Below are 72,089 nucleotides of genomic sequence, written 5' to 3' on the forward strand. Positions count from 1 at the left end.
ATCATCATCATCATGTTTACAAATGATCAAGTGGGTATCTCTAAAATTACCACCATAATCTCACACGTCTTCTCATCTTTCTGACCATATAAATTTTTCTATTTTTAGACAACATTAGCATAGTAAACTTTAATTTTCTTTACCAGTGCCTTGATAGTCCTCACAGACATACATCTACCATTTTTTTAATAACTTTTGATATACTTGACCAAATTCAAAATAAATTACATATTATTGTTCTACACTAGATTCTATACAAAATTTTTTAAAAAGTTTTCATTTTCGATTATTTTGATGCAAGTTATGCCCAGCGCACGAACAGGTACCAAATTTTCAAGATGCGGTCACTTCAAAAAATCATTAAAAAAAAAATACTCATTGAAAAATTACAAAAAAATACACAACTTCTAGATCTCAATCTTACCTATCATCCTACCAAAGGGTTTTTCAAAATACTAAATCTAATTATATATTTTGTGCAGCGCACGAAAACAACTATGTTATGTTTTTCAGAAAAAATCAGGAACAGTTTTTCGTGCGAGAAAGGTTTGACCCTCTTAATATTATCCAATTTTTAAAAAAATTAGTAGTTTAGAAACTAGATTCAGAGTACTACAATTCTTATTCTTTTCTCAACTCCTAGTTTTGAGTGCGTGACCTTTGAATATCTCTTTGAAGTTCAAGTTTACCTGTTTTCAGAAGAAGAAAAAAGTGGCCACTTATACCCCTTTTTGTTCACCATCTTGATGCACTTACCCAAATATTATATGTAACATTGTTTCATTAATATTGTTTCATTAATAAACTATATTTAAAATATCTAAAATTTTACTTCCTGTTTTATGTAACACCTATAAACCTAAGTGAATAATATATGCTTTAAAATTCCAATGGTATGGTGTGGGAATGGAAAAGTATGGATGGCCTACCAATAAAGGTCTATCAAAGCAAAATTAAAAAGGAATGACGACATTTTCTATCATGGGCTCATGGATAGAATTGATATAGCATTAAGTAAATTTTAATGAGGAGATTATCCAAGGCTCAGTGATAGTATTGGAAATTTAACTTTTGCAATCCTGGGAATCGGGATACTTCTTGTGTTCGTGAAATTAATAGTAAGCTGGATCTTCGTCTCTTTACATACATGTATATTGTAATAACATGGTTACAATGGCCATTTGATGGTATTCTGGTATCACGACAATGCTTCCAATAGAAATCTAGAAAACTAATAGATCATATTTCAAAACCCAGTCTGTTGCTGTGATAAATTTTCCTGCTGATATAGTATAATGTTTTTTTGTCTTTTACTGAAAAGCCTCTACCTCTTATACTGTTTTTCCACTTAAGGGCAAGGCCCTCCTGACAGGTTTCTTGACCTCCACTTAAGGGCAAGGCCTTCTTATATTTTCTTTGATTTTATCATTCAACATGCATTACTACAATCACAGAATCTCAAGTTACCTCCTTTGCAGCATCCGAATTGCTACAAACAAATGTACCACCAAATACAAATGCCATAGCTGCCTGCAAAAGCATGCATAATCCATAAGAAAGCTAATAAACCATCACATAAAAAATTAAATGACAATAATCTGAATATCAGGCTATCCAAAATATCATACAACAGAAAAGAATAGTGTAATGTGAATGAAACACATAACGAAGGCCCTCAATTTAGCAATGAACATAACAGATGTCATTAATGACAACAAAATAAAAGTCATACAAAATCATCATAAACAACATACATCATTATGCAATCATCCTTCCAAGAATATGCTCTGCAAAAAGTTAAAATGTTCAGAATACGCTACCAAGCTTCTTCATTTTAAGGTTCATCCAATCAACATGATAATTTATGTGTAAATATATCAATGGAATAGAATGAATAAGACAATGTATTCACGTTTTTAATTGAAAAGTATGAATATTAATGTCAAAAATATTATAATGCAAAATCGGGACAACTGGTCCAGACTATGAAAGGATTTAAAAATTTGCAACAAATGTCTTGGACCAACACCAAATTGAGATTACCCAATGTTATTTTCAGATCCAAACTTTTATGTTCTTGTAAGACTAGCATCAAGAGGTAATGGCCCTTTCACACCCAATTGATCCCACCAATCATGGGCCCATGGGTGATAAAACCACTAAACTTGACAGAGCACAAATCAAATGATCACCTCCATGACAAAGGCTTCCACAAACTCAACTTCACTAGAGTGTCAAAAGGGAATCCAAGTTTGTCTAGAGCCAAGTGCAAGATCAATAATTCACGAGGTTCCTTCATTATTGCTTCCTATGTGATGTTGGAACAAAGCACAAACAAGCTGAGAACAACCTCTAGCCCATAGAATTTCCCTAGCCAAGGATTATGGTATTATGCATGTCACAATTGAAAGTGAATCAATTATGAACAATGGAGACAAAAAGTGCTAACTCAAATTTCAAAAGTGAACAACATCTCAAAAGGAATTTGAGACATCTTTGATTCATTCACAATGTATGAGAATAGCCATTGCTACAAGGAAGCCTATGGAGCTCACCTATCTATACAGAGATTTAGAGGTCACGAATGTAATGTAACATAAGCAGTATAACTAATTTGTTCAGCCCTGATATCAAACACATAAATAAGTGCAAAAGAGAATTTGATTGAATGAACATGGAAAAATTGCTATTTATGGTGAAACTCGAGCATACAAAGATGATATAAAGGAAGATGAAAATTGAAACAGCATTTAATACAGTTGTCTACAACCAAGATGACAACGTAAAGGAAAAAAATCACAATGTCCAAGTTTTTTTTATCAGATAAAGCTAATGTTGGAAAAGCAAACACTCCAATCAAAAAATTCCCTCTGAAATTAAATAAAGCATATCAGGAATCAATGCCAAATTCGAGCTTAGATCCAATTTGTAAATTGACATGACCTAACTCTAATTTGATCCAAGAATTGCATTCATTTTGATAATTCACACAGCAATAAATGTGTGTCCAAAGGTAGGAAGTAGAGATGCATGATAACTAATGATACATATACCTTGGCATTTATTCTTTTGATTTATTACACCAAAGCTTGTGAATTTGCATGCTAAATGTAGAAATTAGTTAGATGACACACATTCTGCATGCAACATAAAAATAAAATACATCTCTTCACAAGCACATTTCTATGTATAAAGTATATGTATGTGTCTGCATTTATTCAAAAAGGATTCACATAAATGGTTTGGAATGTCAAGTTCAAGTTTCTGGTAAAACATCTCTAGTTGTAGGAACATTGCCATTTCGCTGGTGTCAAATTTAGACTCCTGTTTTATTTTTTTAGCAATTCCACACAGATCAACTTCTTGGAAGCTCCGCCTAAGATTAAAAGGTGTAGTACACAGAACAGTAAAGATGATAATAAGTTGCATGTCAGAGAGAGAAGGGAAGGGTAATTTATACTTCAATTTCATCTTCATATCCAACAAGAGATAGTGCCAGCCTTGCATTTCCATTGCCCACCTGCAGAAGGAATGACCAAAATCACATGATGAAGAGGTAATTGGCAAAGATAACAACTTACTACAGAAGCAGAAATAATGTCAAAGCTTAGAAATAGTCACCAACCAGTTTAGCTGCTGCTTCTTGAGTTCTCGATGAAATGGTATGGGCTTGGATTTTGTTTAAAGGGATAATCGTTACTCTTCTTCGTAGACCTCCTTTTTCAAGTAATAGCTTCCCTGTTTGTTCTGTATCCACTACCACATTAAACAACTTCCCTCCTGCAGCAACCTGAAAAATCAAATGCAATTTTTCCATTCATCATCAAATGAAATAATATTCGAAGGCTATTCAAGTTAATAACCAAGATAATACTTATACTTTCAAATTAATTTGCATATATATCAAACAGTAGCTTCATAAGGCAAAATTTCACAAAAACTTGTAATTATCAGTAACCTCCAATGCAGTCATTGTCGAGGCATCTTTAACTTTTAAAAGTTGTGCGACAACACCTTCAACTTTTGACCGATCAAAATGCTTTACAGGATCACTATAGGTAAACTGAACATTTCCTAATTGAGCCTCGAGGTGCCTGATATCGGCCTTCAACTTCTGAACTGCCTCAGATTCTTGCAAACGCTCCTGATTTTTACTTAACGTATTAGTTAGTTGTCCAACAAATTAAACGGATTTATTCTAATTATAGTATTTTAAAAATTGGTTGCAGCCCTTCTACTTGTCCAAATAACCTTTTCTAATGCCCCCATGCATCCTTCTTCATAAGCAACACCTTCCATTGCTGTCTTTATTTTCTCAACTTCATGTCTTTTAGATTGCAGCTCTCTCTCAACAGCATTAGCCTCCTTTTCTTTTGATGATAAAATCTTCTTCTTATCTTTCAATTCCTTTTCTAAGTGGTTAATTTTAGTCTTAAGTTGTTTTGCTTCAGTTTCAGCACTTCCAACTGCTGCTTTTGCATCTACAAGTTGATCATCAAGACATTTTTCCTCATCCCCACTGCTCTTACCTGCTAATACCCGCTATAAAAAAACAAGTATAAAGAATTAATCTCTTCACAAAGTTTAAGAGAAAATATTCCCAAACTAACCAAGTGAACAGAAAATGATTTGAGACCTTTACTACACCATGCAAGTGCACACTTGTGTGCAGACACATTTCTTTCAAGACTTCAAAACAATTAAAGCTGTGTACCTGGTATTCCTTTTCATGATCTTCTAAGTTCTTTTTCATATCTTCTATTTTAAGCTTTAGATCAGCTGCTCCCTCATCGGCCCTTAGAACAGCAGCATCTCTTTCTTGGATAGAGTTTTCAATGTCTTGAATACTTTTATGCAGCTATACGGAAAAGAAAATATAAGTGTCACATCAGTACTTTAAAAACAATCTCCCGCGAATTTCAGAAAGGCAAATAAACATAAACAAGATGAGAGGGAAAAAAAAGAAGATTACAGGGTCACATCATTCCTAGAAAAAAACACATTGATATTGCATGATTGAATTTTGAAGGATTCCCATCATGCATTGAATTTTTATCACAGATCAGATAATGTATACTTTTGAATTGCCTCAGGCTACCAAGGGCTAAACTGACAGTAAATTTTGGTAGTAAATATGGGTCGTCTATTTGTTACCTTTGCAGCTGCTTTTTGCTCAGCTTTGAGAGTGTCTTTCTGATTAGAGAATACGGATGTTTCCTTAACAGGCTATTTAGAAAGCGTGTCTACCATCTCAGATAGGGCTTTCATGTATCCACCCAACTGACTCTCCTTTTCTGCACTTAGATCTGATATCGCCTTTTCCTTATCATTTATTTCCAATTGTATTTGTTCCATGGAATTCTTAAGTTTAAGAATCTTAGACTTTATTTGTTCAACTCCACTCACAGCATCATCTCGCACTTTCTCTGCTTGCACAAATTCATATGCAATACAAAACCTCTTGAGTCTATCCAGTTCTGCATTGCCATTTGCCCATTGTACATACTGCACACGCTCCTTCCTCAACTTCTCAAGAGCAGGAAGAATCTCTTCAGTCAATACATTATCTATCTCATTCACTTTGGTCTGCTTCTTTTCAAGTGTTTTTAGAGCAGATTCCTTTTTCATTTCATACATTCTAGTACCTGCTGCCTCTTCAAGCATCGACAAGATCTCGGGAGGCTTCATGTTAAGAACTTTAGTGATGCGCCCTTGCATAATGAGAAAATGTGGGTTGTTGACATTGAGCTGTACAGAATGAAAAAGGTTCTGTACACGTGAGGGTTGCGCAAGGTGGCCATTGATCTGGTACTTATTTCTCCCACCCACAACAATCTGCAAAAACTGTAAGTATCAAGCCATAGATATACCAAGATTAACAATAAAGCTTGCCAAACCTGGCATTAAATTAAGCAGAGACTAATTTCAAAGTTTCCATGGATATACAGAGATTAACAATAAAGCTTGCCAAACCTGGTATTAAATTAAGCAGAGGGTAATTTCAAAGTTTCCATAGGCACATATTACAACTGCAGTAAACGTACATTCTTTTACATTGAACATTATCATATTTGTGGTCAAACTACATCTTGTTATCTGAAAGAATTTTTGACCGGTCTAAATTTCTTTTTTTGTGTTTCAGTTTAACGTCCACTACATTTTAATCATCCAAAATTTTTGGATGCTCTATTTTCATTCAGCTACAATTTTCATAAATACTACATTACCCAAATATCAAAGTTTTTGAAAGGAAATCAATACCACATTCAAGCATCTAAAATTATTGCAATTGTCAACTTTTATATGAACTAAAGCATTTAGTATATTCCAATCATTGAGACAAGTATCATGCCCACCAATAAGTAGCATGTTCTTCATCTATAAATTTTCCAAGTAGCATGTTCTTCATCTATAAATTGGAATATTTGCATTATTATTATGAATATCAGCTTGCTTGCACAACAAAACCCAGATTGCATAACAAGTGGTCACAACAAATTGTTTGCCATTTAAAACTTGAAATTTACAATTGTCACATAATAGTTAATACCAAAGGTCACTTAAATTAAGTAGGTATCATATAGAAAAACTAAAAGAAGGAAAGCTTCCTGGCTTTCTTGCCCCCATGTTTCCTTAGATTTTGAATCAAACATTTGAATAATTATGGAACTCTAAATTCATAAACTCCTTTACCAGAACCCAAGGTTTCATGCTATTGTGTTCAATAATACCAGCTTGCAGAGTATGTTTAACACCACTTAAAAAACATTCATAGGCTAGTATGGTAGCATTAGTATGAGCAAGGATTTCATCACACAGGTTAAAGCATGGCTATGCTTCTCAAAATGTAAATGCACAACCAGCAGAAAAATACAACCTTCTATTGGGAAAACAAAAGTTTCAACTTCTCTCCAAGATCTGATTAGCTAGCCCCATTGAGGTCGACAAGCTGTGATACAATTAACAGGTCTCTGACATATTTTTATGTATAACATGGAAGTGAGCTTAAATTCTTAAAATGGTTACTCTGTATGTTATTGGGGTTTTTGCATGAACCCTAATCTAACCTAAATTGGTCTAGTTTAGTTTTTTATCCTTGTCCAGTTTTGGCTCAGTTTTGCCCCAAGCCTTTGAAATTGGCCTAAGTATGTTTATGTGTACTTGGTGGCCTCTGCAGTTGGCCTTGGTACATTCAAATGTATTTGAGTTGATTCTCAAGGTTTAGGGTTGTGAGCCGAAAAAATTAATGTGAAGGGGAAAAAAAACTAAAGATGAAATATAGCTAAACCTAAGAAGAATCCAATTAGGATTCAAAAGATTAAATACGAAAAAAAAATGTACCAATTTTGATTTTTCATGTGTACATGCAACTCGCACAAGATTCATGTATTCAGTTTGGGTGATTGCATGTGGTTTTTAGTGAGTTTTTTCTACCAAAAATTGATGAATGTCAAGTTCAAACTCACAAGTCTCCAACATGGACTTGCTTAAAGCCAAAAAAACAAAAATAGCAGCAGTTTGTTATGTTGTGTCCTCCTTGTTCATTGAAGTAGCAAAATGGGTTACATGAGAAGAGAGATTTTAAGCAAGGAATGTAAAAACCAAAACCTAATTTTCATAAAAAAGAGGAACATTTTTATAAATGTATAGTAAGTATTGCATTGTTGCATTTAGGGCCAATCTTTGTAGTTTGTAGATCCTTGGCTTCTAGAACCATTGAAAACCAATGTGAATGTACCCTCAAATAATATTAAGGTGCTCTCTGACATATCTCTATAATTAGGCAATTAGGCAGCCTAAAACCATAATAGTCATGGGATAAAGTAGTGATGTAATAAAAAATGTAGTCATGTAACTCAGATTTAATGGGGTGCATTCAAGCGTTTAAAAATATGTTAATTTTTATGATGAAGTAGCACAATGAATTTAACATGATTTTGGTGCAATTTGATTACTAAGGGACTTCCTTTGCTAGTTTAAAATCCTAAAAGCAAATATAAATGGTGCAGCGCTACACTTTGTCGTACCAAGACTTCACAAATCCAAAAACATATGGCACCACCGTTATATCTGCTCAATTTTTCCATGAATGATCTAGGAAAGACTAAGGAAATTGACAAGGCCACCAAAAGAAAACCAAAATGCAAAACCAAGAGCATTTACTGCAATACTTGAAATAGAACTTTCCAATATTTGAATAGGTAGCAATCTAATGGCAAGTGGGAATACTTGTTAAAGTGTGACCTATCTTTAATTCTTTCCATTGCACTGAGATTGTACATTATTAAAGTGGACATGGCACAAAGCGACTGTCATTGAATATAGAGAAATTTAGAGGAAACAACGTTTAAATCTCAAGAATATAGCAACATAATGATTCTACTCAATATTAACAAATTTTATAGAATATGTCAATTCATTGGGTGAAGCCAATGTTTACAGATCTTTAGAAGATGTCAACACATACCACCATTGTTTATTAAAATTCTATTACAACTTTATCCAATATTTACCAAGCAAATAAGGATAATAATAATAGTAGTAGTAGTAGTAGTAGTAGTATAGTACTGATCGGTTTGGGGCAAGTGGTGGGGAATGATGAGTTTTCCATCACAAATCTAAGTTCAATTACCACATGCAGAGTACCTTGTAGTGGACATCAGAACATCACAAATCTAAGCCTATACTTCGTGTATTGCATTGTGTCATGCCTCCTTTTTGAGTAATCAAAATAATTTAATATTAAGTTGCTTGAAATAAGTTTATTTTATAAATAAAGTGCAACTAATATTTTATTATAAAATCAAATAGCTTCTCGAGGTGATATTTTATTATCAAGTTGAAAAAGGCGACTAAAGTGCAAAAAGAAATAATTAAATAAAGTAAAAGGAAAAAAGAAGACTAAAAGCCATTGAGAAAGTTATGAAAGGAGAAGCTGCTCATTGAGATGGATATGCTTGATGAAATTTTATTTCCCAAAAGAACAAAAATTCTTCCCCTTTCTGCCAAAGGATGAAACCCTCCAACTTTGAATTTGAGGATGAAAACCCCCTTTCCTATGGAGTGATCTCATCCAAAGATCATCAATGCGCTGCGAGAATTCCAAAATGGGGATGAAAACCCTTATTTTAGTGTGAGTGATTCCATTCAAGGATCACCTTGAGTGTTGAATCTAATGAATTTTAACACTTGAAAAGAATTGCGGATTAACAATAGAATATTGTTTGCACAACTTCCATTATTTGCCTGCAATCCTTCAAAGCGGGAAGACAAAATCGGTTGGTTATTAAAAAAATACCTTGATTTAATATTGCAGGTTGAAATTCTTATGTACTAGATGTGCCTACAACAAACCTTATCATAGTCGACAATCCAAAAGTTTGGGATGCTAAGTCGCTGACATGTGTTAATATTATTTTTTCCTATAAATTGGGCACATTTGGATTGGTATTAAGACAAAGGTAAGTTTCAAAATTTGTCACAACATTATTTTAGAGTCAAGTTTGCTACAACGCCTAAAGCACATATATCTATTCAAAGGAAGATAAACACAATTAAAGGAGTCATGGCATCTATGAAGGAAGCTGAATATAAATTATTTGGAACCAATGGGAAGTCACAATGCTGAAGGTAGTGATGTGGGTCTACAAAATTTTGTTGAGTTGGAGTTTTGTTACTACTGTTTAAGTGTTGAGAAGTGGGCGTGTGATGTTGAAGGTTTAACGCTAGCTTTAAGGAATTTGAATCTGAAATTAGGACTCTAAATTATGTCACCCAACCTCTTTGATAGCATTTGAAGATTACTTTAATCTTCCAAAGGGAAGTCAACTTAATATTCAAATCTTAAGTTCCAAACCACTTTCTTTTCGGAATATTGTATCATGTTATGGAGAGTGCGGGATGAAGAAAAACAAGTAGCTGCTAATTTTTTTGGTAGTTGGGATACATAAACGTAAATTGAAGGAGTCCCCTTTTCATTAGGACCATGCAAACTCCACTATGAGATTTTGTTTATTTTTTAGGCACAATAAAATAAAGTGCATAACTTATTGTCTTTAAATTGTGGGCCCTAAAGAGGACATTGAAAACCGTTGAGGGTTGTAACTAACTACTTGGAGGAGTATTCATGCCATTAGGACTCTAGAACACTATCAACCTACCTTCAGGAAGTACTGAAAGGTCTGAAAAAGGTTTTGCTCTACTTTGATAGAATTGTGTGGCATAAGGACTATGAAGGGACTCAACAAAATAATAACTATCAAGCAGCATGGTCAGCAAAAAGGCAACGCAAGTTGGGGAAAAGGTACCACCTTGAAGGCCTATTGCAATTAGGACTCCCTATTACAGCCACTCCACTTACAAGGTCAAGTTTCAAGGCTTGAAGGATGGTGTAAGAGTATTCAAGTTAGCAACCAGCAAGAATAAAATCATCAACAACCTTCTAGTGGAGGCTAGAATATAATTTCTAACTTTGTAAATTAAAATTTGATACAATAGTAATATTTGATAAATAAAAAATAAACATTCATATTGAATCAATATTGTGAAGGCATCCAATTTAACTGAGTAGTAAACTGATATTCTATATCTTTATGTTGTCCATATTATGTGAGCAATTGATGAAGCATTGCACAGAAAAGACAAATAGAATACAATGACATACCAGAAAACCATATCGATGAGATTTTTTCAAATACTCAAAAAAATCAAAGAAAAAATTTGACTACTTTATTACACCATAAGGACACCTAGAGGTTTATATTAGTGTAAATATATAATGATCCAAGCCCACCCCCATGTCCTATGTGCTCAACCAAAAAAATTAAATAATATTTTCCCAACGGTTTTGAGGCAAGCTGCAGAAAATGATGAGTTTCACATAGCAAACTAAAGTTCCATTCCTAGATTTTTAGCATCTTTTAATGGCCATGGAAAAACCTTGAGGTACAAGTCAAACTAATGATAATGCATGGACCTGAAACCCAACCCTATATGTCACCAAGAGGTCACCATGAGGCATGATAAAGAGCAAGCCATGCAGGTTGTTTAGGTTCAAGGTTTGGGTTTGGCAATTTGCTAATTACTTTTACCCCAAGATGAAATACAACTGGATTAATCATAGTAATAGTTAGAAAACTCAAATTCAACATGGAATCTACAACCCAAAATTTTAACTCACGCTTGAGACCCAGCTATGTCCCATTTTTGTAATAATATTGTTATACATCAACAATGCCTTGTTCCCAAGATCCTTCATCCTCTCTCAATTAGGAATTTTGTGTCTACACCCCTCCTCTTCCTCTTTTGGTGTCCTTCTAGGTTGTCCAAGTCCTTATGTATTTGGGTGAGTTAGGTATTCCAAGTGTTCACCATCCTAGTATACCTAATGCCCTTTCTTCACCTCCATCCTCTTCCTTGTTGAGCTATCAAAGTTTCCAATCCCATCACCCTCTTCCTTCCCTTTTGGCCAACTTGTTAGAGATTCCCATCCCCAAGTCCCATTTTCTTGTCAAGCCATTATTAATTACACTTGTCTCATTGGAGTCAAACTTTGGCTCATCCATTCACCATATAGGTGGGAGTACCTCATCATCCATAACCCATGAAAAACTCTCACCTCTTTGCACAATTCATCCCACCTACCACCTAACATGTTAGCATATCACAATGCTTCTTCATGACACATAGCCCCAATTGGGGTTTTGTTTCACCAACAACAATGCATAATTAGAGTATGTGGTCCTACATGTATTTTCTACCAATGGAGCTATGTCTACCGCCCTGTTGACGTGGTGGAAATCGCAGAACTATGACTCCATCCGGCCAACGCAGAATAGAATGTACTCGCTGAGTATCCTATCCTCTCTTGAGATAAGGAAGTCCCTAATGTTGTTTTTTGTTTGATCAAAGGGGACGACCTCAAGGTTTCGCTTGTCAGGTCTTGACTGCGGGATTACTCAATGGTTTGATGTGTTTTTGCTAGAAACACAAGGGGACTTACAGTGATATGAATGATTGTTGGATGAGTTCCCTAGGACTTTAATAGTCTTGCTTATCAAATGGTTTAAGTTGGGTTGATACTGTTTTCAGCAGGACTACGGATTCTCTTGGCAAAAAAAAAAGGAAAAAGGAAGGATAGGGAGAGAGATACAGAAAATATAAATTTTAACTAAGATAGCAAATTCAGTAAACAGACAGACACCTCCAAATAACTAGATTGAGCATTACCAACCATTTATGCACAATACTTGCATTAATCTAGTGCGATCTTCAAGGGAAAATTAAGTTTTCATGTTATCAAATACAACATCATAACTTTTACATTCATTCAGTGAGCATTCAATAACCGAACTAAGCATATAAAAGGTTCAGATTAACCATGCAGAAGGAAAGACAATTAGCCATTCCCTAATGGTATGAACAGTGAAGATCCTATCAGATGTTTACTTAGAAAATGTTATATAAAGGAAAGAAACATAACTGAAAATTCTAAATCAATGAAGAAGGAGACCATGCACTCACAAGGAAACTTGAAACAGTCTTAACTTTGCATTAAATCCTATAAATTTCGCTAGATCTTCTGCAACAATCCATGAACTTCTTACAAAATGAGGGAAAACCAAAATAGGCTTCAAAAATGGATGAATGACCAAGATTTAATCTAAACAAGGGGCCCAGATTCATCCATAAAACATGGCTGCCCATACCCATAAATGGGAGGCAAATATCAGCAACTACCCCAAAAGGAGCAATAACTACCCAAAAAGGTAATTAAAACTCATCCAAAAAATAATCCAAAAAGGGCTTACACATAAAGTTTTACATTTAGTTGACTTGGAAGTCAAACATGACCCTTTGGCCAAAAAGTGCCCTTTTCAAAATTAAAAAAGGAAAAAACACTTTAGGAGAGCACTTTTTCTTTTCCAGCTCTAGATTCTTCAGTGATGAACTCGCCTTTGTCGTGCAAATATTCTCCCCAGATATCCTGATCAGCTGCACGTTCTACCCGAACATAGTCCTGAAATCTCAAGCATAACTTGAATAATTTGGTTATTGGCGGCATAGGTGGATTAAACATTTTGTAACGGATACCTTGTAGGAGGCCATCTAAATTCTCCAGTTCCTCTCTCCAGTATGACTTGTGATTCTTGAAACATGATATGTTTGCTTGAAGCTCAGAAGCAAAATCTAGATCCCCTAGGGAGTATGTGATTTTGGGAATGAGTCGGTCCTCCCGCTGCGGCTGCACCTCACTATCCTCCATACTGTTCTTCCAACCAGGAACCATGGACTTGAGGATCCTCTCACCAAAGTCCTTCACATTTGATAAAGTGTCATCGGGCTTATCATGCATTTTATTGATACTATCCCTCATGTTGTCCTTCATGCTGAGGGTCCAGTACCAGTCTTTGAAGGTACTGATGCTATAAGGATTTAGGATAGCGTCAGCAGCAGGGATCTGAGAACACATCTAGAATAGAGCTCTAACAAGGGCCAAAGGCTTGGCCATCGCCTCATGAATGTTATAGCATTCTTTCTTTACTTACACATTTTGATAACAATAGCTTCCCTATGGAGGGCCATTTCGCGCAGATCCTCAAAGATTCGCTTTCCTCTCTCTTTAATGCCTTGCATTCATTCCTTAACAGCCTTTGCAGTATCTCGTACTCCTTCAAATTCTGTTGTGGTCCTCTGTGCCAATGTCATCGGGGGAATGTGGAATTCGGAAGCATTATGTAATGGTCTCGGGAATTGATCGACGTACCCTTCGGCTTGTTCAGCACGAGCTCGATACATGTTCTTTTCAGCTGTTATTTCTTCAAGTTGCCCGAGTATGTTCTATATTGAATCCTTGAATTTCCTCCTTTTCCTGTTCTTTAGTGGCTCGTCCGATAGGGACGGTTGTAATGCTACAGTCTGCCAGTGTGATCTGATCTGTTGTCTTGTCTACAAGCAGGGTGGCGATGTGAAGAGTACGGTTCCTTTGCTCATCTCTGGTCATCCTGGAATATGCATTGGGCTTTTTCTTCCCCTTGGCTTTATCTTGATCTATACATGAGAAGATGTCTTCCAAGTCAATGGGTGGCTTTGTGGCGACCTTGCGCTGAGCTCGAGCAATTAACCATTCTTGAGGTACAGTCGGGGTTGATGCTATTGTTAAAGTTTGCACTATGTTCTTTGATGTTTTCAGCCGAATCATCACAAATTTGCAGTTGTTCTGTTACCGAAGGAGTGGAGGAGGTGTCAAGCTCTTTGCTCACAGCAGATTTTTCTCCCAATTCACTGAACAATTGTCTAGTGCCTTTGTGTGATGGTAGCTCTTCAGTCTTTTCAAGCTCGCGGATCTCCTCTGTCCTTTGCTCTCCTTCAATGGTAGAGTCATCTTTGTTAGTGTTATGGAGCAGCAATCCATGGCGGCTTTGTTGGGTGGGTTCATGCATTTCAATCCCCTGAATGGATGGAATTTCTCCTTCCTCAATTTGGTTACCCGGCTCAGCTGATTCAATAGCTCTCAGCTCAGCGTCTAGCATGTCGGGTGCGGGAGGATCATCAACTCCAAATGCATCAATGTCACTCTAGGAAGGCGGAGCAGGTATATAGTCTAGTTCTACTACATCGTCGAACGAACTAGGCTCCTTTGACGATGAAGTGACCTCTGGTCTCCTAATGGGAATCTTCTCCCTTCTTGTTCTCTTGGATGTCCAAGTTGCTCTGCTGGCTTTAGCCTTCTTCCTTTTCTCGATCTTTTCAATTTCTTCCCTAGGTGCACTGGAAGTTCCCTGATCTTCGGAGGACTGAGAATCAAGGCTACCCATTAAGTTGTAGGTGAACTAGACTCCTTCATGAATTAGTCGCTCAATCTGCTGATGCAACCATTGGTCTGTATATCTTGTTGGGGCTGCCATAACTGCCTAAAAATCAGTGATTAGGTCTTGCGACCAATCAACGCCTAGTAAAAGATGCCTTACTGCCTCAAATTCCAGGACTTGCAGACAATTCCCTGAATCTATGAGTTGATCTGGGACCCGACGGTATTCAAAGAGTCACATTTGCTACCCACTCAGCCTAGAATATTCACGCCTTCGGACCTCATAGTCATCAGAGCAATTTTTCCAATAATCTTCAACTGATTCCTTTGCTCTGTAGCACCTGTCATAAGCTCTCTTTATCAGATTGTCGTGATCAAAGCATTTCCTCAGAAAATGCTCTTGTAGGCCATATGAGGCTAGCTCTACGAAGGATTCCTCTGCTTGGGTGGGGGTCTTTAGATGGACATCCTGGTTGCCTATAATCATGGGGAATGCAAATCCAATTAGCTTCCTGTCTCTGAGTAAGCTACCGGTCAGACGTGACTACCTAGCGACCTCCATAAGAACTATCTTGTCGGTTGGGTACCATGGAAGCCGGAGAGGGGCACCATCAAAGCCAGCTATCCAAATGTAGGAGAACCTCAGGAACTAGATGAACCAGGCTCTGTATCTTTGTACTAGAATAGTAGCTTGCTCTGAGAGCCTTATGTGTAATCCTCCCTGCATTAGCCTGACCAGGCGCATTGTGAAGGCGTCATTGACGCGCTCATATTGACCAACCGCATAGGCCGAGCTGTTCTTTTTTCTTTGAGCTATATCCTGATAATGCATTTGTGGGTAACAATCATATACCTTCACCTAACCAAGCCCATTCCCAATTTCTCCTTTCATTATTAAACCTGGCAATGGCTGGTTCTTGGTGAACATGTAGACCAAATAGGAGGTCATAGTGAAGTACTTCTTTGTCTCGAGTTCAATTAGCTGAATGTGGATGTTATCACTTATAATCTAGGCCCAATCAAACTTGGACTTCCCAACGAAGACTTTCTCTGTGAAATAAAACATCCACTCTTCAAAGTAGTTGGATTTAGGAAGTCACATAACCCTGCTGAGCAATGTGACCATGTCCCCATGCTCATTGTGAAAGTCACTTCTTGGGGTCTTTTTCCCAATTCTGACGCTTGGAGGTCTTCTCTCCTTGTATCACTCTTCATTGATCAGTGTTCTGCATCTGGAAGGATTCATATCATACGCCCCTGTGCTTCATCTATAGTCGTGGTCGTGCGATTGTTCGAGAAGGGAATGTCGAATGCGTCGCCAATGGCCTCAGGAGTGAAGTTAGCGAGGGTCGTGTTCTCGAGGAGCACCAATCTGGAACCTGGTTGGTAATGTTGGGCAGCCTCTACTACTAACTCATAGTTTTGCACTGCTAGGGGAAATCTTGGTGCTTGGGTGATGCCACTTTCCATCATTTGCCTAGGCCTGCCGTAGGCATTAGGGGAGAAGACTCGATTCCTGAAATCTTGGATATCAATATGGCCCAGGTCAGTATCACCGACACTATCCCCGACACTGTGAACTTTTGACTCCCTCAGTCCCCCTCTTTGATATTGATACTTCATCCTTTCAACCTTGCGAGGGATATCTGATTTGGATGCTTGCGATGTCTCAGCTATAGCAAGCGTCTTTGATGATTCTACCGCTGATTTAGGCATTTATCCTGCACAGTCAGACACAGATTATGAGGCGATAAAAGGGAAACAAAGCGGGTTAGATAAAGAATATGTCAGCATTCAAATGTTATTTCAAAAATTGAATCAAAACCAGCATGATTTGTTAGCTAAAAGCTTGATTGATTTAAACATAAATAGTTATGAAGCTTTCGACTGCAGGTTTATACTTAGGCATTTTCAGAATCAATTTTCAAAAATGGACAAAGCTTGAGAAATTTTCCTAAGTTTGAAAATGCAATTTTTGGGTTAAATCTTAGGAGTAAATTCTGATTTCGACTGCTTTGCGCGACGCCTTATAAACGGAAAGATGTGATTCTCAATATTTAAGCATTTTAATCAGATTTTTCACACCCACATCTATCCAATTTGTAAATATTTCAGACGATTGAAAGAGGTAGAGCACACTTACCTGGTGAAAATGGATGGTGGGAATTTGCACGATTTTCCCTACGAGAATAAATTCCAAATTTGAATGGGAGGGTCTGCAATTTTGAATCTCAACGGTCAACTTTTAATTCAAATTTTCGCGGCTATGGTTTGAAAAGCATTTGCAATCTTTTAATTCGAATTTGGATTTGAGACTTAGCGATTTTAACTACCTTGGCGATATGGGCGATTTGCTTCAGCGATTTTACCCTGGGTGTTTTGCAAGTTCACACAAACCTAAGCCTTCGTCACTTCTCCCACAACGCGACTTCGGCAGAATGGGGAATTTAGCAGACTTTAAACATTTCCCAACTACCCTGGTCACACGAAGTTCGAAACTTAGAAGGGTTTTACAAATTCCATTCTCTGCATTTTCTCTTATGACGCGATTTTCGACGCTTTGAGGAGTTTTGCCATTCTTTTAAAACATTCACGTGGTTTCATATTTGCGATTTTCGCACTTCATCCGAACTTCGGCAGATTGGGGCAATTTTCCATTATTTTTAAAACACCTTGCATTTTACCTCCAAATCGCGAATCTTCAAGCCTTCCAAGGAGTTTGCAAACTAAAAAAAAGAAACTTCCAACTTACCCCAAAGCTCCAAATTTCGGTGATTGGGGATACTTTGTTAATCTTTTCAATATTTTCGGACCTTTTGTCAATTTCGGCCCTTTTGGCCATTTTCTCAACTTTTCTAATTTTTGACATTTCACTTAAGGGGTCCGAAATTCGGCCCTTTGGGCATTTTCGCCAACTTTTCTTATTTTCGAACCTTTTGTCAATTTCTGCCCTTTTGGCCATTTTGTCAACTTTTTAACTTTTGACATTTCACTTAAGGGGTCCGAAATTTGGCCCTTTGGGCATTTTTGCCAACTTTTCTTATTTTCAGACCTTTTGTCAATTTCAGCGCTTTTGGCCATTTTATCAACTTTTCTAATTTTTGACATTTCACTTAAGGGGTCCGAAATTCGGCCCTTTGGGCATTTTTGCCAACTTTTCTTATTTTCGGACCTTTTGTCAATTTCGGCCCTTTTGGCCATTTTTTCAACTTTTTAACTTTTGACATTTCACTTAAGGGGTCCGAAATTCAGCCCTTTGGGCATGTTTGCCAACTTTTTACCAAAAAGTGTGAGTTTTGGCACTTGGGCGAGTTTGTCAACCTTGGCACTTTGCAAAAAAAAAAAATTCTCCTCCTTCTCTTCCAGCTAGCGAAAATCACCATTCATTCAAATCTCGTAAACTCTGTAAAAGCAAACATCATGTAATCTCTCTCATCATTCTTATGCGAAAAATCGGCAACTTTGGGTCCTCATGCGACCTTCGAACGCGTTGTTCTTTTACTTGGCGGACTTCACTAGTCTCCATCATCACACACCCATTCAAGGCGATTTCACAAGCTTGACCAATCTTTTAGAATTCATGCCCGAGGTCTCACAACCCTCCTTTATCACTTTTTGATTTGATACAATTCTATTATATTTTTTGGTTGAGCTATTGAAAATAATTAAATGAATGTTATAAAAGAATAAATAATGGACCCACATACACACTTGGAGAATATAATTTAAATAAGCATTATTTATTTATTCTTTTTCCCATTCCCAATTATGGCACATGTTGTAGGAGAAATTAGAAGCTTCTAGAGGAATCTTCAATACCTTGCATGTAACTCCCCCCACTAGGATATCAATCAATTTTGCATGGGTCCAATATTGGAAAAAGAATCTCATTCTTAATTAATTTCTCTAGATAGTGGAATTAAGGGGTTTTTCCTATATATTGTATGCAAGTATTCAAAAGAGGGAGTCGGTTGTTCTTTGAAGAAAGTTTTCTCAAATAGTTTGTTTTTAGTAGTCATATTTTCATTTGGAAGAATAGTTAAGGTTGTTTGGAAGAATTTTGTTCCAAGCTTGCAAGGAAGGATCAAGGAAGGCTAGGCTTGAAGATTTGGAGAGGATTCAACATCAAAAGGCTTCTCCAGGTTCCCTCTTTGCATTTGTTAATTCCTTATGTAAATTCTTTTTATTTTCAAAGGAAATATCTCCTCCTAGATTCTTTAGTTGAATATATGAAAGAAATCATTTCTTAATTGTTAGATAGAAAGGAAATCTATTTTTCATTAAAGAAATGCAGTGATAAAAATTCCTTTTCTTTTTAAAATACAAATGCAAATTTCTCTTTTATTTGTTAATCTATTTATTTAATCTATTTAAAAGAAAGAAATCAGATTCTACTTTTCTGTTTTTTTTTGTTTGTTTTTTTTTTGTTTGTTTTTTTAAATCTAGAGAAGATCTTGAATCAAAAAAAAGGAAGAAGATAAATCATGTTTTTCAACATCTCTATTTATTTTTTTGAAAAACTCAATTTTTTCCTCTGTAAGTAATTTTTTTTTTCTCTTTATGCATATAATCATTTGTATTTAGGAATCTCACTATGAGAAATAGCATATCAAGTATGAATTCTTCTCATTATTATTTTGTTATTTTTATTCTAGAAATCTCTCTCTGTGAATACTATTTTCCTGAAAATCTTTCAAAGAAAGTTGTTTATCTCAACATAAGAGCAAAATTGTTGGATATGATCTCTGTGAAATCAAAATTTAAACATTTGCCTATCTCTGTGATAATATAGTTATATGTTAGATTGTTGAAACAAATTTCTCTATTTCTTTTCATTCCTTTGATTAAATTCTTATTCTTATTTTTTTTATAATAACATTTGTATATACATACCTCACTTATATTATTATTAAACTAGAACAAAATATATATATATATTATTAAATTTATACCAAATGATACTACAAAGTGGTTTCGAAATTTATTTTGGATAAATTATCGGGCCAACATAGGGGGGAGGGCGGAGTTATGACAACTGTCAGGAGTGGTACCCTCCACTACCCTGCGGTCACTGTTACGGCAGTGGCCGCAGGGGAGTGGAGGGGACCACGGCGGTCCCCTCATCACTGCGGGCCTGCACCCGCAGGTCCACAGTGGTGATGGGACCCGTGGCCCCCACTCCCACTTGACTAATAAAGCCACTACATAAACTTAATTTTCGGCAATTGGATTTGTTAATTTCTTTTTTTTTATTTAAATCTTAGTTTAATAAAATTAAACTTAGGTAAATTCATAATTAAATTATCTTTAGTAAATTTACAATTAATTTATCTTTAGTAAATTTTATAATTGTAAATTAAATTATATCAAATTTTATAATTAGAATTATTCAATCTATTTAAGATCCATTGGGGCACTTAGTTGGCATTTTAGCAATTAATTCATTATTAATATGATTTGAACCAAATGTCAAAACTAATTGCTATTTTTGGGACCAGTGACTCTATAAGTGATTATTCTCATGGTAGAAATCAACACATTGCTTAACCTTGCATGTAACTTACACTATCCTTACTTCATGTGAATTACTTATACATTAATTGCATTTATTAATGGAAAAGTTACATTTTCTCCATCTTCATGCAAGTTACACGTTTAACTATTAATATGAGAGTTTCATAATTGTCATTATTATGCAAGTTATATTTCAAGTTTTGAATATTAAATAATTTAGTTATGGTTTTATTCCCCGTGGTTCATCAAGTAGTTATTTCAATTAAATAAGCTTTGCAATGTCTAATTATGCACGTTCAATTCATAATTGTTTACAAGCATGATGTTTTTCATAGCTTCTTAGTTAAGAAAACTAAATAAAGGAAGTCGAAAAACCAAAACCTAGCAACGTTCGGTATTTACGGTGCCTCTGGGTCACGCTTACGAGTAATGTCATCGTGTTGAACTACTGCACTTAACGCCTAATAAAGCTGCATCAATGACGTTTGTGGCATCGTCCCTATAAATCGTCGGGGAGTAATAAGGGACACTTGGAAGTTAAAATCCAAGGGGCGGGTAATCCCCCTTGGATCGATAATCTAATAAGATAATCCTTAAATGAATTTTCATCCGCTGAGTTAAACCATAGTAAACCCCCTTTAGGGTTGATTGAGTGAAATGCTCTTTTGAAATTAATTTAACCTCAAAGAGTTGTTGGCGATTGACAATTGGGTCAAGGGTGACGCTTATGATAGGTATTGGGATCTAATTGTTTTAGGCCACAAGCAATAGGACATCTTGAGTCTTTGCTTAAGTGCTACCACCGTGGGTAGCAACCGCAGAGAAATTGTCTGGGACATTGACCCTAGAAAGAGTTGTGTAACCACTAATCAGTTTACATCAAACCATAGAGTAGAAAACAGAACTGCATACTTTACGCCTTGATCCCCTACCGAAACGGGTATGTAGGCAGTCTAGGGACGAAGTTGTCCCTAGTACTCAAGCGTTCGTGGATGGGGTCTAGGTTTTGGTAAGAAGAAGGATTGAGAAGAATCCTAAATTGAAAGATAAGTATAATAAAAAGGAAAAAGTAATTCAATGCATACTTGGAAGGAATCCCATATGGATTCGCTTGACTTCTAGAGCCTTTAAGCCAAATTTTGAGGTGGAATTCGATCTTGTATTATGTTATTTTGATTTCTCCTAAGGACGGCGACCTCGGTGCACTCCTATTAGAAGAGTGTAGTACTTAGTGAGTGACTCAGGACTCGAATGGTCCCAATGAGTCTAAGTCTATGGCCAAAGCACCTCCTATCCCAATTGGATAGATGCCTACCCCGTATGGGTAGATGCCTATCCCGCATTGGATAGATGAAACCTTATGTTCCATATGGACATATGCCTAACCTGTATGGTTAGATGCTCATCCCGGATGGATGAATGCCTAATCCAAATCGATGGATGCCCAGAGTATATGATTGAATCAAACACAAATGATTAAAGTAAACAACAAAAAAAGGGTGCTCAAATCTTGTTGGGTTAAGTGGGTTACTACAAGAGGGCTCGACTGACCTAATGGAATCATCGGCTCTTTCACTCAACATCATCATCTTATGGACTGAACGCGGGCTCGCTCAAAAGGACATGAGAGGCTCTGCGCGGAACTCAACAGGGCGAAGATGGAAAGGCCCAAAAAAGGAAGGGGGACCCTGTCGGCGACAGGGAGCGTGTGCAACACACAACATGCTCTAGCTGCAATTAATGTGGTAGTTAGAGTTTGTGGGCACAATTCTTCTTGCCATTACTATGGGTGAGTGTTGCAAATTCAACCATCCTCTTCCATACCTCCCTAGTACCTCCTTGATCACGTTGATGCAAATTTCGGGTAAACTGACATCAGTTGGTATGGGTTATCCCCCTGTTTACTTCTCTGGTACCAAACAATCTCCTTGTTGGTTTCAACCTCAATTGAATGGTATTTTTGATTGGAAACTTGTGAAGAAAAAAACTTTTGAACACCCACACCAAACATTGATCAAATTGTCTCAAGCACTTGTGTTCAAATGAATAGATTTAAGGATGAAACCCAAAAATATATAACAACTAGAGGACAAAAACCCTACTGGTTCATAACGAGCCAAGGATAAAAATCCTATTGCCCAAAGAAGCAATTCTCACTTAGAGGATGCAATTGAGCTTAAACAATGGTTGATACCAACAATATCAAGACAACGTGACACTTGCAATTGTCACAATAGAAGTGGTTACTCGAAAAGTGTCCATGATAGTGGTTACCCATAGGAACAAATCAAACAAAAGTATAAAAGGTTCTAAATGTTGACCAAAGCCTTTGAATCCATGAAAGCTATTGAAACAACATTTGTAATATATTTCTTTCTTTTTGTAAATGTAAGAACAATCTCATAACAACCGCATGAGTTGTAAATCGAGTTTAAATAGGTATCAATGAATGCAAATCTATATTTGCAATTTGGGTTGCTTATATATGTTGATTATATATGTCTATATATAAAGTTATGATTGATCTTGTTGTTATTTAATGGACTAAATATTCTAGGCTAGGGTTATCGTGGGAATGAAAGAGGGAAATCTAGGGTTTTGGGTTTAGCATAAACTTGAGCCCTAAATTTAGTGTCCATTCATCATAAAATTTGATAAGGGCTAATTAATTGATTGAAGTAGATATATTTAACAAGGGGTTATTTCAAATATCTTGCGTAGTTGAAACAAAGGCCCAAATCCAATCCCTAATACCCACATGCCAAAGCAACTACATTGAAATATTTAGGCCTTATAAAGACATATATTTAAAACTGTCCAAAAACCATTTTGTATAATATATAAGCAAAGCAAAGACAATATAGACCCTACAAAAACTTAACAAACCTTGGCCAAAAAAACATAATTAATTAAACAAAAACTAATCTATTTAGATTAGATTTTGTTTATAAATTTGTCATAGTTCAAAATATTATGCGAATCTACACCACTAGCACACCAAATTAGTCCCTTAACTTTCATATGTGTTAACATTATACCATAACCATTATTCTTATGCCACAATTTAAAACCATATCAATAATATGAAGTATGCATTTTGAGATGTTGAAACAAAATTGATGCCATCTAAGCAGTGTTGCTTATGACTAAAAATTTGAATATTGTGTTGTCATTAGAATCATAGAGATATGTCAAAGAGCACCACAATATTAATTGAGGGTACATTCACATTGGTTTTCAATGGTTCTATAAGCCAATGATCCACAAACTATAAATATTGGTCCGATGTGCAACAATTGAATACGTAATACACACCTATAAAAATGTTCCTCTTTATTATGAGAGTTGGGTTGTGGTTTTTACATTCCATGCTTAAATTCTCTCTTCCAATGTAACCCATTTTGCTACTTCAATGATCAAGAACAGCACAACATACTTTAAGCAACTCTATTATTATAAGATATCTCTCGGCATAATTTACCTATATTTTTCAAATATAGATATACTAATTACATATATTTCTCTTTCTTCACATTACACATATATTCTTCGTTGTCAAGCTTGATGTTTATGTAGCCTTCACCTAATGTGTGGATGTGTCCGATGTATCTTTGTGTCTTTCCATCCTTCAAAAAGTTTATCATATTATAGGTTATAATTTAGTGGTCTTTCTAGGTATAAGATTAAATGCAGTTTATCATATTATAAGTTTAATATTTTATAAGCATCACATTTTCTCCTCTCCAACTCACTATCTTGATGATGGATTATAGAATATGATCCAAAAAGTTGATTCAAAAGATAAACACGACCAGAAACCTTCAAGCATGTTGATTCTTTATATTGAAGGTAGACCCGCTTGCTGTTGACTGATGATTTATGCCCAGTGACTACACTTTCTCTTAAAGATGTCTTCCATAATCCTCCCAACTTCTAGTGTGACTATAAACGAATTTCCTTCCTTTGAGCAAATCTGCATTGACATACATACATTTGTGCACATAATCTGATATATGTAATTCAATCCCAAATTGAAGACCAAATCTGCATTGACATACATACATTTGTGCACATAATCTGATATATGTAATTCTATCCCAAATTGAACACCTGAAATTAGCACAAGATATGGATTAAAGAACTATCAAGAGATCTCTTCCTTTCATCTCCGAGCGTCAAAGTCTAGATTTGCTTCACTTGGCACCACCAATAATCCCCACAAGAACATTGTACTTAAGAGGAACCGGTTCACTCTCAACAATCTTGGACATAAACTTGGTTGCAGTGTGGCAGTCGAGGTACTTGATAGCTAAAATGTGTTCCCGGGCTCGTGTTTTCCAATCCAGATGCTATTGCCTGCTTTTCACCATGGTGGCAGAGGAAAAATTCTTTTTCTTCCTCCTTCGCACCATTCATCATGTCTTGGAAAATACCTTGCAACCTTCATCTCCCAGACAAGTTTCCAAGTTTGCATAGATCTCCTCTGTCTGAGGCTGTGATTTGTTTCCAACAAAAAATCCATGTACTACTTTATGGATTTCAATCCAACTACATCCAGGTATCTTTTGAATGCCTCTATCTTTCATTAATTTTCTTACCATTTGAACTTCACTCCAGTAACCAATTTCTGCGTAGATGTTAGATAAAAGAATATAAGTAGCTGTATTTTTAGGATCCAGCTCAAAAAGAAGAGTTGCTGTAAATAATCCCAACCTTATATTCTTATGTGCTCTACAATTACCAAGAAAACACAACCATACTATCACCACAGGTTTAATTGGCATTTTGATGATGAAGTTTAGAGTTTCCTCAGGATAGCCAGCACGGCCAAGAAGGTCAACCATGCACGCATAATGATCAATTGTAGGTGTAATCCGTTAGGAGTCACTAATGAGATTGAAGTATTTACAGCCCTCGTCCACTAAACCTGCATGACTGCATGCCAATAAAATACAACTGAAGCTTACATGGTCAGGGTGTGTTCTAGAGAGCTTCATTGATTCAAAAAGACTAAGAGCATCCTTACAGAAGCCATTTTGTGCATATCCTGCAATCATTGCAGTCCATGAGATCACATTCCTTTGAGGCATTTGATCAAACAGTTCACGTACCTTCTGTATGCTTTCACATTTTGCATACATATCTACTAGGGCATTTGCAACCGCAACACCTAACAATATGTTCATTTCCATTATACTTTGATGGATGTTCGTGCCCTGTTGTAAAGCTCCCATGTTGGCACATGCTGGGAGAATACAGACAAAGGTTGTTGAGTCTGGCTTTACACCTGCTGATTGCATTTGCTTAAATGTTTCCAGAGCCTTTTCAACACACCCATTTTGCGTATATCCTGAAATCACTGCATTCCATGATATTACATTTTTTTGAGGCATTTTGTCAAAAACTTCACGTGCCTTGTGTATGATTCCACGTTTTGCATACATATCAATCAGAGCATTTGCAACTACAAGATCTGACATAAATCCTCTTTCTATTATGCTTTGATGGATGTCCATACCCTGTTCTACAGCTCCCATTTTGGCACAGGCTGGCAGGATGCTTGCAAAGGTCGTGGAGTTTTGCTTGATACCCGCCAATTGCATTTGCTTAAAAGCTTCTAATGCCTTTTCAACAAGCCCATTTTGTGGGTATCCTGCTTAAAAATTAGTGTGAGAAAATGTTTTATTAATTTATATTTTTATTGATGTCATTTTTATATTTGACCAATAGTGATTCACCATTAGACAACAAGATTAAGCATTACATTTTCATGCTAATTATTGAAATGGAAAATACAGGTTCCCTTAGGGTTAATCTAGGCTAGTGCAATCAAATACACACAAATAAGCACAAATCAACCTAGATTGTAGAATGATAGATTTGCTTTATCTTCCATTAAATAATAATGAATTCATTGCAATATGATGACAGCATGAAACATTTGCCATACAAAAATACATCAAGTATAAATTAGTCATGGTAATGTATAATACTATAGTCAATATGATGCATTTTATCCAAAATTATTACAGTGTCTAGAATTCTATTAGGCAAAGGGTCGAACATTGGCCAGTGACAGAATGAATGTATAGCACTTTCAGGAAAAAGAAAAAACTTGAGTCCCACACTAGCAATTTATGTTAATCCCAAAATACAATTCCACGAAGGGTTCTTTCATACAAGCAACCAAACATTATCGCAGAAATCTTATGTTTTATAGTTCTCTTGAAGCTGCATGTATGCTTCCAACCTTGAATCAATATTGAGTACCTATCTTATACAAATGTGATCCACATACAAGTCCCTGCCTACATAAACAATCTAGAAATGCAGAACACATCTTGCATCCTATAGCAGAGCTGCTTACATTGGCTGGGATAGCCAAGATGCAAAGTTTTGTTAAAAGAATCAAGTGCATATCCAACAAGTAGTTGCTCAATCCGCAGTTATTCACAGGATGTTTCATATTTTTATATACTGAACATTTGAATACAGGATTTCCATCCTAAAATGCAAATGCTCATTCCTTTCCTTCCTACTGCTTCATCCTATTCTCCCTGAGGGGACTCCTGATCAAATGACAACAGCCAACACAAAGTTGAGAAAAAAGTTAAACCATGTGAAAGTTGCATAAAATGGCACTTTACGGACCTACCCTCTAGGCATGTAACATACCTCTCAGGACTGATTTCTGAAGCTTTCTTCTTTTGTTTTGCTGGCACTGTTCTTGTTACAGTAGATACTCCATCCACAAATTTTGTACGGAATATAACATTGGCATTGTTAAACATGCCTTCCTTCAGAGAAACAACAATAAACTGTGCATTGCAGTGTCACAAATAAGTATCTCCAGAAAAAGCCAATACAGCAATTCATTATATAATCTTAACTTGCATCAACAAGGAAAGCATATACCTGAGAATGAGGGAAATGAGCCTTTATCATTCTTCCAATGTTTTGTGTGTGACTGAGGTCAAGAGCAGCATCAACCTGCAAAAATTCACACAAAATCATTAAAAACATTGATGTATAATGGGCAACAATCTATTTAAATCACCATTCATCATCTCTATAAAGTACTTTGAAATTTTCTAATTACTAGCCCTAAATTTTCTAATGAAGGTTAAAAAAACGTGCAATGGAGATGAAAAGAACAAAAAAATCAACTGAGACGGGATACAACAGCAAAGACAACATTGCATTTATAGAGAGAAGAGCAAATAGTGAGAATCTAATTTAACAGCAATGTCAATAATTGTCAAAATACAGAACAGTAGCAAGAAGCTATCTATATAACTACCGCATGATAAATAACCTACAAACATAATGGAAGGATTAGTAGACTTAGACAGAAGCGGCATATCTTCAACAATTCATGGTCATGAACCTGTTACAATTTTTTGTCAGAATATCAATGATTTCCCATACTCCTAACATTTTAGTCATCGCACATGCAAGTTCCTCCCATAGCTGTTCCCCCGTGCTGTTTAGTTTGATAGAGCATGTGTGTGCCTGGGATTCCTGGCATATCAGGAAGACCAATGGCATTGCAACAAAGCATTTAGTAATCTATAAGTGTTATGGAGCATAACCTCCACAAGTTGACACCTTTGTCTCATTGTGCCAAATGTTGTCAAATAGAAAAGAATGATAATCAAGGCATAATTGATAGGAAAAGTATCTCCTTCTCAAGTTCTCAATTTTAACTCAAACACAAAAAAAACAGAGATAATAAGGTTTAAATGTGTAATATTTCAAAGCAGGAAAATGGTGAAAGAAAGAACACAAATTATACATCTAATGTAAATTTAATCATGTTTATCACTTCACATTCACCTCATTTATGCCATAAGAACCAAAGCTATTATAAGGACAAAACAATGTTTTAAATTTTTATAGCACCTAGCCTCGATAAAGTAATAATCTCCCCATGATAAGGTTATCAGTAAAGTGCAGAGAGGATTGTCAACTTGGTTAGCAGAATGGCTAGACAGAAGTCAACCATCATCACTTAATTAAATTTGATCCTTGAACAGTCCAACTTGATTATTATGCCCATTAATTACTAGTATTACAAAACAGGATGAAACTCTAACACACAATTAAAGGAACCAAAGCACCTTCCTGTAATGAATATTAAAGAACGTTATCAAATTAAATAATAATATAGGTCATTTTTTGCAGCTTTACATTCATAAAAAAGTTACAATAACTGCTGGTAACCATCTATACAAGTGCAGAAATAGTATGAAGACAGATCACATATAATTTGTGTGCATAAAGTTGATACCTCATCAAGAATGTACAATGGCGCAGGCTTGAAAAGCAACAATGCCAAAATCAAGGAAAGTGCTAAAAGAGAACGTTGGCCTCCACTCAACTCTGACAAGGACTGCTTCCATACACTTCCAAAGGCAACCCTAACCTCAAGCCCATCCAAAAAGTCACCACCCTCAGGAGGTTCCAATTTTGCCATTGTTCCTTGTAATAGGGTTGAAAAAATAGATCCAAAGTCCCTGTAGCCAAAAAAGCATTATAATATAAATAATAAATACATCGTCACACTTAGTTGTTGCACTTGTATATATGAAAACCCAGTGCAAATCTATTTTTCAATCAGAAGGTAATCAAGTCAGACTTACTTGTTTACTTTCAACCATGTAACTTTCAGAGTTTCTTTCTTCTTTTCATCGAGTTCATTAATAACCTTGTGAATCTTTGATTTGTCATTCTGTGTAGAAAACATAAACTTTACTACAGTTTACAATATCATGAGTTCCAAAATGAACATCAAACTGGAGAAGAGATGGCTTGAACCTCAATGATGCTCTTTTTTGATAAAAGATCCTTGTACTCATCCTCTGCTTTTTCAAACATTGTCATCACCTTCTTATTGACCCTCTTCTCTAGACTTCAATCAATAAAATTCAACATCAATACAGTATGAATTATAACGAATAAAGAGGGAATCTTATGTATAGATGTTCACATATAGAGTGTACTTTGTTATAGTCAAAATAGCCACCCAAGTAGTATATTGAATATTCCATTCAGAAAGTAACATATACATAGCACCATAAACAAAACAAAAATTTGCAGATAGAAAGCAAGATTGGTGACCTACAAAATGCCCAATATATGTTAAAACTTGATTTCTTTTGACCTTAATTCAAGCAAAAGGCAACCCATTTGTTTTATACCTTGACTGCTCAGCTTGCAATCTATCATATTCCTCTCTTGCTTTTCTTGGATTGCGAGCTGAGAAGTCATAATCAGTCCCTTCCTTTCCAAATAGTTGTCTCTCTGTCACTATCCACTCATGCTTCTCAAGTAGCTTATCTACTTTTAATGAACAATCCTTCTGTTCCAACTCCAAACGTTTGATCTGCCATCGATTTCAAGAACACCATGTTAGAATTTATACTTTAGCCTTCTCTAGAAACAACATACAGTGATACTGGATTCCTTCTTTTCCTTTTATATAACTTCAAACTACCTCATTATCCAATTTCTTTCCTTCTAAGTTTGCATCACTCATCTTCTCTTCAAGCTTGTGTTGCATCTTAGCCAGAGAATTGATTTGAGCATCACGCTCTTTGATCTTTGCACGGTTCACATTCAGCTCTTCTTGAGCTTGGTCATAATCTTTTTTTATGGCATCAACCTGAACATAGAAAAAACAAATTTGCAGTTGATGATACAAATAACTCAAATTATCATTGCCCGCCACATTCAAATTAAGCAAGACACGACTCAAATTTCTAAAAGAGAACAAAGAAAGCATGTTTTGCGACAAATTTATAATATCTCAAAAACTATCAAAAAAGTAGATATATAATATAGTCAATAGCATACCTTATTACTTAATTTGTCCACCTCATCTGCAAGGATTTTAATTTGAGACTCACTTGAGACTAACTGAGCTTCCAGTGAAGCCTTTTCCTGAATAACAGACTCCTTTTCCATAACTAGCCTCTCCTTTTCAACTTCATGGCCCTACCATGCAAATAAATGGTAAGTTGCTAGCAAGAAACCTCATTATAATGTGAGAAACTGATTCCTATATTACCTTAAGCTCCTTTGAAGCTGACACCATCTGTTGCTTCACTGACTTGATCTTTTTATCTAGACTTTCAAGTCTACTTTCACGGTCTTGACTGTGCTTCTTGATTGCCTTTTCAAGGGTAGTCACTCGAGAAATACAAGTCTTGTGAAGTTCATCTTTTGTTAACGCTTCTATCTTGGACATTTCAAGCTCCTTTTCCATTCCGGCAACCAATTCACTTAACTACATACAAGGGTAGAATGAATTATGGTTACTAGACAATTCAAACAATCAAGGAAAGAATTGTGGACAAACCAAAACATAAAGTCAAAAAATTACTGATATGAAAAATTGACCACAAAATTTATTTCAAAATAGGTACCACTCGGATATGATTTCTATAGAAATGTATTGTAAAAAATAATCTACATAAAATCTTAAAAGACCAGCACCTTCTCTTCAAATTTCAATTTAATAAAAAGATGAAAACAAAAAAATCATGCAACAAGTGTGAGGTCAGAGGATTACCTTATGGTGCTCATTCTGCTGAGCTCTATTTTCAAAAAGAGAAAGATCGTAGGACTTTAGCTCTAGCTGAGATTTCAAATGTGAAAACTTCTTTTGCAATGGCAACAACGTGGCAATCTGGGTAAGGACAACAAAAATAATCCAAGGTCATATTCCTATGTGAACTTTTAGAGAGAAAAACAAAGCAGAAAAAGGGAGTATAAAGAGTCAAAACAAGCATATGTTCAGATTAACATCTTCAAGGTAATTTCCTAAATACATCATGGATGTAGACATGAACCCAATTACTAACTAATGAAGCCACATAATGATCCTAACACAAGCAAAACCGGAGGAATTGAGGAAATGATAAGCTTCCAACATGAGAGTTACAACATCAGAGTAGTATATATAATCTGCAACATTCAACACTTAAACCTAGGATGAATTTAATGATTATGTTTTAGAACCAATTTTTTAAAAAAAATTGCACTCTGTATCAGGACACAGTGACTTGCCAAGTATGACATATTGTAGGCAAAATTTGAGTACATAGGTTATTAACCAAAAATTTGTTACATATTCTAAAAGAAAATAGCCCTAAATTAATGAAAAATATGCACAACGATGACAGAACATATATTCAGAGTAATCAATTCAAAATAAAGTGATGACCATAATCAATGTTTAAAGTTTGACTTGGAAACAACTAAAAACAGGCACCGCTGAGATAGTTTTTGACTGATTAGCAACATTGTCAATAATAGTGAATCTGCCGAGGGGTTCACAGTCAAAAGGGCAAGGTAGAGACACCAATTGCACCAGTTGAAAAGAAGACCTCACAAATGATTCATGAGTAATAACTTCCCACATGGTACAGGATTAATGAATTCAAACATGAAGCCAAGAGTACGGCGTATGCAAGAGTGGTGAACATCTTAACTATGTTACCAGTCTTCCCACTGAAATATTTGACAGTAGGTGTATGACCCTCGGACAGGCTTTGCAACTATTCTTATTAAGATAAAACCATCTGTGGTCTTTTCAGTCTGAGGATTTCCATAGACTATATGAAATAACAATTACGGGAGTGAATGTAGCCAAAAAAAGAGTACAGCAGCATAGAAAAGTGACATTATGTCTATTTTTTGCAGTATCATATAAGAAGAATAGAATTCCATTTATCTCAATTGAATTCATATGAGTACATTATTGGAGCAACATGTTGCTAAAGTGGTGAAATCTATGCTGGCAATGTAATTCTGCAAAGATAGACACAGCGAATTGCAAATATGGTGCCCACTATTCGAATTGAGTCAGAGTGAGAGTGAGCTATCAATGGGCCACTTATGTTTCAAAGGCCAATAGAAAAGCAGCTGAAAAGCTCAGACAAACAACAAGGGAGTTCGAATAAGATTTAATGTGCACCCATTTATCATGGAAGCTGACATGGGAGGAACACATAACAATGGATCAAGTATTCAAGGAGCATAACATTATTGTTGAGTCTGAAAAGGAGATATGCTATAATGATCCTTAAGAAAAAGAAAAGGTTTAGAGATGAATGATAAAAATTAATTGATGTACTATTTAAAAATTTATATTCATTGTTGGTAGAATTCACCCTGCCAACACAACTTTAAAAGCGTAGAATTTATGTGTTTCTTTATAACAGTCTTGTGCAACCAATGACGCTGAAGAAACAAGAAAAGCATAATCTTTTTATTCAGAGGAGCATGCCATAAATCCAACATTGATTTAGCAACTCTAATTCAAGGTTTACAGCAATCAATGCTTATGTTACATAAAAATGTAGTTGAAGCTGCCAACTATCATACCTATATTCCAATTTTGATGAACATGGTTGCATTGGCTGGGGAAGCACAAGGAAATACTCTTTAAGGCCACAGGATCTATCTTATAGCATAATCAATTCATTGAGTGTCATTGCAATTTTTTATGTCACAAGTGTACATAAAAATTAAAATGAAACGGGAGATGACAAGAACTTAAAATCTTGTAGCATTGGAAATCACAACGGAAAAGGCTCAAACAGTCAAGCAGGAGCTTACAGATTTAAAAGCACTTTAATATTGTCAAACTTCTGCAAGTCCTAAATTTGTCAAAATAATACTTAGGAACTACTGTTAAATATTGCAGATATGCAAATCCTTCTGCTATAACAGTCAGAAGACTGTCTTTTTCTTCTAGAAGCACGGACAACAATTGGGAAAGATGCTGTTTTACAAACATGAACTGAATATTTTACATCTTTGCTCAAGTTCTGATGTAATTAAAGTTAATGCGTCATATGTGAAAGAATGCAAGTGAAAGGAAGCGGTACATGATTCTCAAACCATTGTATGTAAAAACTCATGGCAAGATAGCATCAGTTTCACATCAGCAATTTTCCACATTGTTTACTGTTAATATGTTATGTACATAGAGATTTGTGTTTTGTTTATGCTCTATAGTTTCATTCCCTTTTAAAAATCATGTTTAGAACCAAGGCATGTTATTTCACATTTCCTATTTCATGATAAACCATATTCATTCAAATGTATAGTTTTTTTTGTTTTTTTAATTTTTTCTAAAAAGATGTTAAAAATATGGTTGTACTTCTGCTTCAATCCTTGTTAACTTGTTTTGATGAATAGTAAGCTCAGTCTCTGCCTCTGACAATGCATGAAGCCGCCTTAACAACTCACCCCCTCCCCTGCATGACCAAAAAATAGCAACTGAGCTTTTTTAACATGCCAAATAATGCATAAAACACACATGATGGTGAAAAGTATTAGAAATTACTTCTTTTAGAGAAAGCAATTTCTAAAATCACAAAGCAAATAACATAAGCACTAATCTCAATAAAAAAGAACCAAGCAAATTCAAAATTTTAATCAGTCTTATGAAGTAAAATCCTTAAAGAAGACACATAGCCAATTAAATGAGCATGTTACGAAAGAAGCATTAGAAACAAATCGTATAAGAAAAAATACTAAACAATCCCTAAAGACATTCTTACTTGCGACTTCCACCTGTAAGAAGACCACTTGGCTGAAAAATGTCGCCTTCAAGAGTTACACTCGGAGATCGTATATCTCTATGAAAAGCAATCTACAAGGCATAGAAGATCACTAATTAATGTTTGTGTTGCTCCAATGAAGAACTGGTATTTGAAAAAATGAATATCCTGCACATAAACATCAAATTCAGACCAAGAATATAAGAGATCCCTAGCAATGCATATAAAAAATTTCCAAAAGTCTCATTAGACTACAGTTTCACGGCTTCATAGTTAGTACTTGTTTGTGTTCAGTCAATTGGATTCACTACACTTAATGATTCTGGTTATTGGTTGTATGATGCCACGCTGAGATATAAAAGATGATGAGATTTGTTAGAGTAATGTAGCTTTGTCATAGTAATAATATCTACAACGTTTAGATAATGTCAACATTGTAGAGGCATAGATTTTTGGCTTGGTTAGGCTTGTGATATCATTAACATATTGGTGTCTGTTGTAGTTTACTTGTTATGAGTATGTGTAGTTCACTTCTTAAGAATATTTAACAAGCCTCTTTAAAATATAACAGATAACTGCCCAAGAATAAAGCATTGCTCCACAGAGTTTAGAGAACAAGGGATCGTGAAGTGCAGGTTTCGGGGACAAGGGGACCATGCCCCCAAACTTGGGGATAGTAACAGGACAGCAAATGGCAGCCATGAAATCTTGCCCACAAATGGCAGCTCAAATTATATATATGTATCATGGCTGCAAATATATGTATCAAACTGGGACAGTAATTGCCATGAAATCTTGCCCACTAGTTATCACTGCAAGGTCTTAGCTCCATGTTTTTGCAAAAAATCATCGCAATGGTTGTTGAGAAAACCACAAAAAATTTCTCCTGAATTGCCAAAAATCATACCAACATGATAACTCACTGAACATCAGTTAAAATGGAATGGAATTTTTTCACACAGATAACTAAAGGAGCCCTTATTTCACACAGATAACTAAACGATAAAGGTTTTTGCAGGTTGAATTGCTATTCACAAAGGGTGTGTTTTTATTTATTTATTCATTCATTTTAGTTGACTTAATCTTTTTCTTTTTCAATTTTTTTAAAAATAGCAAAACAATGCAGGTATGCTTGCATGCACTTATTAGAAAGCATCATTGTTAATAAAAGTGCAATTATTTATCACGTATATTTTAAATTATGCTCTCTTTTATTCAACTAAAAAAATGGCAAAATAATGTGGGCATGCTTGCATGAACTTATTAAAAATCACCATTGTTAATAACACTGCAATTATTATCACGTATGTTTTAAATAATGCTCTCCATTCTACAAATGTGAAAATGAGTTCTAAGATTAAACCCACATTTCCCATAACCATACATGTGCACCTGCTATGAAAGATGAAGGTAGTTTCATATTGTAATAACATGGTTACAATGGCCATTTGATGGTATTCTGGTATCATGACAATGCTTCCAATAGAAATCTAGAAAACTAATAGATCATATTTCAAAACCCAGTCTGTTGCTGTGATAAATTTTCCTGCTGATATAGTATAATGTTTTTTTGTCTTTTACTGAAAAGCCTCTACCTCTTATACTGTTTTTCCACTTAAGGGCAAGGCCCTCCTGACAGGTTTCTTGACCTCCACTCCAATCAGTTGGTTGCCCCTATAGATAGCAAGGGGTTTTCCGAGTAAACCTAGATGGGCTCTCCTCCATCTCAGTCAAATAGCAATATTAGCAAGAATCAATGATTTCATTGGTAAAGAAATAAGCTTCTCCCATTTGAAAGAAGATAAGATACTGATGTCAGACATAAGAATATGGAAAAAGAATTTCTTTTATCCTATTATCATAATTAGCATATGCTGTGTACTTTAAGATCTCAATAGCCCAGACAAAAACAATCTTTCTGTTCAGAAGTATGTTTCATTGTTACATTTTTTACCAATAACTAAATCCTTCTATCAAAAATGATATATTAAAAAATTGATTAAGGGATAACAGGTTGCAATTAGTGCCTTCAAAGCACATAAAAACAATATCCAACTAAAAGACTACAGAGATTTTCCAGAATAGCTTCAACAAATTAAAGTACTAGTACTAAAGGTCTCCTTATTTTCTCCTTTCTTTACCAGTAAAACTGTCAAGTCAGATCACCTCAAAACCATTATATTTTCTTTGATTTTATCATTCAACATGCATTACTACAATCACAGAATCTCAAGTTACCTCCTTTGCAGAATCCGAATTGCTACAAACAAATGTACCACCAAATACAAATGCCATAGCTGCCTGCAAAAGCATGCATAATCCATAAGAAAGCTAATAAACCATCACATAAAAAATTAAATGACAATAATCTGAATATCAGGCTATCCAAAATATCATACAAAAGAAAAGAATAGTGTAATGTGAATGAAGCACATAACGAAGGCCCTCAATTTAGCGATGAACATGACAGATGTCATTAATGACAACAAAATAAAAGTCATTCAAAATCATCATAAACAACATACATCATTATGCAATCATCCTTCCAAGAATATGCTCTGCAAAATGTTAAAATATTCAGAATACGCTACCAAGCTTCTTCATTTTAAGGTTCATCCAATCAACATGATAATTTATGTGTAAATATATCAATGGAATAGAATGAATAAGACAATGTATTCACGTTTTTAATTGAAAAGTATGAATATTAATGTCAAAAATATTATAATGCAAAATCGGGACAACTGGTCCAGACTATGAAAGGATTTAAAAATTTGCAACAAATGTCTTGGACCAACACCAAATTGAGATTACCCAATGTTATTTTCAGATCCAAACTTTTCTGTTCTTTTAAGACTAGCATCAAGAGGTAATGGCCCTTTCACACCCAATTGATCCCCCCAATCATGGGCCCATGGGTGATAAAACCACTAAACTTGACAGAGCACAAATCAAATGATCACCTCCATGACAAAGGCTTCCACAAACTCAACTTCACTAGAGTGTCAAGAGGGAATCCAAGTTTGTCTAGAGCCAAGTGCATGATCAATAATTCACGAGGTTCCTTGATTAATGCTTCCTATGTGATGTTGGAACAAAGCACAAACAAGCTGAGGAACAACCTCTAGCCCATAGAATTTCCCTAGACAAGGATTGTGGTATTATGCATGTCACAATTGAAAGTGAATCAATTATGAACAATGTAGACAAAAAGTGGGAACTCAAAATTCAAAAGTGAACAACATCTCGAAAGGAATTTGAGACATCTTGGATTCATTCAAAATGTATGAGAATAGCCATTGCTACAAGGAAGCCTATGGAGTGGCAAAATTCCAAGGCAACCACATCATCAAAAGGGAAGATCAAATTGTTATTGCGGATTATACCTCTCAATGGAATGGGATGTGTCATGTCTAGGACTCCAAATAAGGCTCACGAGAGGATTTGAATGCTTGAAATAGTTCCGATGAATAGTATGGAAAGAAGCAACAGTCTCTAGCTGCATTTTGACTCAAAACAGAGATGGATGGCATATTTTTCTGGATTAAGGGAGAGCATCTTTGCAAGACACTTGGGCTTGGGTTTGAATCCAATATACATGCAACCAACTCTAGAATATGTGTGGATCCTCAAGACCCAAATTGAGCTATATTTAGCTTAGACAAGATGAATCGATGACATTACATCTTCTCAATTTTTCACTAGGTACACAACACACTAACTAGGCTTTGCAAAAGAATGTGACCCTATTTGTATATTTGGAGCCCAAGAAATAGCAACGTTAATATCTTGACAATGTTTGTGAGATCTTTGTGATAGGCCAATTGTTGGTAGAAAACACCATTTGAAAGGTGACAAAGCCAGAATTGTCACAAAAAAATCCTCACAAGTATAACAATGTGATGTCCTCCATAGTTCTTTCAAAATTTGATGGGTATTGTCCAAGATCTGAAATTCATTGAAGCAATGGCACACACATACATTCAACAGAAGTATTTGGTCAACATTCACAAATTCATCACAATATATGACTTCCACTCTAACATGGCAAACATTTGCGGCATCTTTATAGTAGATGAGGTTGCAAACTCGAATGCCATTACTAAACTTATAAAATCTATAGGAGAGGGCACCATGGTTGATTTGTTGGAAGAATTCAAGCACAAGTTGAAACAAAGTGGAAGCTTTCTTTTGGAGTCAAGACAAGACAAAAGTCATTGTCAACACCATTTCCTTTTTGGTCCAAAATGTTGTTTTGCATGGAAGAAACCCGAGGGCAAGCAGCTTGAGAGGTATCATGTATTTGGATGGTTTATGTTTTCCTGCTTTGTTGCCTATTTTGTTCTTTGGCAAAAAAGGTTGTTTTTCTATTTGATGATCATATAATTAGAAGGAGAAGACCCCTACACCTACATTTACATACCAAAAAGAAAACAACTGGACTTGCCTCCTCGGAAAATTTCAGTCTTGACTTTTTGGTTTCAAATTCAAGGGGGCCCAATGATATTGATTACCTGATACTTCTTTTCTGCGACTAGTCCAACCTTATTGCTCAGTTACAAAATGCTTTTAATTTTGTAACCAGCTCAATCTTATTCCTCACCTGAAAATAATCTATCATCTCCTCAATTTTGTCACATTTCATGTCTATTTCAGGAACTTCATTTTGTAGTCTTCCTAACCATACGAACCTGTTATTTTTTAGCTAAATAATATAGGACTTTACTTATTTAGATTCTTAAGCCAAAATTTCCCACCAAATTTATCAAATTTTGTACACCTACTACATGTATAAACCAAAGAACCAAAGAAATAGCATTCCCTAGAAGACAAATTGGCATACAAGGCCTTTTTGGAAAGTATATATTCTTTTCAAGATCCTCAATTCTCCTACTTTTAGCGTATCTATGAATCCCATCAAAGTGCTATGCATCCTTGCCCTCCAAAACTCTCAACAAAGACATCACATTTTATATTATCCCTCATGTAAAGGCAAATGGGCTTCAGTGATTTTTAACAAATTTTACTACCTCTATATTTGTATATACTAAAAGAACTATCAAATACAAAGGGTTTACAAAGATTTAAAGCACAAAGTACAAACACTTCTTACAAGTATAAAATAAAATTCAAACCAATGGAGGTAGGTTGGTAGTTATGTTTATCAGAATCTAAAAACAAATAAGGAGCTCACCTATCTATACAGAGATTTAGAGGTCACGAATGTAATGTAACATAAGCAGTATAACTAATTTGTTCCACCCTGATATCAAACACATAAATAAGTGCAAAAGAGAATTTGATTGAATGAACATGGAAAAATTGCTATTTATGGTGAAACTCGAGCATACAAAGATGATATAAAGGAAGATGAAAATTGAAACAGCATTTAATACAGTTGCCTACAACCAAGATGACAACATAAAGGAAAAAAATCACAATGTCCAAGTTTTTTTGATCAGATAAAGCTAATGTTTGAAAAGAAAACACTCCAAGCAAAAAAATTCCCTCTGAAATCGAATAAAGCATATCAGGAATCAATGCCAAATTCGAGCTTAGATCCAATTTGTAAATTGACATGACCTAACTCTAATTTGATCCAAGAATTGCATTCATTTTGATAATTCACACAGAAATAATGTGTGTCCAAAGGTAGGAAGTAGAGATGCATGATAACTAATGATACGTATACCTTGGAATTTATTCTTTTGATTTATTCAACCAAAGCTTGTGAATTTGCATGCTAAATGTAGAAATTAGTTAGATGACACACATTCTGCATGCAACATAAAAATAAAATACATCTCTTCACAAGCACATTTCTATGTATAAAGTATATGTATGTGTCTGTGCATTTATTCAAAAAGGATTCACATAAATGGTTTGGAATGTCAAGTTCAAGTTTCTGTTAAAACATCTATAGTTGTAGGAACATTGACATTTCGCTGGTGTCAAATTTAGACTACTGTTTTATTTTTTTAGCAATGCCACACAGATCAACTTCTTGGAAGCTCCACTTAAGATTAAAAGGTGGAGTAGTACACAGAACACTAAAGATGATAATAAGTTGCATGTCAGAGAGAGAAGGGTAATTTATACTTCAATTTCATCTTCATATCCAACAAGAGATAGTGCCAGCCTTGCATTTCCATTGCCCACCTGCAGAAGGAATGACCAAAACCACATGATGAAGAGGTAATTGGCAAAGATAACAACCTACTACAGAAGCAGAAATAATGTCAAAGCTTAGAAATAGTCACCAACCAGTTTAGCTGCTGCTTCTTGAGTTCTCGATGAAATGGTATGGGCTTGGATTTTGTTTAAAGGGATAATCGTTACTCTTCTTCGTAGACCTCCTTTTTCAAGTAAAAGCTTCCCTGTTTGTTCTGTATCCACTACCACATTAAACAACTTCCCTCCTGCAGCAACCTGAAAAATCAAATGCAATTTTTCCATTCATCATCAAATGAAATAATATTGGAAGGCTATTCAAGTTAATAAACAAGATAATACTTATACTTTCAAATTAATTTGCATATATATCAAACAGTAGCTTCACAAGGCAAAATTTCACAAAAACTTGAAATTATCAGTAACCTCCAATGCAGTCATTGTCGAGGCATCTTTAACTTTTAAAAGTTGTGCGACAACACCTTTAACTTTTGACCGATCAAAATGCTTTACAGGATCATTATAGGTAAACTGAACATTTCCTAATTGAGCCTCAAGGTGCCTGATATCGGCCTTCAACTTCTGAACTGCCTCAGATTCTTGCAAACGCTCCTGATTTTTACTAAACGTATTAGTTAGTTGTCCAACAAATTAAAGGGATTTATTCTAAATATAGTATTTTAAAAAATGGTTGCAGCCCTTCTACTTGTCCAAATAACCTTTTCTAATGCCTCCATGCGTCCTTCTTCATAAGCAACACCTTCCATTGCTGTCTTTATTTTCTCAACTTCCTGTCTTTTAGATTGCAGCTCTCTCTCAACAGCATTAGCCTCCTTTTCTTTTGATGATAAAATCTTCTTCTTATCTTTCAATTCCTTTTCTAAGTGGTTAATTTTAGTCTTAAGTTGTTTTGCTTCAGTTTCAGCACTTCCAACTGCTGCTTTTGCATCTACAAGTTGATCATCAAGACATTTTTCCTCATCCCCACTGCTCTTACCTGCTAATACCCCCTATGAAAAAACAAGTATAAAGAATTAATTTCTTCACAAAGTTTAAGAGAAAATATTCCCAAACTAACCAAGTGAACAGAAAATGATTTGAGACCTTTACTAAACCATGCAAGCGCACACTTGTGTGCAGACACATTTCTTTCAAGACTTCAAAACAATTAAAGCTGTGTACCTGGTATTCCTTTTCATGATCTTCTAAGTTCTTTTTCATATCTTCTACTTTAAGCTTTAGATCAGCTGCTCCCTCATCGGCCCTTAGAACAGCAGCATCTCTTTCTTGGATAGAGTTTTCAATGTCTTGAATACTTTTATGTAGCTATACGGAAAAGAAAATATAAGTGTCACATCAGTACTTTAAAAACAATCTCCCGCGAATTTCAGAAAGGCAAATAAACATAAACAAGATGAGAGGGGAAAAAAAGAAGATTACAGGGTCACATCATTCCTAGAAAAAAACACATTGATATTGCATGCTTGAATTTTGAAGGATTCCCATCATGCATTGAATTTTTATCACAGATCAGATAATGTATACTTTTGAAATTGCCTCAGGCTACCAAGGGCTGAACTGACAGTAAATTTTGGTAGTAAATATCGGTCGTCTATTTGTTACCTTTGCAGCTGCTTTTTGCTCAGCTTTGAGAGTGTCTTTCTGATTAGAGAATACGGATGTTTCCTTAACAAGTTCTTTAGAAAGCGTGTCTACCTTCTCAGATAGGGCTTTCATGTATCCACCCAACTGATTCTCCTTTTCTGCACTTAGATCTGATATCGCCTTTTCCTTATCATTTATTTCCAATTGTATTTGTTCCATGGAATTCTTAAGTTCAAGAATCTTAGACTTCATTTGTTCAACTCCACTCACAGCATCATCTCGCACTTTCTCTGCTTGCACAAATTCATATGCAATACAAAACCTCTTGAGTCTATCCAGTTCTGCATTGCCATTTGCCCATTGCACATACTGCACACGCTCCTTCCTCAACTTCTCAAGAGCAGGAAGAATCTCTTCAGTCAATACATTATCTATCTCATTCACTTTGGTCTGCTTCTTTTCAAGTGTTTTTAGAGCAGATTCCTTTTTCATTTCATACATTCTAGTACCTGCTGCCTCTTCAAGCATCGACAAGATCTCGGGAGGCTTCATGTTAAGAACTTTAGTGATGCGCCCTTGCATAATGAGAAAATGTGGGTTGTTGACATTGAGCTGTACAGAATGAAAAAGGTTCTGTACACGTGAGGGTTGCGCAAGGTGGCCATTGATCTGGTACTTATTTCTCCCACCCACAACAATCTGCAAAAACAGTAAGTATCAAGCCATAGATATACCAAGATTAACAGTAAAGCTTGCCAAACCTGGTATTAAATTAAGCAGAGACTGATTTCAAAGTTTCCATGGATATACAGAGATTAACAATAAAGCTTGCCAAACCTGGTATTAAATTAAGCAGAGGGTAATTTCAAAGTTTCCATAGGCACATATTACAACTGCAGTAAATGTAAATTCTTTTACATTGTACATTATCATAATTGTGGTCAAACTATATCTTGTTATCTGAAAGAATTTTTGACCGGTCTAAATTTCTTTTATTGTGTTTCAGTTTAACGTCCACTACATTTTAATCATCCAAAATTTGTGGATGCTCTATTTTCATTCAGCTACAATTTTCATAAATACTACATTACCCAAATATCAAAGTTTCTGAAAGGAAATCAATACCACATTCAAGCATCTAAAATTACTGCAATAGTCAACTTTTATATGAACTAAAGCATTTAGTATATTCCAATCATTGAGACAAGTATCATGTCCACCAATAAGTAGCATGTTCTTCATCTATAAATTGGAATATTTGCATTATTATTATGAATCAGCTTGCTTGCACAACAAAACCCAGATTGCATAACAAGTGGTCACAACAAATTGTTTGCCATTTAAAACTTGAAATTTACAATTGTCACATAATAGTTAATACCAAAGGTCACTTAAATTAAGTAGGTATCATATAGAAAAACTAAAAGAAGGAAAGCTTCCTGGCTTTCTTGCCCCCATGTTTCCTTAGATTTTGAATCAATCATTTGAATAATTGTGGAACTCTAAATTCATAAACTCCTTTACCAGAACCCAAGGTTTCATGCTATTGTGTTCAATAATACCAGCTTGCAGAGTATGTTTAACACCACTTAAAAAACATTCATAGGCTATAATGGTAGCATTAGTATGAGCAAGGATTTCATCATACAGGTTAAAGCATTCCTGCTCGCACAAGATTCATGGATTCAGTTTGGGTGATTGCATGTGGTTTTTAGTGAGTTTTTTCTACCAAAAATTGATGAATGTCAAGTTCAAACTCACAAGCCAAAAAAACAAAAATAGCAGCAGTTTGTTCTGTTGTGTCCTGCTTGTTCATTGAAGTAGCAAAATGGGTTACATGAGAAGAGAGATTTTAAGCAAGGAATGTAAAAACCAGAACCTAATTTTCATAAAAAAGAGGAACATTTTTATAAGTGTATAGTAAGTATTGCATTGTTGCATTTAGGGCCAATCTTTGTAGTCTGCGGATCCTTGGCTTCTAGAACCATTGAAAACCAATGTGAATGTACCCTCAAATAATATTAAGGTGCTCTCTGACATATCTCTATAATTAGGCAATTAGGCAGCCTAAAACCCAAATAGTCATGGGATAAAGTAGTGATGTAAGAAAAAATGTAGTCATGTAACTCAGATTTAATGGGGTGCATTCAAGCGTTTAAAAATATGTTAATTTTTATGATGAAGTAGCACAATGAATTTAACATGATTTTGGTGCAATTTGATTACTAAGGGACTTCCTTTACTAGTTTAAAATCCTAAAAGCAAATATAAATGGTGCAGCGCTGCATTTTGTCGTACCAAGACTTCACAAATCCAAAAACATATGGCACCACCGTTATATCTGCTCAATTTTTCCATGAATGAACTAGGAAAGACTCAGGAAATTGACAAGGCCACCAAAAGAAAACCAAAATGCAAAACCAAGAGCATTTACTGCAATACTTGAAGCAGAACTTTCCAATATTTGAATAGGTAGCAATCTAATGGCAAGTGGGAATACTTGTTAAAGTGCGACCTATCTTTAATTCTTTCCATTGCACTGAGATTGTGCATTATTAAAGTGGACATGGCACAAAGCGACTGTTGTTGCCGGGAATAATCATTATGTTATGTTGTTATATTATGTTTATGTTGTCATCCGTAATAATGAGTTACGGCGGTCAGGTAGTTAGCCGACGGGTAGGTAGTTGGAGTCGCGACGGTTGTGTCGCGCCCCTTCGGGTATTATATATTGTGTACCTTTTCTTTGAAGTATGATCATGATAGTCATGTCAGATGTAATGTTATAAGCACTTATTGTACATGGACTGTTGAATTAATATAGAGACTGGTTATTTAATGTATTTCCATTATGTTCTGTGCATTTACTTTCTGCATTTAACCGTTTACCCGAGAGGGCAAACATTTGGCGCCTTTGCCTAGACAAACTCGAGAACGGAAGACACGGATGGCGCACAGACACAATGGGCCTACCCGTTGGTGAAGTAAACCCGGAGGCCGACGAGGCACGGACAGAACTTTATACAAGAGAAGACACAGCAACGCGAGAATTTTCAATTTTGCTCCAGGTAGCCATTCAGACATACGTTCGACAAGAAGCGGCGGAGGTAGAAATCCCACCAAGTGTCGTGTGGACAGCACTGGAGGTTAGCCCGGCAGTAAACCGATTGATGAACCACCTCCCCCGGTTGCTTGCACAGGCATCGCTGGCACAACAGGCCCGCCTGGAGGAGATTGCCCAAGAAGAGCGACGACAACAAATCTTGCAACGCTACGAAGAGAACAGCCGACGGGAAACGGAACGAGATGGCGCCAAGCCAGGAGGAAATTGAACCTTTGACTTATGCCCAATAGACTAAATAAGGACAAAAATAAAAAGGTACAGAGTGACGAATGGGAAGTGGCACAAACCGCGTTGAATCTCAGACAACAGATAGAACGAAAGCGTAGGCTAAAGCAGCTTGCCGAGGGACGACCGGCCGAGGGGTTGCCCGAAGGGAACCCAGGAGGTGTCACGGAGGTTGAGGAGGCAGAGATAGACGGAGAGAACTACACTGTCTACACTGTTGTAGGGCTATCAGAAGGAGTCACGGAGGGTGCCGAAGGAGAACTCTACAGTTCGCCAGAATACCACCGTAGGGTAAGAAGCCGCGAAGAGTTGGTGGAACAAACAAGGCGAAGTCTAAACCTAATCGACGCTACCAAAGACTTGCTAAAGAATTTGTCCATTTCAGAGGACAACCGGAGGGAGACAACGGAAGGTGACGGTACGACCGAAGGTGCCGAGGGAGCACAAGGGTACCGTACGAGAGGCAATTTGTTTGGTTCGGTGTCAGCAACTTTTTCCAGAGGACCCACGAGTGGAGCTTCAGTTGCAGGAGGCGGAGGATCGCCAGGTACAAGCACACAAGGAATTAGAGGAGCGAGACCCAACGGTGGGATGGTGAGTAAACAAAAATTGCCAAAGTTCACAAGGGAGGGCAAGGAAGACCCCTTACGGCACTGCCGTACATGTGAAACCATTTGGTCCGCCAACGGAGTAACAGACCAGGATGACTGGGTACAGCAGTTTCCAGCCACGTTACGAGGAGTTGCCATAGATTGGTACTCCAATGTGGACAAGCAAAAAGTGGCCACGTGGGCCAATCTACAGAAGGAATTCACGGGGGAGTTTTGGTTGCTCCGTGATGACAATGAAATTGTAACGGAGATATACAGTACCAAACAAGGTACCAAGGAGACAGTACGGGCATACAGTCGGAGGCTGAAAGAACTCTTGGGTAAAATGGAAAGCCAACCCGCAGATGGATTGAAGAAACAATGGTTCATTGAAGGGTTGAAATCCTCCCTGCGGAGGAAGATGAAAATTGTACCCCCGACGTCATATGACGACGCTTATAATAGGGCGATGGACCTGGAGAGCGAACACAAAACATCAAAGAAGAAGAAAAGTAATAAATCCTCATCCGAGGATGATGACTCTTCACAAGAAAGCAGCAGCGATGACGAGGCTGGCAAACGGGTGCAAGCACTCCAGAAAGACATGGAGCGAATGAGAAAGGAATTCAAAATAATGAGAAGCACTGGTCAGAACGAAGGGGACATATGGTGCACTAAGTGCAAAGAGGAAGGGCACACAAAGGGTACTTGCCAAAAGAAGGCATTCTGCGAGATTTGCCAAGTGATGGGACACTCCACCAAGGAGTGCCCATACAACATGAAAACCCGAAGTACACAAATGAACCAGATGTTGTTCACAGAGCAAGCCACAACATCCGCACCAGCGGGTACCGGCCAACATACTAACACAACGGCATCATCTGGAGGATATCGGAACAACAGACGCGGTGGCGGAAGGAATAGCAACAATAACAAGAACGGAAGCCGTATCCAGTATGACGCCAAGGTCGGCCAATTATCCAATGTAGGGCCTGTAATCAATGGGGGCACTTCGCCCGTGATTGCACGAAGGAAGCCACCCCTCAGCACCTCTACCGTTGGTGTGGGCCAGGCGACCATGAGGACGCAAATTGCCCGCAGGCAGGGGTTAATCTCCTCAACATTGAGAAGGCTGAGAAGACTGGTGAGAAAGAAGTACTGGCGATCACCCGTGCCCAGACGAAAAAAGCCACTTATCCCGACCCCCGTACGGAGAAGGAGAGATTACGGGAGGCAAAGGCCAATATTGAACGTGAGATGACGACCGAACAACGGGACAACGAGGTGGCGAGTACATCATCCTGTACGGAAGCGGAAAATAACATCATTGGGCAAATCTTGCAGATGGAGGTGCCGATAAAGGTAAAAGACCTTCTAGACTCTATGCCACAATTGAGGACTGCCATCCTCACCAATGTGCAAAGCACCGCAGTGTCGAGTGCACCACAGGTAGGGGTTCCCGCCACCGCATCGTCGAGTGCACCACAGGTAGGGGTTCCCGCCACCGCTTCGAAGAGTACACCACAAGTAGAGGTTTCCGTCAGCCCTTCGACTGACCCGATGTTACTAGCCTTGAGCAGTGGTAGACACCCAGTTGTGGTAGAAATGGGTATCCGTGGGACCATTCTGAAGGACACCATTGTGGACAGGGGATCTGGGGTGAATGTACTACCAGAAGAAACATGGAAGCGACTGGGGAAGCCCACCCTATGGCCACCCACATTCAACCTGGTGGGAGCAGACCAACACGGCATTAAGCCACTCGGCCTGTTGATGGCCCAGCAAGTGACAATTGGTATGCAACCATTCTTGTTAGATTTCGTGGTTATTCCCTCGAAGAAGAAAGGCTATGACGCCATCCTGGGGAGAGCGTGGTTGATCAACACGAGGGTCAACCACAACTGGAAGAAAAATACACTTTCCATGGAGAAGGGAGGGCAGAAATATACCATTGACCTACACACCCAAGATGTTGGCGAAGAGCTCGCCTCTTCCGACTTGGACTCAGAGGACTCTAATAAAGGGGACGGGGGTCCCGATGAAAGCAAGGGCAAGAACGCGATGGAGCCGAACAGTGAAGGGGTGCTCGAATTGGAGGGATGTTCTGAAGATGAGGTATGCTCACTTAACGGGTTCTTCCACTGGCAAATAGAAGATTACGAAATGTTCCAAAGCTACAGGCTCGAAGTAGAGGAACCAAAGCAACCAACAGAGGTGTACTTGCCGGAATACAAAGAATATTGGAAGGGAGACGCCCCAAACCCTGGCGACGTAAATAATCCGAAGAGTGTCAGCAACGATTGGAACCCTAAATGGAAGACCGCAGTCTTCAAAATCTTTATTATTCTTCTTCTTCTTATGTACGGGAAGGAGGTCGTGGTCCCTGTAGAATTTGTGGTTCTAGGTGTTCCGATGGCCATTGAAAATAGACTTGCCACCAACGGGCCCAAATTGAAACCCTACCACGCAAAGCGCGCAGGGGACCCGAGAGGCCGAACGGACACCCGAGAGCCCGAAGGGGGACCCGAGAGGATAGAAGGGGACCTAAGAGGCCGGGCAAGCGACTCGAGAGGCACGGGACAAAAGCAAGAGACTTTTGGGCGAGGAAAAACCGAGAAGGATGAAGGGCGATCCCAGAGACAGGGGACCCGAGCCGAAGACTCTCTAGACAACTTTTAAAAAAAAAAAAACGTACGGTCGTACGAGACAGTTAACTGCACGGCAGGAAAAAAAATTGTGAAAAAAAAACCACCATACGGTTGGAAGAAAGAAAGAAAGAAACGTACGGTCGTATGACAGGCGACCGTACGATCAAAAATTTATTTAAAAAAAAAATTTGAAAAAAATCGCACGGTCATACGACAGCGACCGTACAGTCAAAAAAAAAAAAGAAAGAAAGAAAGAAAGAAAAAGGGAAAATGGCCACCGTACGGTGGGACCAAGGTGACACCACCGTGCGGTGAAACCACCAAGGTGACACCACCATGCGGTGGACGGTGACGGTGACACCACCGTGCGGTGGAATCACCGACGGTGACACCACTGTGCGGTGGAACCACCGACGGTGACACCATCGTGCGGCGGTCACACCGTGCGGTGGGAGCCACCGAAGGTTGTTGCCGAGACATGAACGCACCACCGCACACCGCACAGCCCGACCACCGCACAACACCGAACACTGCCGCACAGCAAGGGATAAAAGAGGAGGAAGACGCACCGCACGGCCCGATCAACACGCACAGCAAGGGTTACGCACACCAACACGCAGCAGCCGCAAAAGGAAAAAGAAAAAAAGAGACCAAGCCCGCACAATCCACACAACCACGTAAGGGCAAAACGACCGCCACAGGTAGACCAAGCAGCCGCACAATTGGAGGTGCCAGTGCTGTTGTTGACCGGAGGTGTGTCCGTACGATAAGAAGGGTGTCGACCGCACGGGAAGGTGGCCGTACGATTGGAGGTGCCAGTGATGTTGTTGACCGTATAGGGAGGTTGTATGGCCGAGGTGCCATCGGGGACATTACAGTGCCTAAAACAAACAAACAAAAAAAAACCGACAACGACGGATTGAAAAATGATTCGATGACATCTGGAGCCTGGACACTGAAAATATTGGAGTGTAGAAGAAGGGTTTTGACATCATAAAATATCACAGAAATGATGCGCGCCATGGACTTTCGTATGGTTCTGAGGGTTGTAAATTGGTGTTGGCGACGGGGGCGCTGCCCCTCAACCCCGCCCTGTACTGCGACAGGGAGCGCACCTGGGGCGCTGCCCCAGGACCCCGCGAGGGGTGCTGCACCTCGATCCCACTGGGGGCGCTGCCCCCAAACCCCCAGTTTATTTTTGAGCTACAGAATACCATGGGAAGTGTTGTGGTTGTCCGTACTGTGAGAAAGAAGCCTGCAGCTAAGCATTGGCGGAGAAGCCATAAGCTGTAGAGGGAGACGGATTTGGAGGTTGGGAACAAATAGAGTTTGAGGGAAGGCATTACAGGTACGCGCAGTTGTATGACACTAGGGAGTTATTCAGTTCAATTTTTGGCCTTTGGGGAGTGTGATGGAGGATTTGAGGTGTCTCCTAGCATTTGTGCCAGCGGATTGTGGCCACCTCCAGGCATGACTGGTACGCTTTGAGGAACTCAGAGTATGTCTCGACTGGACGTGAGGTTGCCTTAGTGGATGCACAGAGGGCTCGGGAGGAGCTGACCACCAGGTTGGAGGCAATAGTCGCGTGAGACTTAGTTCAGCGTACCCAGGAGTTGGATGTCGGGAGAGTAGCACAGGTGGCTATCGAGGACAAATTGGCTAGGGAGACAGTATCAATTGAGTAGCAGTTGGTGGAAGCTGAGACTGAAAAACGTGTTTTGCAGACAAGTTTGGGTTAGGCACAGGAGGACTGTGATGGCAAAGGAAGCAATATTGGTGAAATCCGCACTTAAGCATTGGATGGTAGCAAAAAAGGGTTTTCAGGCGAGGACGCAGCAAGTGTATAAGATCCAGGCCCGACTGGCGTCAGTAGTTTCTGTCGTTCATCTCTATTTTGTATTAAGTCGTCGGAGTCGACTTCTTTTCTTGGGGGGGATGATGTTGCCGGGAATAATCATTATGTTATGTTGTTATATTATGTTTATGTTGTCGTCGGTAATAATGAGTTACGGTGGTCAGTTAGTTAGCCGACGGGTAGGTAGTTGGAGTCGCGATGGTTGTGTCGCGCCCCTTCGGGTATTATATATTGTGTACCTTTTCTTCGAAGTATGATCATGATAGTCGTGTCAGATGTAATGTTATAAGCACTTATTGTACATGGACTGTTGAATTAATATAAAGACTGGTTCTTTTCTTGGGGGGGATGATGTTGCCGGGAATAATCATTATGTTATGTTGTTATATTATGTTTACGTTGTCGTCGGTAATAATGAGTTACGGCAGTCAGTTAGTTAGCCGACGGGTAGGTAGTTGGAGTCGCGACGGTTGTGTTGCGCCCCTTCAGGTATTATATATCGTGTACCTTTTCTTCGAAGTATGATCATGATAGTCGTGTCAGATGTAATGTTATAAGCACTTATTGTACATGGACTGTTGAATTAATATAGAGACTGGTTATTTAATGTATTTCCATTATGTTCTGTGCATTTACTTTCTGCATTTAACCGTTTACCCGAGAGGGCAAACAACTGTCATTGAATATAGAGAAATTTGGAGGAAACAACGTTTAAAAATTAAATCTCAAGAATATAGCAACATAATGATTCTACTCAATATTAACAAATTTTATAGAATATGTCAATTCATTGGGTGAAGCCAATGTTTACAGATCTTTAGAAGATGTCAACACATACCACCATTATTTATTGAAATTCTATTACAACTTTATCCAACATTTACCAAGCAAATAAGGATAATAATAATAATAATAATAATAGTATAGTACTGATGGGTTTGGGGCAACTTGTGGGGAATGATGAGCCTCAATTGGGGTTTTGTTTCACCAACAACAATGCATAATTAGAGTATGTGGTCCTACATGTATTTTCTACCAATGGAGCTGTGTCTACCGCCTTAGCTGCAATTAATGTGGTAGTTAGAGTTTGTGGCCACAATTCTTCTTGCCATTACTATGGGTGAGTGTTGCAAATTCAACCATCCTCTTCCATACCTCCCTGATACCTCCTTGATCACGTTGATGCAAATTTCGAGTAAACTGACATCAGTTGGTATGGGTTGTCCCCCTATGTACTTCTCTGGTACCTACAATCTCCATGTTGGTTTCAACCTCAGTTGAATGGTATTTTTGGTTGGAAACTTGTGAAGAAAAAAACTTTTGAACACCCACACCAAACATTGATCAAATTGTCTCAAGCACTTGTGTTCAAATGAATAGATTTAAGGATGAAACCCAAAATATATAACTAGAGGACAAAAACCCTATTGGTTCAGAACGAGCCAAGGATAAAACTCCTATTGCCCAAAGAAGCAATTCTCACTTAGAGGATGCAATTGAGCTTAAACAATGGTTGATACCAACAATATCAAGACAACGTGACACTTGCAATTGTCACAATAGAAGTAGTTACTCGAAAAGTGTCCATGATAGTGGTTACCCATAGGAACAAATCAAACAAAAGTGTAAAAGGTTCTAAATGTTGACCAAAGCCTTTGAAATCCATGAAAGCTATTGAAACAACATTTGTAATATATTTCTTGCTTTTTGTAAATGTAAGAACAATCTCATAACAGCCGCATGAGTTGTAAATCAAGTTTAAATAGGTATCAATGAATGCAAATCTATATTTGCAATTTGGGTTGCTTATATATGTTGATTATATATGTCAATATATAGAGTTATGATTGATCTTCTTGTTATTTTATGGACTAAATATTCTAGGCTAGGGTTATCATGGGAATGAAAGAGGGAAATCTAGGGTTTTTGGTTTAGCATAAACTTGAGCTCTAAATTTAGTGTCCATTCGTCATAAAATTTGATAAGGGCTAATTAATTGATTGAAGTAGATATATTTAACAAGGGATTATTTCAAATATCTTGCGTAGTTGAAACAAAGGCCCAAATCCAGTCCCTAGAAACACCCACATCCAAAGAAACTACATTAAAATATTTAGGCCTTATAAAGACATATATTTAAAACTGTCCAAAAACCATTTTGTATCATATATAAGCAAAGCAAAGACAATATAGACCCTACAAAAACTCAACAAACCTTGGCCAAAAAAACATAATTAATTAAACAAAAACTAATATATTTAGATTATATTTATTTATAAATTTGTCATAGTTCAAAATATTATGCGAATCTACACCACTAGCACACCAAATTAGTCCCTTAACTTTCGTATGTGTTAACATTATACCATAAGCATTATTCGTATGCCACAATTTAAAACCATATCAATAATATAAAGTATGCATTTTGAGATGTTGAAACAAAATTTATGCCATCTAAGCAGTGTTGCTTATGACTGAAAATTTGAATATTGTGTTGTCATTAGAATCATTGAGATATGTCAAAGAGCACCACAATATTAATTGAGGGTACATTCACATTGGTTTTCAATGGTTCTAGAAGCCAATGATCCACAACCTACAAAGATTGGTCCTATGTGCAACAATTGAATACATACTACACACCTATAAAAATGTTCCTCTTTATTATGAGAGTTGGGTTGTGGTTTTTACATTCCATGCTTAAATTCTCTCTTCCAATGTAACCCATTTTGGTACTTCAATGAGCAAGAACAGCACAACAAATCAAGCTATTGCTATTTTTGTTGTATGGCTGTAAGAAAGTCTACGTTGCAGACTTTTGGGATGACACCACAATGCAACAGTTAGCTGCAAGCCTCCTACACGTGAGGTCTTGGGTCTGAGTCTACTCGACTGGTTCTTAGCTCCAGGGAAAAGCTAAAAAATACCGCTTCAGCTGTGACTTATCAAAAAAAAAGTCTATGTTGGAGACTTGTGAGTTTGAACTTGACACTCATCAAGTTTTGGTAGAAAAAACTCACTAAGAAACCATACGCAATCACCCAAACTCAACCCATGAGTCTTGTGCAAGTTGCATCTGCACATTAAAAATCAAAATTGCTAGGTTTTCTTCCTACTTTTTCCATTTAATTTTTTAAATCCCATGAGGATTCTTCCTAGACTTACCTATATTTCACCTTTAGGGTTTTTTTCTTTTTTCATTAATTTTTTTGGCTCATAAGAGGACTCTTCTTGGGATTGCCTCAATTTCACCCTAGTTCATACACAGCCTCTAGAATCAGCTCAAGTACATTTGAATGTACCAAGGCCAACTGTAGAGGCCACCAAGTACATATACTTAGGCCAATTCCAAATGCTTAGGGCAAATCTGGGTCAATATTGGACAAGGATAAATAACTTGACAAGACTAATTTAGGTTGAGTTAGGGTTCATGCAAAAACCCTGATAACATAGAGAATTAATCATTCAAAGAATTCAAGCCCACTTCCATGTTGTACATCAGCTTTGCATTAATGTTTATCCTAACAATTTAAATCCAACAACCATGACTAAGTGGAAAGTATGTGCATTCCCGCAAGAACAATTTGGCAAGCTTTTATTGCAACAATGCAAAAGAAAACACAGCACACTATGCATGAATCTGGACTAGGCCCCATTTGTGGCCCATAGTTTAAAGATCCAATAAACGCCCATCACAGATCAAAATTAAAAAAAAATTAACAATCAAGTAAATTTTTTATTTATATAGATTGACAAAAGTTAAACTACAATACAATACCATTGTGACATGATAAGTCAAAAAAATCACGTTGGCTTCATATTTACTATTTTTTGCTGCAAATGAACATGAAAAGATATACCAAGGAAGTAATGATAATAATAACAACAACAAAAATGTACAATCAGTGCAAAAGGAGAATAAACAAAACTTAAAGTAAACTTCTTAAAGAAACCATGGCCTCAAGCTTTCGAATAAGTTTTGAATAGATTCTAAGAATGCATAATGTGAGAAGGCATCATTATTATATGATGGGATTGGGTGATAAGGAGAAAATTATTAAGGCGCTGAAGACGAACAAAATGCAAAAAAAATTATTAAATGCTGAAAGGTATGGAATGACAAAAAAAAAAAAAGATTGCACGTAAAGCAAATGGCATGTGATCTTTGAGCTTAGACTAACTTAAGAGATTGGGAAAACCTCTTGCTTCACGGCAGAGCATTGTAAGTTTGGTACGTGTCTTTTCATCTAACTGTGAGACTTGTTCACTTTCTTGACAATATATTATTTACCTTGATCAAAAGAAAATTAACAACATTGTCCAATGACATCAACATGTTCCTGATATGATTAGAACATTGGATAACCTTTTGAACGTATTGACTAATATGATTAGATCTGCAGTAAACATTTTAACATGTGAAATTTCCTACTGATGGGAACTGACAAAATTAAAAGAGAAAGCAATGCATCTACGGATCTATCAAAACTAAAGCATTTCAAGGATTTTATTTTTGATAAATTCCACAATATGTGGAACAGGAAAGACATATATTTATGTCAAATGGGATGAGCTTTTGATTGGCAGGTTCTAGTAGCTTTCATTGAGAAGGGTTAGGTACAAACTTTACAACACGCAATAAATGTTGAAATTGGATAAAATGATACATCTAACTCTAATTTGCATGGAAGATCTTGATCAGCCAGTAAGTTGTGCTCAAAGTCCTAGCTATTAATGTTAGGAGAGGAACCCATGCAAATAGCAGGAACATGGCACAACATACCAGCCAATTACTTTAAAACAAATGACACATTCTGGGATCTAAATGAGACATGTTTAAGTATTGAACTGGTTACAATACCACATTCAGCTCAGAGTAATATATATCCAAATCCGCAGTGAGCATATTATGCATTCAAATTGGGTAAATTGATACCTCCAATTCCGAATGTAGCTTAGTGAAAACTACATAAGACATGTCAAGTGTTCATATTGAACAAAATATTGCATCCAACTCTGTGTGTGGACTACTCAAATCCACAGAAGACGTGTTGAGTGTTCAAAATTGGATTAAAATCAGCATCCAGCTATATGTGCGACATATCGAAGAAACACGTACGTGTGCAATTCTAAGATGACTTTAGGGAACAGATACCCCTAGCTAGTGGCAGCTGGGTGGAAGGTTACCTCACCAAAGGAAATTACTACTAAAAGGATACAATTTTTTAACCAAACCCACTATATGAAATATTGACTATTATCTCACAAACTGTTTGAGCATTGTTTTGAACTAAAAGAAGCTGAGAGAAAATGGAATGCCTAAATACCTGTCGAGTTACAGTTATCTCGGTGTTTTCTTCATAACCAATGGGACTGCGACTGCGATCAGAATTATCAAAAACAATAGATACAGTGGCCTTTGTCACTCCGGCTTGCCCTTGCTTGTATACCAACTCCTGCAAATTTGAAGCCCTTACCTGCTGTAAATTGGTAATTCCAAGCACGAAACAGATTGAGTCCAATATATTCGATTTCCCTGAGCCATTCAGACCAGTTATAGCATTAAAAAACGGATCAAAATTAGGCACAACTGTCCTTGTTGCATAGGACTTGAAACCCTCCAGACAAACCTCCTTGATATACATTGCTGTAAACTTATATTAGCTCAAATATCTATAGATGGACCCCAATTTTTCAATATGCAGAGTATCTCTCTCAATAAAGCTTGCAAATGAGATGTTCTTTTTGGATACACAGTGTGTATCTCCCTCTATAGTTCATGAAATTGTGGGATATACACTGTAAATATCCCTGTATATTCCTTTAACTCTAATCCTTTGAAGTTTTATGGGTATTTCCCTATGCAATCGGTGCGAATGTCTACGGATAACTTCTGACTTTTTAATATCTCTCTTTGTGATGCCTACAACTGACCCTGGATAAACGCCATTGTTTCTTATACACACTGAGCATCTCCTTATGGGATATTTCAAATGGCCCCAGATAACCTCATATTTTTGGATATACACTGAGCATGTCCCTCTACGATACACGCAAATGACCCCGTCTGAACTCTGGCTGTAGGATATACGCAGCGTATTTCCTCCTCAAATGATCCCGGATGGCCTCTGGCTTTAAGATATACACTGTGTATCTCCTCCGCAAATGCCCAGATGAACTCTAGGTTTAAGATATCCACTGCGTATCTCCTCCGCAAATAACCTCAGATGATCTCCGGATTCGAGATATACAATGTGTATCTCCCGATGTGATCCTTGCAAAAAGTACTTTGTATAAATTATCAGGAGACAAGAGGGATCTTCGTTCTCTTTTAGATTAGTGCTAACATGTCCCTCTTCCGATTCAAATATACATTGCATATCTCCCACCATTTTCATTTTATGCCTTTTGACTCTTGGTCCTCATGGGCGGGAAAATGGGAAGGGTGAAGATTTTAAAAACAGAGGTGCTTTTTACCTGTCATCTGACGCGTTATCAATTTAGGCCAATGTTTTCCTTCAAATGACGCTAATATTGTTTTTAAAAGAAATTATTCTAATGCTCCTTTTGATTTTAAAAGAATCTCTTAGACATGAACATTTACATGTTTCCTGCTTCTCATAATTAAAAATTCTTATTTTATAACAAATCAGTTCGTAGTTTTCAAATTTTATGTTTATTATTATTATGTAATAATGTCTAGGTTAGAGTTGTTAATTATTCAATATTGAAGTGTTTGTAAAAGAAATACAAATGTAAGACTCATCATTGAAAATCAAATCATAATAAATACTATAAATTCCAAATTGAATCTTGTCAACTCACACCATCCCCTTTCAAACAATGAAATTTCAAGAATTCAAATCTATGAAGATTAGAAAACGTGGAGATACATTGTTGGCCAAAAATGGTAGCGGGAGACAAAATAGACAGAAAGAAGAGCACATGGATGAAACAAAACATTGAATGGATGAATAAGTGGGATATTATGATAAGAGATTGCTCAAATAACAATGGGGAAATAAATTAAGTATGTGCAAAAAAAATTCAAAGAAAACATGTGGACAAGAAAACTTGGGAGGAAAAAGGAATAGTATATCAAACATTTCAATCCCACACATGACCATATGCAAACGAACTACACAGAAATGGAAATAAAATGGAAAGCAAAAATGTTAATTGCTCAGATAAGAACACGCTCACATCAACTATGGCATCAATACATAAAGCGAAGTAGCCAAATAGAAGATGTAGATATTGCACTTGCAGAGTGGTGGAGACAATATGGCATTGCATCGTGGAGTGTCCAACCTACAAGGATATTCAAATCAACTATACTCAGACACTAAATGTAAACACCTTGAGTAATATATTTAAGAAAGAAAAGATAACAAGAGTTGTCGAGTTCCTGATCAAGATACATTGTAGAAGATACAAGATGCAAAAGGAAAATGAGGTTTAGCAAGCACAATGTTTTGGGCTTTGCATGCTTTTCTTTGTTGGCTACCTATGGGTCTCATAGGTTGTTTAGCTTCATGGACATTATTAGAAACATTCATCCATTCAATCCACAAATCACATAAATCAAAAAATAAGGAGGGAAAAAAATTATAAAATCAAACAAGGATGCAATTAACCATTTGCATTATGACTGCAAAACATGTCAAACCTACACATCTTATCAATTGTTATGTATAGCATAGCATATTTTGTCTCATTCGAATATATATATATATATATATATATATATATATATATATATATATATATATATATATATATATATATATATATATATATATATATATATATATTTGTGTGTGTGTGTGTTTTGTCTATATTTTATCCTATGAGTTTTTTTCTAGAAGGCCCAAACAAGATTATTTTGCATTCTTTTAGATGTGCATATATAGAATGATCTATGTGTTTGTTGTTTATTGGGGTCGTCTCCCCAAAATAAAATTCCTTATCATGATACTATACAATTTTGAGAAGTATATGGATACAAATTATGTCATCGTAGATGTTTTAGATGACAAGGAAAGTATTGCTTAAATAGTTATTAGCATACTCTTGAAAAGATGATTAAGATTTGATTTACAGTTTATTAGCTAATATTTGTTACACCCCTAATTCTATAGTGTGCAAGAGGTTATATGAGTAGTCGGTCGGTGACTATTTTAACTCCTAAGTAAGTTGTGGGGTTGATTATTCAGTCTTGTTTGGTTAATTAAGCTACCTTGAATGTTATACTTGGGTATATAAGTCAACTTGGATGGCAACCATGGCATAATTAGGTATATATAAGAGCTAAAGGTTAGTTATTATCATAATAATGTGAATTGTGTTCTTATTAGAAATATTTGGAGGTTTTCCCTTTGAAATGGCTTATTGTTATCAAGTATTTGCAACATAATTCATATTATATTATTCTCAAGTGTAAGCTATTTCATTCCAAGTGGTATTGAGTGTGATCATGACACTTAGAAGGCAAGAACCAATGTAACTTTAAGCTTAGGTGATCCAATTGTGATTTTTTTAGGGTTTTTGAAGTCTATGTTGAACACTACAATCTAGATTTGAGATCTTTTGGAATAGATTTGGAAGCGTTGTTAGAAAATTAGGGGTTCCACTTAATTCACTTTCAAGACTATCAATCAATATTTTTTTCTAGTCTTTAGAGAGCTAGTCGAGAATATATTAAAGCAATTACATTCTAGATTTGAGATCATTTAGAGAAAATTTGAGGAAATTGTTACAAAATTAGGGTTTACACCAAATTCAATCTCAAGGTTGCAAATATGTGAAATTATTAGAGATTTTTATTAAAGGTGAGATATGTTGGTGTTTACCAACATCAACTAGCAAAGAACAAACCAGAAACCATTAGCACACAAAAAGCTAAATGAATATTATCAAAGAGTTAATGAAAACGTATGAAGAACTTTGCATATATAGGCAAGGGTGTGAGGGTGAAAAGGTAGGAGTGAAACTCTATCTACCCCTCCAAAGGTGTGCAAAGTGCAATGTGCTCGTGCAAGTGGCAAGCCAAGATGTAATAGGTGTCTCACTAAGTACACATGCCTCAACTGGATGAAGTGAGACAAAAGACTAAAATGCCCAAGTAAACTTAAGCTAATGTGAATGGGTCAATCTAGAAAGTGTTAACAACCAACTAGTTAAGAAGTGTCACTATTTACACTAACACCCTCCTTAAGTGCAATTTAGAGAGTATTGCATGCATGATGATGAGTCTCAACTACTAAGCCATGTTAGGTATTCGTATACAAATTTCTCAAAAAGTGGAGTAAAGGAGAAAAACTCATCTCCAAAAAGAGAATTGATGTGATAATGAATGTGAAAGTGAAGAAGATAGGTCATAGAAGAAAGGACTTGTGATATCCCCCCGAGAACTGCTTATATGCACCGGTATAATACATGTTCCCCTCCATATAAGAGAAATGAGAAACTAAATGTGATGTGTGTAGATGCTCAACACTAAATGTTGATGATGATCCACATTGACTAAACAACACCATTAATATGTGCAAGATGACTTCCCATTTTGGATATGAAGGAATTGATATCAATATCTCTAAAGTTTGCCTATGATCCAAAGACTAGATGTCATCATATTGGTTTCCATACATGTAGTGTTGAGAACCAGTATGCATATTTTGTTATGTAGCAACAAGTGTTGAGATCACAATGCATGTCAATGGACTATATTGTTCGTCTCAATAATGTATAATTAACCTTTATAATGTTTCCTTTTTGAAATATCTGACTCGAGGTTTTCTAAATTACAATCTTGATGATTTATTTTTTATCTTTTGACTTCTTAGGTGTTCAACCTTTCCATAGAGCTTTACAATTTTTTCAGTAGGTTTTTTCAAGGCTAGACCTTCTCAATGGGTGTTTTCAAGACCTAATTAAAAGTATTGGGAATAAATGTGTATACACTCTTGGAAGATCAAAGGAAATGATGAGCACTAACAACCCCCCTTTGATACAATATTTGGGCACCACACCCCCCCCACCTTAATTTTTGGTAGTTTATAACTCGGTGTTTTTTACAGTGCATCAAGGTCCATTGCAAAAAGAATGTCAACACATTGACTTTTGCAAAAAGAAATGCTCAATTTTGAGCTACTGTTTAAAAGTTATCTGACAATCAATTTTTCTTTAAATGACCTCTTTTTAATTAAATTTACACTAAAACAAAAAAACTTACTCTAATATGGGATCAAATCCATGTGTCCAACCACTTGTTGGAATCATCACCAATAATTCTTTCCAATGACTATGAGTTTGTCAAAATTTGCCTCCATGAGTGAAAATTATGACAAAAAGAAAAATTAAGCCCCCTTTACAACAATTTTAAATTGACGTGATAGCTAGCCTAAATTAATAAGACAATATTAATTGTGGCAATTACAATAAATGTGGTATAAAATATTGTTAAAACACTTACAACTGTAGAGGTGTAATTTGGAACTAGGGTTTCACCAAGTAGGATAAGACCACCAATTAACCAAATTAGCCAATACATTGAAAGAGGGGCGAAACTAATAGATCTAGCCTCAATCCAACTAAGGAAAGGGCTAAGATTTCTAATTAGATTCATTGGTTAGGGTTTGATTCCCTCTTTCTAAGTTGAATTGTGAAAATGTTGAAATTAAGGTAAAACAAGGAATTTTTTATGTAAATTGATAGAAACAGAGAGTTATAGATGTCGTACAAAACCACCAACCTGAATCTAAGCAAAAGAATATGTTTCAAAATTGTCTCCATAAGTTCGATCTAATTAGTTGGGACCAAGGTGCATCAATTTTCCATGGTCCTCTAAATTTTCTACCTCAAAAAGCTAAACATGTTCTTCTCTATAAACTATGTCAATCATCTCGAATGCAACTTTGTACTTGTTTCCTGCACACAAAAAGAAAGGGGAAATTGTTGGGGATAGGGTTTTGCCTAGGTCAAACCCCGATTTAGGAATTAACCTTGAATGAAATAATGCAAATACTGAAATAAATGTTGAATAGATATACCTCAGATCTGCAATTGATGGTGATGATGCTTTTCTCTTTGAATGTAATCACAAACGTTGTATGAAATGACATGGACAAGACAAAACCTTAATCATATACACATGCTTACATGAGCATTGACATGACTTTTCTCTCCAATGGTTGATGATGAATACAAAGCCTTGAAGATCTTTGAAAATGCTCGATGATCAATGCTTCACAAATGCATGAATAACGGGGATATATACATTGATTTCTTAGATGAAAATAGGGGTTTCTAGGTAATTCACCGATTAGGCCAACCTCAAACGGTCATGCAGAGCCATGAGGATCAAATCTTACCAGGGAGATCTATAACACCTACCCATTTTAAGTCGGGGCTAGATTAAGAGGGACCATGGCGTTTTGGGGCACAATGGTCCAGACGAGGGCGCTCAACGCCTTGGTCCCTCCATAATTGGGGCCCAAACAAAGGTAAAATGAGGTGGATATCCCATGATAGGACCCACAAAAGGTTGTTCATGGCCTCGAAGTTGGAAAGTAGGCACAAACGGACCTAAAAGGGGGACGAGGATAGGACACGCTAAAGTAGGGACACAAATATGAGGTGTAAATTGGTTCGGTGACAATTTATGACACTACATTTAGTCCCCACTTTAACGATAGTATGAGCCTATACAAATACTCGCAGAAAGCAGATGAAAGACGAGAGAGATGAGCAATTAGGAGCAAGATCACAAGGAGATAAGACATCATTTATTTTGAGGAACCAAGCCCCCAATCTTAGGATCTTAACTCACACAATCTCATGCAAGGACACGCAACACAAGGGGTTAGCACTAAAAACAAGACCTTAAGTCAACTAGTCATAGAGACCCAAATAATAAAAATGTCTCAACCACTAATATCATTCTTGAAATTCCATCACAAAGACATAAGCGATCACATAAAAAGAGTAAGAGCACACATCATTCATGAACCACAAATAGCAAAGCCACGAGCTCATGAGGAGAAGAAAAGTGAGAAGATGTGTATACACATTCTAGTTGTATTTTTGTAGGTGATCCATGGGAAGAAGAGTGAGAGAAGACATGGATACACATTCTAGTTGTGTTTTTCTAGGTGATCCATGTTGGGGAGGAGAGTAGGAATAGTCTACTTGTGTTTTGCTAGTTCCACTCATCCTTCTTTGTATGCAATCGTTTGGTTTCAAGTATTAAGCATCTCTTGTAAAAGTTTGTTCTCTTCAATTTTGAGCATGCAACAGCCTTTGTAAGACATGAAATGAAAATGAAAATGTGTGTTTGGTATCGGGAACTTCTCGTGTAAGAGTTTGTTTGCTCCAGTTTTGAGAATGTGTAAGCCTGTGTAAGTCACACACACATATATACATACATGTACATACATGTATCTATGTACATGTATATACATATACATATACATAGTTGTTTAAAGAGTTTTTTTAACAACTTGACTATTGCTACCAACAAACTAGAAGGGAAGGACGCATACACAGTTTATCTATTATGACTTATTCTAACACATTGGTCATGTGCTTTAGTGCTTCATAAGAGTGTAGTGTTACATTTGGAGCTTAACATTAATTGATCGATTGCAGTTGCTCATGGATACTTGGAGACTCTAGTAAGGCATTTATTGAGACACTCTTTGGAGGTTATGACATAAAAGACTGAGGATCCTTTACAGGGATACAAACATGAGCTCATGATTGACATATAAAGGAGATTTTTCTTGGAGAGATTTGTTGTAGCTTGACATATTTTGAAGGAGAAATAGGCAATAAAATGTCTAATGTTGACAATTAAATATAGGCTTAAGATTTGGTTTATATACGTCAAATAAGTTAACCCCATATATTTAATTCACATGAAGAGACATTCTATCATTGTATAAGTGAATATGAAAAACCCATGTACATAAAAGCCCCAAAATTGTAAATACAACTTACTTAAATATGTGTTTTACAAAATAAATAAATAAAAAGATTCTTTCTTTTTAACTTTATTATCAAGAAAAAATTAGATAATAGAATGAGATAATTATCTTTATATTAAAATAGTATTTGGAACTTGAATATGTGTTTTATTAAAAAATAAATCATTTTCTTTTAGCTCTATTTTCATAAAAAAATTAGAAAATAGAATGAGGTAATTATTTTATTTTAAAAATGGTGTTTAAATTAACCTAAAAATAGTAAATACAACTTATTTAATACATGTTTTATAAAATAAAAAAAATCAATAGAAGATAATTTGTTTTTATTTTAAATAAGAGAAAAATAAATCATTTTCTTTTAATCTTATTTTCCTAAAGAAAAAAAAACTCTACTATAAATATAGATATACACATCACATATATACTTGAACAACATTTATTATTTATGTCGAGAGGCATCTACAATGACATCAAAATATCCTTAAACAAAAATTCAATTTTCAAACAATTTGACATGCAAATGGCGGGTAAATGCATGAAATATGTCATCGTTTGGTTTTTGTGGAAGTAAATACTACAAATAAAATAGAACACTCGCCACTTGTCTCCAACCATATGAAACCGTTACATTCAAATGATAGTGGAAGAGTGACATAATATTTAAAAGGGAACAATCAATAAAATCAAGTGGCATTGTGAGTATCTGACGATTCTAAATTCCAGGTTCATGCTGTTGTCTTAGATAATACTGGTACATACTTAAGCAACTCTATTATTATAAAATATCTCTCGGCATAATTTACCTATATTTTTTAAATATAGATATACTAATTACATATATTTCTCTTTCTTCACATTACACATATATTCTTCGTGGCGAAGCTTGATGTTTATGTAGCCTTCACCTAATGTATGGATGTGTCCTACGTGTCTTTCCATCCTTCAAAAAGTTTATCATATTATAGGTTATAACCTAGTGGTATTTATAGGTATAAGATTAAATGCAGTTTATCATATTATAAGTTTAATATTTTATAAGCATCATATTTTCTCTTCTCCAACTCACTATCTTGATGATGGATTATAGAATATGATCCAAAAAGTTGATTCAAAAGATAAACACGGCCATCAACCTTCAAGCATGTTGATTATTTATATTTAAGGTAGACCCTCTTGCTATTGACTGATGATTTATGCCCAGTGACTGCACTTTCTCTTAAATATGTCTTCCATAATCCTCCCAACTTCTAGTGTGACTATAAACAATTTTCTTCCTTTGAACAAATCTGCATTGACATACATACATTTGTGCACATAATCTGATATATGTAATTCAATCCCAAATTGAAGACCTGAAATTAGCTCAAGATATGGATTAAAGAACTATCAAGAGATCTCTTCCTTTCATCTCTGAGTGTCAAAGTCTAGATTTGCTTCACTTGGCACCACCAATAATCCCCACAAGAACATTGTATTTAAGAGGGACCAGTTCACTCTCAACAATATTGGACATAAACTTGGTTGCAGTGTGGCAGTCGAGGTACTTGATAGCTAAAATGTGTTCTCGGGCTTGTGTTTTCCAATCCATATGCTATTGCCTACTTTTCACCATGGTGGTAGAGGAAGAATTCTTTTTCTTCCTCCTTCGCACCATTCAACATGTCTTGGAAAATACCTTGCAACCTTCATCTCCCAAACAAGTTTCCAAGTTTGCATAGATTTCCTATGTCTAAGGCTGTGATTTGTCTCCAACACAAAATGCATGTACTACTTTATGGATTTCAATCCAACTACATCCAAGTATCTTTTGAATGCCTCTATCTTTCATTAATTTCCTTACCATTTGAACTTCACTCCAGTAACCCATTTATGCGTAGATGTTAGATAAAATAATATAAGTAGCTATATCTTTAGGATCCAACTCAAAAAGAAGAGTTGTTGTAAATAATCCCAACCTTATATTCTTATGTGCTCTACAATTACCAAGCAAACACAACCATACTATCACCACAAGTTTAATTGACATTTTGATGATGAAGTTTAGAGTTTCCTCAAGATAGCCAACACGACCAAGAAGGTCAACCATGCACGTATTTAATTATTTAAGCCTAAATCTTCTATTAATTAAATAAATCTTTATTTATTTAATTAATTCATTTATCCTATTCTAAGCCTTTTCTCATTTAAATAAATACATTTATTTATTTAAATTATCCTTTTCTCTTAAATTAAATAAATACTCTTATTTATTTAATTGATCCCACTTCTTCTACTAATTAAATAAATCTTTATTTATTTAATTAATTCATTAACCTTTTCTACCCACGACACATGTCATTCATCTCTTAATTCCTACACTACCTACCCTCTCATTATTTTCTTATTTCCTCTACCTACCCTCTAATCTTAGTCGGCCATTTATCTCTTACACCTCTCAATCTTATCCCTCCATTTCTTATAATGTCTTCTATATAAGGAGATGCTTCCTTCATTATCAACCCTAATGATTCTAATCAGGTGACTCCCCAACTACACTTTCGAACTTTCATATGCGATCAAGCTTACTTACAACCACATTTCCGTTCTTTATTGAGCTCTTGTGCACACATAAAATCTGTGAGCAAATATATCAAGCAAGATCAATGGAGATAGGAAGAATGGAGATCCAAACCCTATTAGACATGTGATGGTATAATCTTTGTGATTTCGTTGATTTGCATTGTCTTAGGTAATCTTCATATGCTATGGTGGATCTTTGTTGTTGTTAGGCTAGGGTTTTGTGATTGAATCTATTTAGTCTTTTAATATTGTTATTATCCACTTTTCACCATAAACATTTTGGCACGCCCAGTGGGACATGGATTTTTGTTAGATCTGTATTTTTTTTAGGTTTTTCTAACCCTATATCGTTGTTTTGTAAAACAATTTGGAGAATAACCTCGTGCAGTTAGGGTTTTGGACACAAAATCAAGATCTTGGAGAGATTTGATCCGATATCACAAACGACTTTGAAATTTTGCACCAAATTTTGTTGGCAGGTTGAAGACAGTATCAAGAGCTCTCAATCCAAAATTCAGAAGTTTTGGAGCACATTTGCATTTTCCATGAATATTTTATGAATTTTCATAAAAAAATAATTTTGAGAGCCAATGAGAGAATTTTTTAGATTTTCTTAAATTTTTGGAAATCTCTCAAAATTATACATAGGATCTGTTCTTTGTGATTTTAATTTTGATGCAAAATATTTCCTAAAAAATCAGATCTTTAAAAATTAGGGTTTTTCATTATTTTGATCAAATCTGACAAACGGCTTTGTATTTTGGCATCAATTTTTTTTGTAGGTCAATAACATTATCAAAGGTGCTTGGTAAAAAAATCAGATTTTTCGGAGCATATGTGAATTTTCTATGAATTATTTATGCATTTTCATAAAAAAATTAATTTTGAGAGCAAATGATCGAATTTTTTGGATTTTCTTACATTTTTGGAAATCTCTCAGAATTATACACAGGATCTATTCTTTGTGATTTTAATTTTTATGCAAAATAATTCCTAAAAAATCGGATCTTTAAAAGTTAGGGTTTTGCATTATTTTGATCGTATTGCACAAACTACTTGGAATTTTTGCAGGAATTTTTTTATGCACGTTTGGAAGGCTATCAGGAGTGTCCAGTAAAAATTTTAGAGTTTTTGGATCAATTTTTCATTTTCTATGAATTGTTTATGATTTTTCATAAAAAAATAATTTTTGGAGCAAATTAGAAACTTTTTTGGATTTTCTTGCATTTCTGGAAATGTCTTGAAATTTTACAAGTGGTATGTTTTTTATGATGCAAAATAACTCATGAAAAATCAGATCTTTGAATCTATCAAAAAAACGTCCTGTCGAAGGCCCTTATTTCACAAAGTCTTTTGGATCTAAAATTTACCTAACTTGTGTGCTTGTAGGAGGGGTATTATTGCAAAACTACTAACAAATCTTTGTAGCAGAATTTTGGCAAGGGTTTTTGATTTTTCATTGTGTTTTTTGTTTCCATATACTAACAAACACTTCAATTGGTGCACTAAAATTGAACTAGTGTCTTTTGTGTCTTGGGCAATAGGCTCTTTGTGTTTAATCTCCAAAGGGCATGTCTCCCCATGTGGTCATTAGGACTAATAGTGAGGAGAGAATGACCCAAGTGGTAGCGAGGAAAACCCACCTCTTCCGAACCACTATAAATAGCTGTATCCATCGTGAAAGCCATGGGTAATGTGTGATGATTAGTTCATATCGACACTATCTCCCTATAAACCCGTTTGATCAAATTTATTTGATCAGTTGTAGGGCGTAACCCCTACCGGCTGGGAGCCTTTTATATTTATAGAGCTGAAAGTGTCGCATGTATGGCCACATGAGCGGATGCCTTTACTAGCACCTTTTTGTTTTAGAAAGCCAAAATCCTTCTAGTTGTTGGGGCAGGAGGTTGGACCTCTGGAGCGGCCCACACACATACGGTTATTAGTAGAGATACAAAGTTCACCACAGGGAGTTTTCATGGAGATTGATGTTTGGCTGCCTCGGAGAAGTGAGTACCGAAGGTGGAGCCAATGGGGTCAAGCATCTAAGTATCCGCTCTGAATAACGTAGCCTCGGGGGAAGCCCCATGTGGGATCAACAACTATTGTCCTGGCCAACCATAATAATTGTGCTTGTCTTATTTTAAACATTCAAACATTCAAGATCAATCATCAAAACATTGTGTCTTTTGTGTCTTCAAGTGTATGCAAAACATTTTTACATCAAACAACACACTTTCTTTGGAGTCATTTTTTAGTCTACACACTTGCAAACATCGAGTCCTCATCAACATTGTGTCCTCTTGTCATGAAAAATAGTCAAAAATTCAGATTTGGTCACAACAACAACTTTACAAATTGGAAAAATTACACTAAGTTTCCAGAAACGCGTTTGTGTCTGACATAAACACGTCCATGTCATTTAACCGTGTCTGTGAAGTACAAAAACGCGTATGTGTCATCCTAAAGAAAATTGCATTCACAAAATCTCAAAAATGCGTCTGTGCAGTGTTCAACCATGTCTGTGTCATTTAACCATGTATGTGAAGTATACAGGCACGTCTGTGTTCAGAATTGGAAAAATTTACAGTCCAGCAAACAAGAGCAGTCAGTTTCAGACTTATTGAGCTTCCTAGGTTATTTCTCTGGGTTTTCATCTAGCATTCAACCTATCTTTGGGTCTCACAAAGTTCATCATTGCTTAACACCTTGCATTACATTCACATTTGTCTAAACTTGAGTCAAAAGGTCACTTACTTGTCCTCGTCATACTTTGTCAACACACTACATACAATAATATTTTGCTAAGTGGTCCCTCATCAAGGTCTATCACCTTTGGGTCTCATTTGTTCTTACTTAGAGTCAAGGTCAACTTACCTCATCAAGAGAAACTATCATCTCTTTGGAAGCCACACCTACTTTACTACATATACTTGGTCTTATACTTTGGACATTGCAAGTACACCTCAGATTCATTTACATTCCATCCAACTCTTGGTCTTTCATACTCTTTCCATTTTCATCTAGTCTCACACATCTTGGTCAAGCCCTAGTTCATGGTTTAAACTTGCTCCCAAAAATCTAGGAGAGAAGCTAAAGAGGCTCAAGAGTTCGCAAACATGAGTGGCTATGAGTATGATAATAATGTCTTTTTCAATTCTAATCATACCACATTACCGGATATGGACGGCTATAGTAGAAACATTCAAAATGTTGAGAACATGGACACTACAAACAACAATGATACACACAATGACAATATGGACAACTTTTCCGTACATTCAGCAGAAGTGGAAGACTCCATCATGGATCCCCATTTTAATAGATTGGTTGAGGAAATCATGAGAAGAGATAGAAGGATTTTGATATGTCTCAACTAATGGAACATCAACCTTTGCAACAACCTCACCTCAACATTGATCAAAGGAGGCCTAATAGTGGAGGCAATAGAGGACCAAATATGGTGCATGAATCACCATCATCTTTGTTTCAAAAACCTGAGGTCCCACATACACATGGTCAAGCATATGATACTCACCTTTGCAGACCATTACGGAAGTCTTATGCAGGAAAATATACTCAATCACATACCAATGCTAAGGATCAACCATCAAAGCAATTGGATATCCAAAGGCATGCTCAAAATCTGGACACTAGGAAACCTCGTGTCAAATTTGTGGGCAACACACAAGAACAAACTCATGACATGCCTATAGAATATGATATACATGGACAAAGCAGACATTCCATTCCTCATTATGACTATATACTAGGTGGTTCTCATACGAAGTATAATTATAGACCTCCTCCATATGAACATGTGTATGATCAATACCATCCATACATACAATATTCTCCCCCTCCACCCGGTGGCTCTGGCATGGGATATGGTCCAAGAAGTCGGTCTCCACCTAAGAGAAATTTGGAACAGCAAATTAAGGACTTACAAAAGAAAATGGAGGACATAAATACACCAAAGCCAGCTTACACAATGAGAGACATATGTCCTTATCCATTTGACAAAAGCATTCCAATGCCTCCTTTTCCTACACATTTCGTGACACCTAAGTTTGATAAGTACATAGGCAAAGGAGACCCTAAGACACATATAAGACAATTTTTCACAAATTGCATTGAGGTAGCATCCAGGAAAAAACGTACTTGATGAGATTGTTCCCACAAAGCTTAGGTGATCAAGCTATGGAATGGTTCTCCCAACTTCCACCTGGAATTAAATCTTGGGGTGATCTAGTGGAAGCTTTCATAAAATATTTCTCACACAATATAGAGACAGACATACCAGTCACCACTTTGTGCAACACCAAGAAAAAGGATGGGGAGTCATTTTCATCATTCTTACAAAGATGGAGGAATTTAGCCAATAGGTGCTCTTATGAAATTATACAAAAACAAATGGTAGAGATGTTCACCCAAAATGTCAACAAAGACATTGGTTATGATCTAAGGAAAGCTTGTTTGTCCACTTTCAAGGACGTCATTGATAAAGGCTTAGCAACAGAGAAAGTCTTAATTGAGCAAGGCATCATCAAAATATTCAAAGAAAATAAAGAGGACTTTAAAGGAAAAGACAAGCTACAATTTTGGAACAAGAACAAGAACACAGTAAATGATGGTGTTGTTGATGCTAATACAGCGAGACCCAAAATCGTTCTTTCTGGATCAAGTTCTACAAACAACCAAGTGAATACTCAAGCAACTTCAAAACCATGAAGGAAATACATCCCATTGGGAGAACCACTTGAGTCAGCTTTCAAGAAGCTAGTGGCAAACACGATGATAACAATTCCAGACAATCCTCCATATGAGCCAAAAGTGAAACCAAATTGATGGAATGACGATGCGTATTGTGAATATCACAAGAGCAAGGGACATAAAACGGGAAATTGTCATCAGTTGAAGAACATTATACAAGATCTTATTGATAGAGGTGATATTGAGATCGAAGGACATTCATCCAATCAAGAACATGAGATGTTTAAGGAACCATTCCCAAAACACAGACGAGCATGCCAACTATACTAGAGCATCCTATAACTATGATTCAATTGTTAATCACATTTTGATGGACAATTATGTCTCTACCATTATCATAAAGGATAAAACACGTGAAAATTCTACCCAAAGACCCAAAGTTGTCCTAAAAGGCATTGGACCTTCTTTTGAATCTACCTCTGAATGTAATGTCACAACTCGTCAAGGTAAAGTCACCCTACAAGGTGCTCCAGCTAAAATCACCGCTTCCTCATTAGCCAAACCTGAGTACGACCTAGTAGAACAGTTAGGGAGGATGCTCACACTTATCTCCATCCTTGAGCTTTTGCGCATATCCCCTACACACAAAGCCATCCTTGATAAAACTTTGAGAGAATCTTTTGTCCCCACTGATCTGAACGTGGACAAGTTTCAAGCCATGGTGGGATACCTTTTCATTCCACATTCTCTTACATTCACAAAAGCTGACAACGGATCCGTAAGCCAACCACATAATGCACCTTTACACATTGAAGTCTTCCTACACAAACATCGAATAAAATGACTCCTGATAGATGGAGGAGCTAGTCTCAATATATGTACTTTGAAAAACAATAATACAATTGGGATATTCTGATAAAGTTGTGAATGCTATGAACAAAATTACCATCAAGGCATATGATGACGAAGAGCATTCATCCAAGGGTACAATCACGTTACCTCTCAGAGTTGGGCCAGTTACGAAGGATGTGGTTTGTCAAGTCCTTGATCTAGATCTCACATATAACATACTTTTGGGACGCCCATGGATTCATGAAATGAGAGTTATTCCCTCTACATATCACCGATGTATCAAGTTCCCAGACAATGGAGTTGAAGTGACCGTCAAAGCTGACCCAAACCCATTCATATATTGCAACAATCTACAACCTAGATCTGAAATAACAATTCTAGCCAATCAAGAAGTTGTTCCATCTTTAGCGTATGTTGATGCAGAATCCCTAAAAGCTTCTACATCAAAACAAGCTGAGATCAAAGAAAGGTTCAATATTAAAGACATGGGATGTGGTGAGTATATCTTTCATGTTGATCAACTCCCACTATCTCCTAAGGTATTCATTCGACATGAACAATCTATAAACAATTTGCAAGGAATTGGGTGTGAACCACCTGGTGTTGTGGCTACTAAGTCTGAATGCAAATCTCCTCTAGTGGTGCAAGCATCTTTTGATATCTATAGTCCTAAGAGTGGTTCCAATGAAGAATCTATTGAGCGTATCGCCAACCCTCTTGAGAACTCACATAGACTTACCATTTCATCCACTCCTTCCATTTCCACTCCTCTCCCAGACTTGGATCAACAAGAATTACAAAAGACCTTACTTATTGGGGATCAAAAATCAAGCTTTGAAAAGAAAAATCTGAAAGTCAAAAAAA

General features: G+C 36.4%; 2 protein-coding genes across 2 annotated transcripts; both read right to left on the bottom strand.

Annotated features, from left to right (window-relative positions):
• Nucleotides 1–1,458: 1,458 nt before the first annotated feature.
• LOC131048496 (structural maintenance of chromosomes protein 2-1-like) lies at nucleotides 1,459–13,375 on the bottom strand. Its single transcript, XM_059212493.1, has 8 exons — nucleotides 12,914–13,375; nucleotides 5,248–5,844; nucleotides 4,715–4,858; nucleotides 4,252–4,542; nucleotides 3,959–4,144; nucleotides 3,626–3,790; nucleotides 3,461–3,520; nucleotides 1,459–1,530 (listed from the first exon to the last, which is right to left on the bottom strand). Exons 1-8 carry the CDS (start codon nucleotides 13,373–13,375, stop codon nucleotides 1,459–1,461), a joined length of 1,977 nt encoding a protein of 658 aa, XP_059068476.1.
• Nucleotides 13,376–26,425: 13,050 nt separating this feature from the next.
• On the bottom strand, nucleotides 26,426–56,488 carry LOC131048512 (structural maintenance of chromosomes protein 2-1). Its single transcript, XM_057982480.2, has 21 exons — nucleotides 55,443–56,488; nucleotides 41,692–42,372; nucleotides 41,251–41,394; nucleotides 40,788–41,078; nucleotides 40,495–40,680; nucleotides 40,162–40,326; nucleotides 39,997–40,056; nucleotides 36,136–36,198; nucleotides 33,898–33,989; nucleotides 33,495–33,591; nucleotides 30,897–31,013; nucleotides 30,393–30,611; nucleotides 30,179–30,319; nucleotides 29,820–29,987; nucleotides 29,524–29,708; nucleotides 29,141–29,234; nucleotides 28,966–29,054; nucleotides 28,614–28,839; nucleotides 27,239–27,313; nucleotides 26,999–27,141; nucleotides 26,426–26,892 (listed from the first exon to the last, which is right to left on the bottom strand). Exons 1-21 carry the CDS (start codon nucleotides 55,758–55,760, stop codon nucleotides 26,859–26,861), a joined length of 3,588 nt encoding a protein of 1,195 aa, XP_057838463.2. The 5' UTR covers nucleotides 55,761–56,488; the 3' UTR covers nucleotides 26,426–26,858.
• Nucleotides 56,489–72,089: the final 15,601 nt, after the last annotated feature.

This window comes from Cryptomeria japonica, chromosome 2, assembly GCF_030272615.1.
Source record: "Cryptomeria japonica chromosome 2, Sugi_1.0, whole genome shotgun sequence".
Lineage (NCBI taxonomy): Eukaryota > Viridiplantae > Streptophyta > Pinopsida > Cupressales > Cupressaceae > Cryptomeria > Cryptomeria japonica.

Excerpts from the sequence above, each read along its gene's own strand:
- LOC131048496 (XM_059212493.1), bottom strand. The coding sequence starts at position 13,375 with ATGAGGGATAGTATCAATAAAATGCATGATAAGCCCGATGACACTTTA. Across the intron at positions 4,859-5,247 it reads TGAAAGCCCTATCTGAGATG|CTGCATAAAAGTATTCAAGA; the intron begins GTAGACACGCTT and ends TTTTCCGTATAG. Across the intron at positions 4,145-4,251 it reads GCATGGGGGCATTAGAAAAG|GAGCGTTTGCAAGAATCTGA; the intron begins GTTATTTGGACA and ends AGTAAAAATCAG.
- LOC131048512 (XM_057982480.2), bottom strand. The coding sequence starts at position 55,760 with ATGTATATCAAGGAGGTTTGTCTGGAGGGTTTCAAGTCCTATGCAACA. Across the intron at positions 40,057-40,161 it reads AAGAAGCAGCAGCTAAACTG|GTGGGCAATGGAAATGCAAG; the intron begins GTTGGTGACTAT and ends TTCCTTCTGCAG. Across the intron at positions 36,199-39,996 it reads GATATGAAGATGAAATTGAA|GCAGCTATGGCATTTGTATT; the intron begins GTATAAATTACC and ends ATGCTTTTGCAG.